We start from the raw sequence: 72,089 nt of genomic DNA, 5'->3' as shown, positions 1-72,089 counted from the left end.
TGCAACCACTGTGAGTCAACAAAAAGCATGTGTGTGTGTGTGTGTGTGTGTGTGTGTGTGTGTGTGTGTGTGTGTAAAAGACAAACGAGATATACAAAGGAGATGCCGAGTGACTACCAATTAAGTCTAGCTGTTATTTCTAGCACCATTCCCTGAGTGTCCTTGAGTGACAGACACTTCCAGTCTTTCTAGTCTGTACCCAGACCCGCAGAGTGTCTACACGGTTCTCACTACTGATGTCCTTCTTACATGGAGATGCTCGACATGGTGCTGGTTGGGTTTGTTTGTTTGTTTTGTCACCTTGACACAAGCCTAGGTCATCATTGAAGGGAACCTCAATTGAGAAAATGCCTCCATAAGATTGGCCTGTAGGGAAGTCTGTGAGGCATTTTCTTGTGTAATGTTTGATGTGGAAGGGCCCATCTCACCGGGAAGCATCACTCCTGGACAGGCGGTCCTGGGTTCTATTAAAAGTCAGGCTAAGCAAGCCATGGAGAACAATACAGTAAGCTCTACTCTCCATGGCTCTGCTTCAGTTCCTACTTCCAAGTTCCTGCTTTGGGTTTTGTAATCTATAAGGGAAATAAACCATGGCCTTTTGGTTATGAAGTTTTTACTATAGAAATAGAAAGCAAACTAGGATAAATGTTTAATTATCTATCAATAGTTTGTTCCAGGAAAATCACCAGAGTGTGAGAAAAGACATTTTTTCATGCAGCCAAGTATCAATTCATGGGGATAAAAGAGGAGGAACTACGGGCCAGCAGCAGGTAGAGATCACACCAGGAGATCAGCCTGGGCAATTCCTAGAACTGGGGCTGCTGCAAATGGATTATTTTTATATTTCCTGTGTCCACTGTGAGATGGTGTCCAGAAATGAAGTAGACAAAGATAGTGTTCATGCCAGTTCATGTTCCTCATTCTTTATTAGTTGAAATTGAAAACTATGCAGAAACAAAAGCAACCCCTGGAGGACTGATTAAAAGGCCATTATTTCTAGTTAACTGTGTTTCTGAGAAAATTACCCCATGAGTAAACTTATGTGGGAAATCCTCCACCTCTTAGGTTTGATTCAGTACTTCTGTTGTCTTGTTTAAAAAAAGGGAGGGGCATACTCTAATTCACTGTGTGTATATTAGCTTGTTGTATATCAACTGCACACACGAGACAGAGAGAGAGAGAGAGAGACAGAGACAGAGACAGAGACAGAGACAGAGAGACAGAGAGACAGAGACAGAGAGAGGAAAAGGGAGAGGGAGAGAGATTCTTCAGAAAACCACTTCTGGCTCTTACATCTTGTCGTTAATGTCAGCTCTTAGACATAATTTAATGGCTGTAATTATTTGATGGTAATTTGTTTTCAGGATTTTTTTTTTTTTTGCTTCAAATAAACAGGAGGACCATGAGTTCAAACAAGGCAGGAACACACAAGTTTGAGGCTATTCTGGACTATCCTGTCTCAATAAACAAATCAACCACAGGTTTCACTAGTGTGTATCATAGCATCATACAAGGAAAAAGTCAGACATAGAGTAAAGGTTTTTAAGAACACAGCTAACCTCGCTGTGGTATGAACTAGGTTCTTATGACAAGAGCATCAGTTTACAGCAGAAATAAAACTAGATCATCATAGAAATAAACGGCTTGCATGTCATCTCTTTTAGAAAGGAGTTTTGGTAGACAACAACTAATCTTACTCTAGCCAGCCTCATTGGATGTGGTGCTCTCTAGAAATGGAGCACTGTCTATTCATTGCTTTGTGTAGACAGTCCACTGTGGGATATATATCGTCTAAAATTAGAAGTAAGTCTCCATAAGTAGCAGCTACTTTCTTTTTATAAACATAGAATTTCCTTCATTGTTCCCCAAAGCAGTGATCTTTCAGTTTCTCTACCAGCATTCGATTCCTTTCTCTTTACTCTGCCCAACTTTTTCTTTCATTGATGCAATCAGTTATATTTTCTACTTGAGTCTGTGAAGTTCCATTTTTTAATTTCCATTTCAGAAAATTCTAGGGTGACAGGCACTCTTACATATCCCCAGCTGCTTTTATGGTCAAAAGACATCCAGTTAAAGGACATTAGGAATGTAGTTTTTCATAGCAATATATGTTCTTAAGCAAGTTTGGGATCTGATTTTTTATTATACTTTGGATTTTGCTCCAACATCAAGTGATTGTTGAACATAAGCTAGAAAGGGGTTTTAGTTTAGTAATTTAAATATTTCTATCAATTTATTAAATCTTCATACTGAAGGTTCTGCCTTCAAAGCCTGGTTTAACAAGATTAAATACAGGGCTGGAAAAATGACTAATGGTTAAGAGAGCTTTCTGTAGAATCATAAGAACCACATGTAGCACTCCATCACCCAATTATCAAGCCAGGCCTCTCACACAGATGGGGAGGAAGTGCATGCAACTCTGATGCCTTCTTCTGGCCTCTGTCTGCACACATACACAAATAAAATTACAGAGAGAAAAATAAAAGAGGATAGTTTTGATATTTCACTTTGTAATTCATTGTCTCCACATTTAATATTCTGAGAGCCCTTGGAGTTTGCTCTTATTAAACCTGATCACACCTCAGAAATGCCCTTAGCCTTTATGGACCTGGTTTCCACTGGACTACATTTATTTGAAACTTCTAGTTTTACAATTTGTGATGTTCGAAGGACACAAAGTATGTCAAGATTTTTACTTTAGTGGAACATTTAAATACTGGAGTTCTCCATTTTTCTTTTTGGTTTGTTTTTTGTTGTTTTTTGAGACAGACCTGGTCTCATGTATTGTAGGCTGGTCTTGTAGTCACTATATAGCTGAGAATCACCTTGAATTTCTGAATCTTCTGCCCTCAATTTCAGAATTATGGAATCTCACAGGATGTCTTAGTTTGCTTTCTGTTGCTGTGATAAACATGGTGACCAAAAGGGCATAGTGATGTTGCTGTGACTGACATATATTTTCTCCTTGCATACCCAAAGGCAGTTTCATTTAAAGATGCAAGTCGATCGAAAAACCAACCCCCCCTCAAAAAAATGCAAGTCAAATCCGTATAACTAATTGAATATAGAGTTTCAAAAGTGTGTGGGCTTTTGGGAAATCTCCAGAGTTCTTAAATCCAACTGGAGAGACTGTAGATGTTTGTGAAACCAACAGGGATGTAACAGCAAATCCAAATATTCTGAAGCCACCTGTAAAGTGAGGGAACACATGCTGAGGGTTCTTGCTTGCTTGGTTTGAGGGGTGAGATGTCTCACTGTGTAGCTGAGGCTGGCCCAGAGCTCAGCTGTCCTGCATCAGCCTGCTGAGTGCTGAGACTACAGATATACATCACCTCGCCTTGTTGAGTATCGTTCAGTGCCTTCCGTAGCAGGTCGGATTGGATGGGAGCAGTACGGAGGCTGCTGCACGTGGAGACCAGATCTTCTATTTTCAGCGCAGTCAGACCTATGTGGTGGTACTCCAGCTAAAGGGGAGCCACCAGCGGAAAGTTCTCCTATACCGCCACAAGAGGGCAGTATCCTTTCAGGGATAGAACTGGTTCCTCCCAGCCTCAGGGAGGTTTTCTTGGTTGGCATTCTGGGTGCCCAGAATCTATTCCATGACAGATCTTCTAACAAGCTATTCATTCCTGCCACAGTTGTTCAACCACTAGCACTAGAAATTGTTTTAGGGAACAAATTTAAGAATAGAATCCAAGAGTTCTGGATTCAAAAGTCTAGATTTAAAAGTGCTAAGATTCAGTTTCACTGGTGTAGGGTACATCGATAGAACACTATACAAAACAGCAAATGCTTATAAATTATTGTCACCTGGAACCAAGTGTCAGTAGTCTCATGGGTTTCAGAAGACAAAAATATGTTACAGCAGTAGAGCATTAGGGAACATATAGACAAAATAAATAATTTGATGTTTTCCAGTATCTTCTAAAATTTTCAGAACTTGCAGGAATTAACAGCCAAAGCAAAGCTTTGATTTTTCTTACAGTGCTCATGTAAGAAATGTAAAAGTCTCTACGTGCTGTTAAAGTCACTCCTAGATTCTCTAGCCAAAGAGCTGGCCTCCAGAAAATAAACTCTAACATTGGAACCCCAGGCTTTTGATTTACAATTTAAGACAGTCTTATAACCTTCAGAGATTTCTCCAAGGGACCACTAACCAAGAATAAGACTTGATGGAACTTCTGTAAGATCTGGACAAAGCTGAAGACTCAGAGCTTCCAATATACTGATTCTCTTCTGTAATACCCCCATATCATTTAAACTTTATTCTCCTCTTTTATTTTTTTCTGAAGGCAAATATGCTTTGTTTTGTTTTTCTTAGTATGGAAGTACACCTCCATTGTGGATTCCATGCCTCTCAATAATAATTAGTGTATGTCACAGTTAGTACTGCCAGTGTGACAGAACCTAAAATCACCTAGGAGACAAGCTTCCGGGTGTGCCTGTTTAGGATACTCTACATTAGGTTACCTGAAGTGGAGAGACCTATTTGGAGCATGGGAGACTCCATCCTATGGGCTGGATCTTGAAGTGAATGAAAAAGAGAAAGCAAGCTGAACACAAACAGTTATTGTCCTCTTTTTCTATGGATGCATTATGACCAGCTACTTCAAGATCCTGCTACCATGACTTCCTCATCATGTGACCATGTCAGGGAAGATATTTTTGGATCAATAGGCTAAGAAATGTAATGTATGCTCTCCAGTGGGGATCCAGGAAATATAACAATTTTAGGGACAGAACAGAAGAGGCTGTTTCTGCCCTGCTCATATCTACACCCTATTTAACACAAGGAGCTTCCAAGAAGACTGACTTTTAACCTTCAGGTCCCCTAATAAATTAGAAAGAGAAGTCTCTGGGGGTGGGGGGGGGCGTCCTTCTGACTTTTTCTTTATTTTTTTTTCTTCTTATTTTTCCTCTATGGCTTTCCTTTTCTCACTTTCGATGTTTTCCTTCTAACTGACTTTATTTTTTCCCTTACAGCTTATATGCCTCAGTAGACTCTTTCAAGCAATATAAAAATTACAATGCAGTTACATTCTATTTTTCAAGGGAATTATTATAATGAATACAGGTTAAAAAAAAAAAACATGTTTTCCCATTTCCCTTACACAATTAAAATCACCCCAAGAACCTACATATATTTATATCTAAGTAGCTTATTATAGATTAACAGAGTGTGAGCAAGCAGAGTACTTTTCTTAGCCAGTTCAGTTCTTTTACTGTCAGGCTGAATACTGCAGTTACAAAGAAAGAACCAGTCATTTTATTATTTATCTCAAAAGATAATCTTATAAAAGAATCTTATAAGAATCACAAATCTAAACTTTTATTTTGTTTTGTAAAGTTTTTTATTATTAATAAAATTTATTTATTCTATGTGTTTCTCACATCATATATCTTGATCCCATTCATTCCCCATCCCTTCGCATCTACCCTCCACTCCTGCACACCCCTCCTCCGAATAAAACAAAATTCAAGAGGAAAAAAAATGAGAAAAAAATTTTTTTAAAAGGGAAGGAATTAAAAATCTCATCATGGAAGCTGCAATGAAACCCAACAAGTCACGCCATATACATTTGTTCCATACATCTCTACTTGCAAGTGTTCATTGCAAAGAGTCATTGATCTAGTTCGAGGCCCCTGGTCTCCACTACACATTTGATGCTGGGCCCCCACTAGGACTCTTCTGGACATCCCGCTGGCACCCTGTGTTGTGAAGATCCTGCAGCTTTGGGTCAGGTCCCTTCACGTGCTCCAGCAGATCATAATTGGGGTGGATGTTGGGGCAGGCCAAGTCATAACACTGGGTCTGGGCCTGGGCAGTTTTAGGGTTGGTCTGCCAGGTGGGAAATAAGGACAGCTGTCCTATGCTCATGATTTCGGGGGTAACTCACCCACACCTCCGCTAACAGGGTTGGATCTGCTGTGCTGCCCTGGCTGGGTGTAGGGCCTGCTCTCCAGAGTGTTGAAGCTGGTGGAGATAGGGGCAACCTCTCCCACTCTTATAACCACAGAGCCATCTTGCATACCTGCCCCAGACATTGGTGGGCAGAAGGGAGGGCTTCTTTCCCCAACGTGTGCTGCAACAAGACAGATGAGAAATAGGGGCAGCTCTCCCATGCTCACAACTTCTGGGCTGGTTCACCCACATGTGTGCTAACAGGGTTGGCTCTAGTGTGCTGTCCTGGTGAGGTACAGGACTTGTTCTCCCAAGTGTTGCAGCTGGTGGGGGTCAGGGATAGTTCTCCCACTCTTGTGACCACAGAGTCAGCTTTTCCACCTGCCCCAGGCATTGATGGGTAGTGGGGAAATCTGAATTTTTATATATGGAAAAGAACCAGTCTATTTTAAATCCTTAGGGTGCATACCCACTCATCAACTGTTTTTTATGACAAGAAGTTGAAGGCAGAAATGGATATAAGGAATTAATCCTCATCCTTGATCACCAATCAATCCTAGCACAAAAAGCACATCAGCTAATAATAACTGGGCTGCTTTTTTTTTTGATCCCAAACCTTAATGAGTCTATTACTCAGCTATGTGTCCTTGTGAACTTTAGATTGTTTTATAAGGTTTTTATCTCAAAGTGAGTATCAAAACATCTTAATCTAACCTGAAGTCATTTTAAGGCTTTGTTTCAGCTGTGATGCACTCTGAAACATGTGAACACATCTCCCAACACTAAGATTAAAAGAATTTAAGCTAGCTGGGCAACTGGGACTCAGTTTTCTCTTAATCATTAACCTATGCCACAGTCTATATGGCTCCTCCACAGAAACTCATGTGTTCTAGCTGAGTGTCATTTCCTTATTTTATTTTTCATCCTCTGTAGCCTCTGCTTTATCAGAGGCAGGAGCAACATTTTATCCTACCTTTACCTATGTTAATTTTTTCACTAAACTGACCTCTATCATAATTTCTTACTATATTTATTAAAAAACCTCAATCATCAAAATCCCATTTAAACTAACACTGTTATTGTATAGAATCACTGTTTCAGTTAAACAATACAGCTTAGGAAGAAATCATCATAATAATCCTCCAGTAAAAATGCCCAGTAGAACAGGGTATTTCCAAGAGATGATCGTACTGCATTAAGGGCAGTGGGGATCTCCCCATGCCTATTCACACCATGCCAGATACCATAGAAAAATGACAGTGGCAAACATGCAAAGACACAGGAGTAGCACGAAACATTCCAGGGAGGAGGCTTTCTGGGCCTTGCCTATCTGAGATTCACCCATCAGTGTTTTGTTTCCTAGTGGGATGATCCCCTGAAGTCAGTTGCATCTGCTGCTTTATGGATTGCCCAGAGTCCAGGGAAGACACCACGTCCAGTGTGGGATATCTGAGGGAAAAACATCTACGCACGCTATGCTTGTTGTGCCCAGATCGAGACCCTCAGAGAGACCACCAAAGACGAGCATGCAGGAATGCAAAAGCAAGGTTTAATTTGGGATATCCAAAAGCATATCCAAAAGCAATACAAGCCTAGGCAGGGACTTCATCCAATACATCCAACACAGTGGAGGCTGGAGGAAGTGCCCACCTCTCTGCAAGCTCAGTTTTTAAAGGCAAAAACCACAAGGTTACATCATTTAGGGGTGCTAGTCTGAGTATAACTCTGATTGGCTCGCTTCGAGGGGCTTTCTAGAAATCATGGCTTAATCTTACTTCTAAGGGGGTGGTTGCCCGCCACCATTTCTCATTGGCTGCCCTCAGGTGGGGACATTTCTGTGGTCAGTTACGCTGGAAACCAGGGAGAGGACATTCCATAGTCCAGCAGTCATTACCTCCTGACTACCTTGTGACTCTGTACCTTTACATTTCCTGGTTTCTGGAATCTGGACTGACTGGTTTCAGTAACTCATGGCGTATTCCTAAAAGGAGAAATCTTAGGCCTTAGTTTTAGGGTGAAAGCATTTTGGTCTTATTTCTAAGATGGCTCATTTTGGTCTCACATGCTCTTAAGTCTATTAACTTTATTCCTCTAAGACAAAATTCTATCTTTACAGCTATAGATCAGTCAGGCATTCAGGACAAGAATAAATCTAGATACACCAAGCTCTTTGTCCTTCTACTTTATTTCTCTGGTTTGAAATCCTGTCTACATATCTTCAGTTCCGTCCTGACATTCAGTTCCTCTTTGTCCCCTCTTTTGCTGTCCTCTCATAGTCCCACTAACAACTAAGCTCTTGCGCTTCCAGCCTCATCTTCGTCCTCTGTTTCTCCGCCCTCCATCTCTACTTGTTCTCTACTCCTGGCTCTGATGAACTCTACGAGAGTTCTGCCTTACCATCTACAAAACCTCATGTTCTTCCCTTCTCCCTGGTCATGCTGTTCTGTCTGCCTCTACAGAAAATGCCTGTTTCTTCTTCCCCTGGCCACAAGGTTCTCTGCCTCCTTGGGATTGTTGCTCCACCATACCTTCCACCTTGATATGTAAAAACTTCCTTTGTTCTCAGTCAATTGCTCTGGAGAGCCACTAGGCCTCAAGGTAAGGGGATGGTCTGAGCTTCATTTGCACAAGAAACAAAGCTATGCATCTACTGCCTGTTTGGCTTTGCCTACATGACCTTATTTAAATACTGGCAAGAGCAGGAAGTTCACACACACACACACACACATTCTATGGGAATTGTGAGCACAAGAAATTCATAACAAGGCACAGCTGAATATTAAGCTGTGTAACACCAAATAGTTCATGCTAGATGGCTTCCCACTTAACTGACCCTTGGCCTGGTCAAAGTATAACTTTAATACACAGCTAGACTCCTTATAACATATTCTTGTGGCTTGCCACACTGCTTCTCTGACACATGGCCATTGGCAATTCACCTTCTTCTCCAGATGTTGGACAAGGACATGCATGATTTGGTGATTTCCTGTTGAGTTTGATTCTTGCTTTGGTTTGGTAATTCCCTGCTATGATACTATTTTTGCCTTTAGGAAGGGAAATGTTTATCCTGGGCCATTGTGTATTGGAAGTATGTAACTTTTTATTTTATATTAATTCACATGCAGTTAAGAGGTTGCCTTGAATCATAGAAAACATTTGTACTTTGGACTATTCAACAGTATAGGAACTATTCAAGACTCTGGGGACTTTGAAACTGAACTGAATGCATTTTGCATTCTGAGATGACCATGAGCCTCTAGGGACAAAAGGAGGTAGATTATGGTTTAAGAGTGAAACATTTTGGTGTCAAGTTGGTAAGACACAGAATTCTGATGGTTCATATTTCCAACTAAAAAGAATCTAGAATCTCCTAGGAGACAAGGGTCTGGGCACACATGTGAGGAATTATTTAGATTAGATCAGCCTCCAGGCATTTGTGCACAGGATATTCTAGATGAGGTAAATTGAGATGAGAAGATGCATTTTAACTGTGGGGGGCATCACTACAAATGGGCTGAGGTCTCTGACCAGATAAAACAGAGGAAGCAATCTGAGCATGAACATCTACTGCTCTCTGTCTGGATGCAGTATAACCAGCTACTTCAAGTTTCTGTTACCCCAACTTTTCCATTGCCAGACTGCATTCTCAAGATGTAAACCAAAATAAACCTTTCCTCCCTAAAACTGGTTTTGTCAGACATTTTGTTGCACCAAAGCATCTAACTAAAACAACACATCCATCCTATTGGTGTACTTACACGGTTTCTCAGATGTTTTACTAAGGCATTAAAATCCAAGAGATGGCACCTAAATTAACATGCTCTCTCTTAGCCATGTATGTTTCCTCTCATTGACCTTTGAAGGTCTGATTCTATGTGGATTTTCTGTATGCTTTGTGGGACATATAAGGTATGCCTGCAATCTTTTCCTTCTGTTAGGAGACTAAGAATTTCATAACCAGATGATCTAATAACAACTTGTGGTTAGAAAGTTGGATTGGTGAAGATTTAGAGGTGGGACATGCCCTTTGACTTACAGTACTAAGCCTGTACCATGTTCTCAAACAAAGAGAGTGTTATCTGCTAGTATAAAGGAATAATTCTCTTCTGAACTCTTTGGAGACTCAAAAAAATTCCACTGATCAAGACGTTGGAAGTCATTAAGAAAAGATGAATGATTGTGAGAGCCCATGTAAGAAAGTTGTGAATGTTCTATGAACTATAGATGAGGCAGGGTATAGAATGTTGCTCCTCTGTAGTAGCCTTCCAGAAAGAATTGCATAAACTGTTAAGTGGATACACTTGAAAGCAAGGGCGTGAAGGGAATGCCCTCTTGTGTCCACATTATCTCTATGGAAAAAAGCAAAGGCCTAGGAGGAATATTCACAGCTCTTTCACATGACCAAAGATAATGAGACACAACACCAGGTGTATTTCCTCCTATGCTTGTATTTGCTTAAGCTAACTGCAAATGTCACCTTTCATTTTGTTTGCTTTAATAATAAAAATGAGAAGTGCTTTGTTTGCCCTATTCTTGAACTCAAATGCTTGGAGTCCCCTGTGTCCCCACACAGACCTTTGGCATCTTCTTCAATCCATGGAGACTTAGCCTCACTGGCCAGGGTGGGTCAACAAAAGATGTTCCCATTTATTGTTTTCCCAGCATTGGCCTGATTCTGTACTTTACCCAGGTTCAAGTTTTAACATTCATTGGTGTTCTGCCCTCCATATTATTAAGCCCCATAAGTGATCCTTATTTTTCTTAGCTTTTCCATTAAGTGAGATATGAACTTTCTTTCTTTCTTTTTTTTTTTTTTTTTGGTTTTTCGAGACAGGGTTTCTCTGTGTAGCTTTGCGCCTTTCCTGGAACTCGCTTTGGAGACCAGGCTGGCCTCGAACTCACAGAGATCCGCCTGGCTCTGCCTCCCGAGTGCTGGGATTAAAGGCATGCGCCACCACCGCCCGGCTTTTTTTTTTTTTTTTTTTTTTTTTTTTTTTATAATTAAATTTTTTTTTTTTCTTGGAAATTTTTTGTTTTTATGTCCAGGGGCTGAACTCATCTTAGATACAGAATTCTGCACAGAGCAAAGCAAGCTTTTTTTTCTCCTTCTGAATTTTGCCTCTCAAACCTCGCTGTTTAGGGTTTTCTTTTCTTCTTTCTTTTTTTTGTTTTTTTGTTTTTCGAGACAAGGTTTCTCTGTGAAGCTTTGCGCCTTTCTTGGATCTCGCTCTGTAGACCAGCCTGGCCTCGAACTCACAAAGATCCTCCTGCCTCTGCCTCTCGAGTGCTGGGATTAAAGGCGTGCACCACCACCGCCTGGCTATGAACTTTCTTATTCGACACACTGGCAGCCCTCATCTTTGGGGACTCTTTTGGTCATTTCTTATTATTCATTTGTAGTTCTGTCATTTATTTTTTTCCAAAGGATCAAGTAACAAGGTTGCTAATGGTTCCCCAAGTTCCCTGTTCTTGCTATTTTTATTCTACCCATGTTTTTCAAACACCCAGTGCATCTCTCTGATACATTCTTGACTCCACTAGTTCACCAATCCAGAGATTTGTTCATCTTTTACAACAATTATGCTGTTATTCTCTAGCTTGTCAATAGTTTTCCCTCTAACACAGTAGTGGATTTCTCATTACTCCATGGAGCAGCAGGCATTTCAGGGCCCCAAATCTCATCTTAGTATATGTTTTCTTGGACCATTCTTATTGGTTATTATTACAGGTTTGGTCCCCTGCAAAATGTTCTTTTGCCTTTGATGGACATTGGCTTGCTAGGGTGTTATTAAAAGCATGTTTCTAGATTCAATCTCTCATGGAGGAGAAAGAAAAGGAGGAATTGACCAGGGATATATTCTCAATAAATTACTTGGCCATCTCTATAGAAGATTCTAAAATCTGTTCACAGGTCATTGAATATTGAGATCCCTAGGAAAGAAAATGGATTAAATTATACATATCTTTTGCATATAGAGCTTTTTTTATATTTTAAGTAGTTTTAGAAATATTTTATGTTTGGGGAAGCTGTAAAAATGAGATTGCCTTTTAAATTTTATTTCCAACTATTCATTCTAATACATAGAAATATGTTTGAGTTCTGTCGATATTTATTCCATTGACTTTGATATGATATAATATTTACTGTAGCAATTAAAAACTATATTGGTTCAGATATATATAATTATATTATCTACAAATAAAATGTTTTATTTTAAACATTCCCAACATTCAAATTGTATATGCCTTCTTCTTGCCTTATTCCACTGCTGAGTTCGAACTCTAACAGACAATAGAAGCTGTTGAATGAAATAACTGATGAAGTTCATCCTTATTTTGTTCTGAAAATAGAAATATGTTTTCTCTTACTAGAACTATGGTGTTAATTTCAATTTTATAGTATTTGCTTATTTGTGTGCTGTTTATTTCATATGAAAATTAGATTATATTTGGGAAATCTACTCCTAGTTTCTTATTTTATTATAACGTGGCTTTAAGTATTCATCAAATGCATTTCTATGTCTATTAAACAATTTATTTTTCTTTTCAAACTTTATTCTGAAAATGCTAATAAACCTCTAATACAAGTTGTTCATTTCATATTATTCTTCCTATATGTTCCCAGACTTAATTTTCTCTGAGGTCGAAATTTGCCTGGTTCATCTTTGGAAAAGGAAGCAAAATAGGCTTCATATTCTTGTGTTCAGCATACTGTATGCTAAAAAATACATGGTGATAAGCTATGAGTTAGTGTCCTGACAGTCAGCGAAGGAGACAGAGAAATCTGGACATAAACATTAGGAGAAGCAGATCTGTAATCACATTGTTGTTACTATGTTTGTGTGAGGCAGGAGATGCACACTACCTAATGTTCCTCTATATGACAGGTGTCTTAGCTACTTTTCAACTGCTGTGACAAAATACTATGACCAAGGCAACTTATAAAAGGAAGTGTTTAATTTGGGGTTCATGGTTCTGGAGGGTTAGAGTCTTTGACCATCATGGTGAGGAGGATGGTGATAGGTAGGCAGCCATACTTTGAGCAGTAGCTAAGAGATAACATCTCAATCCACAAGCACAAGACAGAGAAAGAACTGATTGGAAATGGTGTAGACTCTTGAAAACTCAAAGCCCACCATCAGTGAAACACCACCTCCAACAAGGTCATACCTGAATATCCTTCTCAAACAGTCCCACCAATTGGGGACCAAGTATTCAAACATGTGAACCCATGGGAGCCATTTCTCAAATATTATTAAGGACCAGCCTTAATAATCTCCTTCCCAGGAGCCCAGAAAAGAAGCTATGAATGGTGAGAATTATTTTCAGGAAATGAATCTAAGTACACCAAACTCTTAGTCCGTCTACTTTTATCCCTCTGGGATAAGATTCTATCTATACAGCTACAGTTCTCTACTCAAGCCTAGCTCCTTTTGAAAGGGAAAAATCAGTAGCCATCTTGAGAGATGCTTCTCCCTCTCTTCCTCCAAAAGTATTTGCTGATCAGCAGTTTTAGAAGTGACCAGAAGTTGAACTTATAAAACTGGGACAATAAATCTATGTATCCTGGACTTGGCAAAACAAGATATGAGGAGCAATGGGTTCAATTGACCAGAAGTTGACCTCAGAGGAGAGTAGGACTGCAACAATAAATCTGAATGTATATATCCTGGGTTCAACAAAAGCGGGACATAGGGAGTAAAAATTTATGTCTTTGTAGATACCCTGAATCCTGTTAGCCATCAGTAACTTCATGCTTATAATTCAGCCAGTAACTTCAAAGAACTGCCTCACCCCTAGCCCCTTCTTCCAAATCCCAAGCTGCATGTAAACTTTTCTTATATAAACCCCTTAAAGCGAGTGCTCTGGCCATTCTACTCCACTCGCTGTGTCTGATGTTGGACATGGACCAAGCTTGCTTGTTTTGTTATTAAAAACCTCTGTGTGCTTGCATCAGATATTAGTGGTGGTCTTGCTTGGGGGTCTTGCAACTAGGGCACAACAGTTTCTTGCCTGATTTCTCTCTACCTTTATCTGTTGTCCCTTCTAAGTTCTATCTTAATTCTCTCATCTTAGTTCTGCCCCATCTTGGTCTTACCCATCTTGTTCTTCCCCATCTGGCTCTTCCTCATCTTCTATCTCATTCTTCTAGTTCTCCATCTAGTTTTCCAGTTAAAATCCTCTCCTGTCAAAATCTTCTCCCAGTCTCTGAGATTTAACATTATATACCTATGCAATAACAGTGCTCTAGCTAAAGCTAGGTCACCAGGCTTGAATTCTTACAGGGTCATAAAGGCAGACAAGTTTTCCTAAGTCAGTGACCTTCAAGCTTTATTTTATAACCCAAAAAGGGAGTGGTAAAGGAGGAGGTCAACTGAGAGCTAAGATCAGTTAGTATATAAAAAAGGGAATTTATGTGTTCAGTCTACATTCCTAGAAGTGAATAGGTAAGAAGTTAGGAGTCTATAATGTCAGTAAGGCTGTATAAGAAAGGAGGGTCTTAGCTAAAATTGTATGAGAAATAAAGCTATCTGCCTGACCCAAGAGACAGGTGTTGTTTCTATAAGGGTGTTACCTGAGTTCAGGAGATCATTTGGCCTTAGATGTTTGATAGATATTTTAGATAAATACACTGCTAGGAGTTCTTGGAAGCACATATAGCATACAAGAAAGTCATTGCAAGAATTGGCTAATGTATATACAAAAGCTAAAATATCATCAAGATGTCTTAAGCCATGGTTCAACCTTCAGAAAAGTCCTTGACATTTCCAAGTAGCAGCTTTTGTGATAGTAGCTGGATTCCAATACGTTTTCCTGCGGCCTGTAGCAGCCATTCTCCTTCAAACCACCACAGCAGGATAGTAGCTAGAGATAAACACCTGCAGTTGCTACCCGCTTTCCTGTGGAAGGTCATTCAATACATTTTCCACCTGTACACTGCCGGCTGTCTCCTCACATATGATACTTTTCTCCAGAGTGCAGTATGTATAATGAACATATATTCCTTCTATATATCCACAGTACATTTTACGTAAGTCATATGTGCTTCTTTCAAACCTGTAAGAGAGAAATAAGTACACTTGGCAAGTTACATTTTGATTACACCCACAGAGGAGAATTTTCAACATAAAATTATTGTTTTATGGCCTATTGTCTAAGTCAAATTTGAGTTGGTGATTGGGGGTACATATACATGATGTGAAACCTTCTTTTCTCAACTTTCTACATCTGGAATATTTTCTGTCATTATTTCCAGACTTAGCCTCTCTTCCCATGGCTGATATGATTTACAATAATGCCATATCATAACTCTCCACTTTAACTTTTTCAGTAGTGAAACTTGGGCACTATCCTCACCAAGTGTTTTCATAATAATGACCAAAGCTAGAATAAACCTAATCTGGGAAACATTAAGTCCTGAATCATCTCTAATGTGGCATTTCCTTCTAGCAAGGTCTCAGGTACTCCATTCTGACTAGTAGTTTGTAACATTGGATGAGTGATCACAGATAAATATTTATAAATTAAAAACATTATTTTCTTGATAAACATAGCATTGATTCTTGGGTCAATTAATAATGGTCATCAAATAACTTCCTCAGTCAATGTGGGGAGCAAAAGAAGTCCTGAGTGTGTGAAGGCTTAAGTGGGTGTGTGTTACTGACATGAGCTGGGCATGTTGAGGACCAAGGCCTGATACCCACAGTGAAATGGCAAAGCCTTAGTCCTCCTGGAGTGAGGCTCAAAGGGATGGTGAGTCTTCCTCCCTATCCCCCCTTCTCCCTTCCACCTGCCCTCCTCAGGGTGAGGCTCAAAGGGATGGCAAATCCTTCCTCTGGTCCATGTGCAGATGTGGATGGTGTAGAAAATGTCGACCATAACATTCTCCCTTGGTTGTTTGTGGCCTGAAGAGTGTGCCCCTTCGGAGATTGCTCCTGCTGAGATCAACTAAGCCTGCTTCCCAGTTTGTCTGTATGAAATAACATCCCCCACATCCAACAGTATAAAATAAACACACTGAACTTCTGAGGTGCCTCAACTTTTCCATCAGAGAGCCCAGACTTTCTGTATGCTCATGTGTGCCTGTCTTTTCTTCATTCCCTTACCACTCCAGTCAGGTCCACACACAAGGCAGTGTAAGAATGTAGCAAGTTAGATTTTCAAGAATGAGATTTCCAGAGAGCTGGAGAAATGGCTTGTGGCTAAAATGGAGATTCTGGAGGACCTGAGTTTAGCTCCCAGCGTACAACCATCTATAACTCCATAACCCATAACCTATAACTCCAGCTCTGGGGTTTACAATGCTTCTGGCTACCATGGGTACCTGAAATCGTGTGTGAATACTCATATAAACAGATATACACAGAGACACATAGTTAAAAGTAAAATAAGTGTTGAAAAAAGGGGGATGGGGGAGTTATGATGTCAAAGTAAACATCACTGTCCTCCAGAAAAGGCCCCCAAACAATAACATTGAGAACAACAAAATTTCACACACACACACACACACACACACACACACACACACACACACACACCATGTTTTTACACTTATTATTTAAGGAGTGTTTGATCATATCAAACATCCACTGCTCTTATTCCCTTATTGTAGAGGGAGATTGCATAGGGGCTCTGCAGTTGGCTTTAATTCAGAGTGTCAGCACCTGGGCTTTCAATGGTCTTTTGTGACTGCTCTCTTTTGTAATAGCTGCTTTTTGTTTGAAGTGTTTAAAGCTTATCTGAGTTCATCCTGAAAAGTTCAAAGCCTCTGAAAAATTTAGTTGCAAAAGAACTCAGAAAACCAAAAGGTCTTGTGACTGAAAATTGCTTTTGCATTTGTTTCCTTTGGGAGCTTCAGATAAGAGGTTTTGGTATGCAGAAATTGATTTGCCAAGGTGTAGATTGAATAACAATTTTAAAAAAAGGCTTTTGGAAAGCAATTGCAGTCAGGTCACCAGAAACTGGCCCCTCTACTGCTGTTAAGCCAAAATTCATCCTGGAGTGACCCAATTTCTTCCATGGACCCACAGAAGAACACAACACCAACACTTGGTGTCCAACATCATGGGTCTTGGAGAAAGAAGGGACTCGGGTGCTCCAGGATTGAAGGTTTAAAAAAGTGTGCTCTTAGAGTATGAGGACTCCAAGATTTGGCAGGATCACTGCGAAATTAAATTCCCCAGCTCAGAATTGGCAACAAGTAACATGGCTCCCAGGACAAAGAATAAATCAAGGGAAAAGGCCCTTTTAAGAAGAGAAAAGGGAAGGAAAGGAAATAAGAAAAGAAAATTTCTCAATGGGAAAAGGAGAAATATTTAATCAAGAAAAAAAAGGATTTTCCCTGTAGAAGAAAGGAAAATGTTAAATCAAGGCCTAGAAATAAAAAGGTCCTATAAAAAAAATAAATAAAAGAAAGAAAAAAGCCTCTTCCCACTAGGTATAGAAGAATGGAAAAGGCTCTTTCCAATAAAATGAAGACATTAATGATAACTGGAACTCAGAGCTCTCTGGCTGCCATATGCTGCATGCCAGCTCTTTCTGCCAGCCCAGAGAGGTGGCATTTGAATTTCAAAGAATGATGGGCAGGGTTTAACTGCTTCGTCATGAGTTAGCACAGCTGGCCCAGAACTAGAATTTTCTTATTTGTTTGCTTAATTTTGGTTTAAATGTTTTTCCCCCCCAATAGCAGGAATAACTCATTATCAATCAATGGTCCACTCGTGGAAGAAATAAAAAGCAAAAACAAGCCCAACTTCTGGTAAAAAAAATTAGGGCAATTAGGGCAAAAAAAAAAAATGGAAAAAAATTGCAATTAGGGCATAAAGTACAAAACCAATCCTGTTTGAATTTCCAGAAGTATTAGTCATTCATTGTATGGAATATGTTATTTTCTCTTGATCATCTGATCAATGCTCTGGGATGTTCTGTATGTTAAATGTGTTGCTCTGATTGGTTAATAAATAAAATATTGATTGGTCAGTAGCCAGGAAGGAAGTATAGGCGGGACAACGAGAGAAGAAAATTCTGGGAAGTGGAAGGCGGAGGCGGAGAGACGCTGCCAGCTGCCGCCATGGAAAGCGAGATGTAAGGTACCGGAAAGCCACGAGCACCATGGCAACTTATAGATGAATAGAAATGGGTTGATTTAAGATATAAGAATAGTTAGCAAGAAGCCTGCCATGGCCATACAGTTTATAAGTAATATAAGTCTCTGTGTGTTTACTTGGTTGGGTCTGAGCAGCTGCGGAACTGGCAGGTAAGAGAGATTTGTCCTGACATGGGCCAGGAAGGACTGGAGAAAACCACCAGCTACAGATCAATGCTTAAAAGAAAGTTTAATTTTCATAGTAAATGAACTAAAAGAGCAAAATTCATGATTTTGAACTATATTATTTGGTATGTTCTTGTCTGTTTATCATTACTGAGGATTTGCCTCTGCTCTTTAAGCTGCTTTCTAGAAACTCTTGACTAAATTTCATAAAAAAAAATAACACCTGAAACAGAGTGGTTGTTAGCTTATTAAATAATATGGCTGCTAAGGCAGTAGGTTATAGAAATAATCTCTTGCTGATAAAGAGCCTACAAAAATTATTTTTGCACTAAATAAAATACAGTTAAATTGTTCCACATTATTAATAATTGACAGGTTATATTAATATGTTACTTGGGATCTATAAAAAGGGATTCCCTTTTTAAGATTTTATAAAAATACTCTCTGGGTATTGCCTAAAATTACCTCTTAAAATCCTATAGAGATTGTTTTTAATGCTTTTATAGATGGCTTATGTAAAAAGAGCTATGCAGAGAAAGGCTGATGATAGAATTGCTCAATTGTTATTACTCCCATATATTAAAGGTAAAGCAGCTCAATATATAGGACAGGAGGTTTTGGAAATACTGGAAAGTAAGTATTTTTGCAAACTGCTATATTAATATAACAAAGCTAAAATTACAAGTAAATGGCATTGAGATTGAAGTTTTAGTGCACACTGGAGCACTATAATTTCTATATATCTATAATTTCTCAAGAATCTTAGAATCCCAACTGGCCTTTACAGGAAGTTTCCACTCAGTTTTTAGGCATTAGAACATATCTTACATGAAACAAAGTATAGAATGGATTAAATGCATAGGGCCTGAAGCACAAAGAGGGATATTAAAGCCTTATGTGGCTGATACAGTCATGAATTATGAAGGAGAGATTTGTTACAATGGGGACCTCAAATTAACATTCCTACAATTTCAGAAACAACCATAAAATGATGTTTTAAATGGGGTATATTCCTGGAAAAGGTATTGGAAACAATTATCAAGGAAAATCACAGGCTGTACAAGTCGTCCAACAACAAGAAAAACAGGAATTGGCTATCCAAATTTGGAGTAGGAATCACTGCTGGTAACCCAACTGCTCTGCTTTTAAAATGGCTAACTAATGAGCCTATACGGGTGGAGCAGTGCTCCTTAACGAAAGAAAAATTGCAGGTACTTGAACAGCTAGTAAAAGAACAGTTAGATGCTCAGCACATTGAGGAAACTACTAGTTGTTGGTATTCTCTGTATTTGTAATAAAAAAACAAATCTGGGAAATGGAGAATGTTAACTGATTTGAGTACTGTAAATCAAGTAATCTAACCTATGGAATCTTTACAGCTTAGAATTCTTTTACCTTCTTTATTACCTAAAGAATGGCCTGTTATAGCTGTTGATTTATAAGATTGTTTCTTCACTTTCTCTTTACAAGAACAAGATAGAGGAAAATTTGCTTTTACGGTGCCTACTTATAATAATGCCAGCCTGTAAAGACATAGCAATGGAAAAGCTTTTCTCAAGGAATGTTAGGCAGTCCAACTTTATGTCAATATTTTGTGCGTCAATCACTGGAAATGGTCCGTAAACAATTTCCTCAAACCATTATTTACCATTATATGGGTGATATTTTATTGGCTGCGCCTGATACAGACACCTTAGAAAAAAATGTTCAATGTAGTACAAAAAAAAATTTACTCTGTTGGGAATTACATATTGCTCCTGAAAAAATACAAAGAGGAGATTTTCTTAATTATTTAGGATTTAAATTAAGTAAACAGGAAATCGAGCTACAAAAGGTACAGATTAGGAGAGATCAATTCACACTCAACGATTTTCAAAAATTATTGGGTAATATTAACTGATTGCAATCTACCATTGGACTGACTATTCAAGGATTAGTAATTTGCTTCAAAATTTGCAAGGTGACTTGGATTTAAACAGTCCAAGGGAATTAACAACTGAAGCAGAAAAGGAATTGGCCCAAGTAGAACAAAAATTACAAAACGCCTATGTGGATTGAATAGATCTCACAACTGGATGTATTTTAGTTATATTACCTCCTGCCCATTCCCCTACTGGACTCATTATGCAAAGGGAGGATAATATTGTAGAATGAATTTAACTAGCTCACAAACAAAGTAAAAAGTTAAAAACCTTTATAGAAAAAGTTTCTGAATTAATTATAAAAGGAAGAATAAGACTTCATCAATTGTCAGGAATGGATCCAGCTGAGATTGTAGTAAGTACCCTATATTAATGCTGAAATTATGCAATTGTGGGTAGTTAATGATGATCGGCAAAAAACTTGTAGCGATTTCTTAGGAGAAATTAACAACAAACATCCTAAAAGCAAGTGACTTCAATTTATAAAAAGAACTGAATAAATTCTTCCCCGCATAGTGGAAAAAGCACCTATTTCTGAGTCTCTTACATTTTATACTGATGCAAACAAATTAGAAATGGTTGATTATAAAGCAGGAAACATAAGTAAAGTAATTCAAAGTCCATAAGATTCAGTTTAAAAATCACAGTTATATGTCATTTTAATGGTTTACACTTTAAAGAATCTCTTAATATAGTTACTGATTCTCAGTATATATAAGGGGTTGTATTGCACATAGAAACTGCTGAACTTATTCCTGATAATTCAGAATTGACTTTGCTATTCATGCAACTGCAACAAGCAATCCAGGACAGAAATTTTCAGCTATGTATTACTCATATTTGATTCATACTGGATTGTCCAGGCCATTAGCAAAAGAAAATGAAGAAATTGATCAATTACTGATAAGAAGTGTGTTAAAAGCTTCAGAATTTCATAAGAAACTCATGTTAATAGTAAAGGCTTAAGGAAAAAATTTTCCATTACTTGTCAACAAGCTAAGAAAATTATAAAAAAAAAAAACCTGTCCTACTTGTTCTTTGTATAATCAAGTTCCTTTACCTGTAGGAAGTAGCCCTTAAAGTACACAGACACAAAAATAAATTTCAAATGAATGTATTTCATTTAATAGAATTTGAAAATTTAAATAGACTCATTATACCATTGATATATTCTCTGGATTTCAGTGGTCATCTACCTTAAGTTCTGAAAAGGCTGATTCTGTAATTACACATTTGTTAGAGGCAATGGCTATAATGGGCATACCAATTGCAAATTAAAACTGATAATGGTCCTGCTTTTATGTTCCCAATAAAATGAAACATTTTTTTTGTACATTATAACATAAAACACATTACAGGGATACTGTATAATCCTACAAGACAGGCAATTGTTGAAAGATCTAATCACACTCTAAAAGAGATGCTTTTTAAAAAGAAGGAGGATATGAGGACCCCCAGGGAGAGATTACATAATGCTTTACTTACTTTAAATTTTTTAAATGCTAATGAAGTAGGGACTACAGCTGCTGAAAGGCATTTGATTGCAGAAAAAAAAAAAAAAAACCCTGCTAAACTGAGTCAGGCTGTGTATTACAAAGATGTTTTAACATCAGAATGGAAAACAGGGAAAATGGTGTGTTAGGGCTGAGGGTGCTTTTTTCATTATGCGGGGAAGAATCCAGTCAGTTCTTTCTATAAATTGAAGCCACTTACTTTTCAGGTATTTGTTGTTAATTTCTCCTAAGAAATTGTTACACGATCTTTGCCAGTCATCCTTAATTGTCCACAATTGCATAATTTTAGCATTAGTACAATCTCAGTTGGATCCATTCCTGACAATTGACAAAGTGGTGATGAGTATGCAGAAATCACAGTGTTTAGTCTCAGCATGGTAGACTGACTTCCTATTCAGTGTGTCCTAAACTAACACGTATGTGGTTAGTGGGTCGAAATGCAACAGGATGCTTGCATTTTTGCATATCCAGTGCAAGATCCTGGATTCAATGCCCAGATTGAAACAAACAGACAGAGGGGGTAACAGGGCCGGAGAAATGGCTCAGTGGGTAAAGTGCACACTGCTCTTGCAGAGAAGTCAAGTTCAGTCCCCAGCACCAAGCTCACAACTACTTGTAACTCCAGATCAAGGGCTCGAACACCCTGCTATAGCTTCTGTGAGCACAGCACTCTTGTGCACCTTGTGATGAATGTGGGTTCTGCAAAATTATCCAGCAGACTGATACTAAAGTTTCTATTTCTAGTCTCATATCCTGTTTCCCAAATTTCATGGATTATAAATACAAGTGGAATTTTCACATTGTTGTAAATAAAGCCTTAATTTGCTTGCAATAAAAAGCAGAACAAATACAAAGTACAAATCCAGTTATTGACATATATTTATAAATAGCTTCCTAAATATGTTAGCAAGTTATAAAGATACTTATAAATTCACGCAGTCTATGGGGAAGTTCACATTATTTTTCACACTATAATGTTTGTCCAGTTAGTCTTCAAATAGTGCTCTCAACAATCTCCACTTTAGGGCTATAGAGATGGTTCAATCTGCTTGCCTAGCAAGCACAAGGATTTGAGTTCAATCCCCAGAGCCCATGGATAAAATCTGAGCATGGCAGCACACACTTATAATCAATCTTAGCATTGGGGAGACAAGCAGATCCCTGGGCATCTCTGGCAACCTAGATTACTTGGAGAGTTCTAGACCACTGAGAGTTTCTGCCTCAAAAACAAAAAGTGGAGATCACCTGAAAAATAACACCAAAGTTATTCAGAGAATTTTCAGAGAATATTCAGTCTGGGGCAAATGAGGCAGTTAATGACTGCAAGCCAGACTTAAAAGAAAAAGAGAACAATGTAATAGAGTCAGAGAAGGGCAGTAACCACTCTGATTTCCACTGGATACACACACACACACAAACACACACATTCATACACATACACACACATCTCTCTCACACACAGCACATACACACATGCACCATACACACATGTATGTAGTAATACATTGTGTTCCCCAATATATTGTGCACCCTAATAAAGCTTATCTGAGGATCAGAGGAAAAAGCCAGCCACTATAGTCAACATAGAAGTCAGGCAGTGGTAGCACATGCCTTTAATCCTAGCATTAGAGAGGCAGAGACCCATCTGGATCTCTGTGAGTTCAAGGCCACACTGGGAACAGAGCCAGGCATGGTCACACACCCCTTTAATCCCAGCACTAACCACAGAGGTCTGGAGGTCTGTACAGACAGACAGGAAGTGATGTAGCTGGGCAGAGAGAGGAAGTGAAATGCAGAACAGAAAGGCATATAGGCCTGGGTATACAGGAAGCAGCTCTCTTTGGCTGAGGATTTTCAAGTGGTAAGAACATGGCTGGCTTCTTTCTGCTTTTCTGATCTCTCAGTTTTTACCCCAATATCTGGCTCTGGGTTTTTTATTCATAAGACAGTTTAGCAATTCATCTTACACATGTACACCACACACATACACATAAAGACACATGCACATGCACCCTCAACACAAACATATACATACAGCCTAAGATTAAGTAATTTAGAGCTCTGTCAACCTTCCATTCACTCATCTTTGAATTCCAGAATACGGAACAATATTAAGTACTTAAAGGTGCCTAGTGAATGGTTTCAGCTTCTGCAATCTTAACTATAAGCATTAATTACACAAAAATTTCATAATTTGATTACTGTAGGTTATTGGAGACTTACCAAACTAATGACAAGACATGTATGGCAATTTTCTAAATATTCAAATATATCACAGAAGCCTGGAGGGCGGTTGGTTGCCTTTAAAGACGTGGTGTCAGCTTATGCTGCTTTAAAAGGCTCTCTGCTTGGCTGGGCAGTGGTGGCGCACGCCTTTAATCCCAGCACTCAGGAGGCAGAGGCAGGCGGATCTCTGTGAGTTCGAGGCCAGCCTGGTCTACAGCGCGAGATCCAGGAAAAGCGCAAAGCTACACAGAGAAACCCTGTCTCGAAAAACCAAAAAAAAAAAAAAAAAAAAAAGGCTCTCTGCCAAGCTCCTGAAGAAATGTGCCCATTCACGTGTAACCATAAAAATCCAGCAAGAACAGAGACTTACCCAACAGAGAGGAACATGTTCTCATTCAGTATCTCGGATCTTATGTAATTCTTTCTGGGTGACAGCCCCAGCCAATAACCATTTAACCCCTCAGACTTTACAAATTCCTAAAGAAACAGAGAAGGCCTGTTTAATAAACTGTTTCTTTCTTTCTTTCTTTCTTTTTTCTTTTCTTTTTTGGTTTTTTGAGACAGGGTTTCTCTGTGTAACTTTGTGCCTTTCCTAGAACTCGCTTTGGAGACTAGGCTGGCCTCGAACTCACAGAGATCCACCCGCCTCTGCCTCCCGAGTGCTGGGATTAAAGGCATGCACCACTACCGTCTGGCTGTTTCTTAAGTACGTACACTACCTCACAGGATCCCATAGTGCAGACTTCTGTTTTAACATTATAGTTTTGGTGTAGCATTACCACTTCTCAATGTTGTTTAAAAGAAATTCAAAATGCTTTTTAAGATGTCAGCATTTTTACAGCACAGTTTCCTCAAAGTGAGCCTGCTGTGTAGACAGGGAAAAATGAGAAGGAAACTCTGGTGCCTGGAGGCTGATGCAATCACAGAGCTGTGTTATGGCAGGACATCTTGCATCTGCTCAAACAGTAAAAACCAGCACTATCCCAAGCTAGTCAGGACCATGGCTGACCCTGGTAACTGAAACAGTCCTTTGCTTCACTGTGATGGTCTGAAGCTTGCATAAAGTGCAGCTTCCATCATGCATCTAGTATCACAACATATCCAACCCCACCTGTGTAAGAACAGAAAGGGTCAATCCCGGTCAATCCTAATTCATTCCACAATCTCCCTTCCTACACCCATGAATGTCTCTTTTCTCCCAGTAAAACTTCTCATAAGACAAGCCATCCAAATTTCTAGGGATGATACTCTCCTTTGAGAAGCTCACAGCATTCTGGTGGTTTACTTTTGCTTTCTAATAAAATGTTTCAACTTTTCACTGTGTGGGAGTTCTTTGTTTGATGGCTACAAGAACTTGGCAACCTTGGGTTGAAGTCTCTGAGATCTCCTCAACCTTCACCACTGGATAAAAGGACCTACTGATTCATTGAATAACCTTCATATGGGGTCAGTGAAAAGCTTAACAATTTTCCTGATCTAAATATTTAGGTAGTGAATATTCAGTCTTGAGCAAAGGATATGGCTAATGACTGCAAGCCAGACTTTACAGGAAAAGAGAACAATACAATAAAGTCAGAGAACAGCAATAACTACAGAGCCCAGAGTCAGCACAGGATGCTTTGCCCAAAGTTACATGTGTTTTTCTGTTAAAGCCAGTTTTCTTTTTAATAATAAATAATTATGAATGATTACTTGAGAAAGGTCAATGAAACAGAATAATGGATCAAAGTCCCTTCTCCTGTAAAAGATGACAAAGTTTCTTGTGGTAGAGAAGCTGAGCCATTTAGGGGATATAAATATATATCGATTTGGTTTTTCGAGACAGGGTTTCTTCATGTAGTTTTGGTGCCTGTCCTGGATCTCGCTCTGTAGACCAGGCTGGCCTCGAACTCACAGAGATCCACCTGGCTCTGCCTCCCAAGTGCTGGGATTAAAGGTGTGCACCACTGCCGCCCGGCTAAGGGATATATTTTTACTCCAAGATAAATGACTACAATCCAGGATAAGTGACTCACACAGGTAATTCCAGCACTTGGGAGGCTGAAGCAGGAGGATTGCTGTGAGTTCGAGATAAGCCAGGACTACTGAGTGAGATTTGTCTGGAAAGAAAGAAAATAATAAAGGATTACTATGTGAGAGACCAGAACTATTTACTAATAAGTGACACAAAAAGACATTGTTCAGACCAGCAGTTCTCAACCTGAGGGTCATTATCCCTTTGGAGATAGAATGACTCTTTCATAGGGATCACATAAGTGCACCAGAAAAATCAAATATTTACATTACAATTCATAACAGTAGCAAAACAACAGTTATGAAGCAGCAACGCAAATAATTCTATGATTGGAGGCTCCGACAAGCCGAGGAATTGTATTAAGGGGATCCAGCATTAGGAAGGTTTATAACCACTGATTTAGACATAAACAAATAAATAAACAAACCAGAGAATTCACTTGTCATTGGTTCTAAAATCTCTGTGTAATATGTCTATTTAACATTTGCCTCCTCTCTATCAACCCAGTATACTTATTTGAGCAAATATCACCCTAGCTGTCTTAACCTGGCTTTTTTGCCTTGTCAATAAAAAAACACAATATATTGACAATAAAGATATTCTCCTGTGTGGTTTTTATGGGGTGGTAATAACTATTCTGAGGGCATACACAAAAACCTGCTCCTACACTTCCAACTTGGAACCAGACAAGCCTGAGGATTCTGGGAGTCCCTGGTCTACCTGTCTATCTTCCAGCTTCTAAGATTCTGCTTAAGCTAAAGCTGTGTGTGGTGTAGCCTGACGGTGATTTCCCTGAGACAAATGTGCAAGTCCCAGTCCCCTCCCCAGGCAACAAAAACAATCCTGAGTCATGAATGGGTCACTGCGTGTCTTCCCAACACATGGTTCTTCACCCCATATTTCATGATGTGAAGTGATTCCTTTCTGAGTGAACAGAGACATGGAACCTTACCAGCTCACTCCTGTTCTTAATCTTCAGCAGACTGGCATTCTGAGCCGAGCAAAGCATTTCACTTTTTTGCCATGTTCCATACCCATCAAGTTTAGAGTAACAGCTGTCCTTGAACCATTTTGAACCCTTTGGACAAGGTTTGCATTTGTGCTCTGGAAGGAGGGCAGAGTGTTACAGGTTTGTATGAACACCCTTGACCACTATTTCTCTACTGTTTGTGTGACAGTGACAAGATTTGCTCTGTTTCTTCTCTTTAGGTCAATGAGAAAGAAATCAAGTCCTCTATATCACTATACATCACCCTAGGAACATAACAAAAACCTTGGGCAAACAAAAATATTCAAGTACCTGGCCAGATTCAAACGTATTGTCCATCATTAGGAAACCTGGGTAGTTTTCATTTGTTTGTTTATTTGTTTGTTTGTTTTTCACTTATGACTCTAAAAATTAACAGCAGCAAATGCTGTCTAGTAAAAACCAGGCTCACAGAGTCACATTGGTCTGGCTTTCTCCAGCAGGTGTCTCTTTGGCTTTCAACTTCCAGAGTATTGAAGAGGTACCTTAGAAGCATGGGAACATAGTTTAGCCACAAAAACTACAAAAGCACCGAAAGATAACACTCCTTTCCCCGGTTCCATACATCACTTCATTTCTTTGCCAGAACCTTTCACTCCTTCAGCACTAGGTGAAATTTAGGAATGGGGTCATGTATAAAGAGGCATCCTTCCCTACTTACCACCTCTTGAGCTTTGTGCCCAGAACAAGGGTAATAAACTGCAGATCAGAGAAACTGAGTATACTGTCTGATGCTTCATTATGTAAGTGTCAGAACCTTATAAATTGGCAGTCTAGTTATTTCTACTTTCGTGTTTTTCCCCTAACTATGGGGAATATCAATGACTCATTTACCAAACACATTTAATTCCATGTTTAATATTGGCTCCATAAGAAAGTGATTCTTAAAGGACCCTAAGGTTTAGTTTGTTGTCCAGGAAATAGTTTTGAGAGCAGTATAAGGTTACCTGGTTCCTTTTTATACAGCTCGTGACACAGTTGGGTGGCTGTCGTTTGCAGCATGGCAGAGAGGTTTCTGATTTTCTGGTTGCTGTTGAGATTGTGCATCTGCTGTAGGGAAACATTTCTCTGAATTTCTTCCTTGATGGTTTGTAGTTGATTTGATTTTATCATTTCTGTCTCCAAAGTTGTATAAACTCCAGGATTATTTTAAAGACAGAGAAGAGAAGAAAATAGTAGATGATTTTTAAAATCTTATAAATTCTCAGTTATTCTATCACCTTTAGAAATTTGGTGAGTTCTTTCTTCAGAAATAGTATTAAAATATTAAAGTGGTAGGAAAGGCTTCTCTATAGGAGTTATTCGAGGAGATAAATTGTATGTCTATGGACTATGTTATAAGACCCTCTTTGGGGCATAAAGCCTTAATTCTAAGAATAAACATTGATTCAATAACTCATAGCATTCTAAATCAGCCCAAAAATACCTATATAGATACATACATTTACAAATACATCTACATATATATATATGCAACACTACACAAACTCAGCAGGTTGCATTTATATATTTATTTATATAACTATGTAACAATAATAATTAAAGATTAGGAGGCTATGAATTTGAGAAGGAGCAGGCAGGGGCATGAGAGGGATTAAAGGGAAAAGGAGGGAATGATACAACTGTATTTTAATTAAATTTAAATGTCCATTTTAAAGAATGAGGTGATACATACACAATCCTCCTAAGACCCCCAGTCCAACGAGCAGCAGAAAGCATAGAAGAGTCAGAATCAAGACTGCTTTATGCTGTGAATGGGATGGAGAAGAAGGTACTGTGAAAAGAAAAAAACCGTAGCATTTGAGAAGCAGCTCACACTAATTTCATTCATTCATTCATTCAGTCAGTCAGTCATTCAGTCATTCAGTCATTCATCCTCCCCTCATTTCTTTTTACTATGTATTTTGTAATGAAAAGTATTTTGCTAAAAGCTAAAAGACTTTAACTTATTTTCAAGAATAATCAGATAGGAAACCATAAGTAAGACATCAGGTTTTATTTTGAGGTCTTTGACTATGCTGTCTTACACTCCAGATTTTTTTGTTCATGAGCTGTCTTAAATTTCTTACCAATAAGATCAAGGCAGTGATTTTTTTTTTTTAAAAAAAGTAGGAAACATTCAGTAAGTTCTTTTGAATGACAAGGGAGTCTCATAGACAAAGACATTAACCCCTAGACTGATGAAAGATAAAAAAGTAAAGATAAAGTTTTTAAAATAGAGAGGAGGAAGGGAATGGAGAGGACAGATAGTGTGTGTATCCTTGGATGCATCTGTGGAAAGTGAGTGTCTGGAGGCTGAGGGAAGCAACGTCAGTCTGAGGAGTCTCGTGGAATGTAGAGGTGAGGCTTGACAGGAAGCAGTTCCAGTTGTTAATGCACTCCTCTTGAATGCCAAGAGTGGAGCTGCAGAACAGCAAAGCAGGCTATCACTATGTCCTGGCATCCCTTGTCAGCTCTCCATCTCGCCTAGTCTGGATCTGCAGTTCTCATTCCAACTTTTTCAATATTGTCTATGATTTTCCAGCAACACATTGTAATGGAAAGATTTTATTATTTTCTGACCAATGAATCACAGACTACACCATTTTCCTAGAAAGTTATAAAACTTACATTGTGAATTATTTTTAAGGCATTATATGATTTAAATTATCTCTATGTATGGATATATGTAAAGACTGTCTCAAGAAAGTAATTCAAGAATTACCTAATATTCTTTCTCTGTTCCTGATATTTGTCTTATATCAACAACTGATAGCATAACAGTGTTGTAAAATCTCACAAAAGTGACATATAAAATATAAAACTCGATTTCTTAATATTTTGTAAAATTATTGTTAATGAAAGTACTATAAATGTTCCAGTCCTTACCTGAAGTTTAAAATACAAAGTTATAGGCTATCTTTCATCAAAATTATTTTCTCATTTTTGTAGGTATTCAATTATTTAAAAGTTATCAGATTTAGGTACTAGACACTGTTGTGGCTGTTAATGAAACAAAGTAGTAAGGTGTGCGTGTTTACATTGTCATGTAGATGCATTTTAAAGTGGCAGGAAACAAATAGCTAAGTGATTGATAAAGAAATGATAGATAGGAAGATAGATAGATAGATGATAGATAGATAGATAGATAGATAGATAGATAGATAGATAGATAGATGATAGACTGACAGACAGACATTTGAAACTCATATTTTAGAAAGTATGTGGTTCAGATGTCACGGATATGGGGAAGAAGTGTAAAGAATTCTTGTGAAGAATGTGACAGTAAGAGCACCCATCTCAAAAACCATAATTTAGGGGAGATATTTTTTTATTTGAGGAACAGAATACGTTGAAAGTAGTTAAAGATAGATTGTCCTGTATGAGAAGAATTGTTCAGGGAGAGATTAAAATGAAGCGAAGCCTGTGGAAGAGTGGGACAGGCGCTGAGTTTCCTTTAGACAACTAGGGGAGGTCCTAAGGGGATACTTGGAAGCCATGGTACTGGAAGCTGAAAGGCATGAGGTGACTTAGAAATGCATACTGAGAGGCACAGGAGAAGGAGAACTGTAAAGTGCCCTCGAGCGAACCATCGAAGAGTGTAAGCAAGAAGTCAAGACAAGCAGAACATCAAAACCAGTTCAACCACAGGAACAGTGGGAGTGAGAAGATGTATAATGGAGAATGCCCAGTGGGAAGGAATTTCACTTAGGTTGTGGTGTGTTGTGTCGTGTTGTGTTACGTTGTGTTGAAAGTAGAGCCTCACACATGCTCAGCCATAGCTCTAGCACAAAGCTATATACTCAACTCTCTTTTTACTTCTCATTTTGAGACAGGATCTCACTAAACTAACTGCCCGGTTGACTCTGAACTCAGGTCTTGAACTTGTAACCCTCCTGCCTCAGCCTCTTTAGTAGCTGAGGTTAGAGAACAGCTCCCTCATGCAAAGAAAGTAATTTTAAAAGAGGCTGTTCAGTGTTGTGAGGACAGTAGGAAAGTACAGCAGGGAAAGAATAGAGACAGGAGGCCATGAGACAGCTCAGGGGTAAAGGCACCTGCTGTGCAAGCCTGACAACCTAAGCTAAATCCCTGGTGGTTCACGTGGTGGAAGGAGAGGACTGAGTCCTCAAGATGTCCTCGGGCCTCCACACATGCACTGTGGCCAGTGCAATCACATACCTGCGCACACGTATACATGCATGCACACACACACACACCTCCACACACAAATTAAATTTAATCTAAATTTAAAATGAAGAATAGAGATCTGAATGCTAGGATAACACAAGGAAACCCCAAGAGACTTGGACCAGAACCAGCTCCTTGAACAATGAGGAAAGAAGCTGGGTAATAAGTGTCCTTTCTGGACACACATACACACACACACACACATTCACGCGTGCGCCAAGTGTTCTCTCTTTCTCTTTCTCCTACTCTGTAAGCATTTTACTTTTCAAAACTATAAAAAGATGAACATGTAAGTCCATTACTTTCCTGCAAAATGTATAGTCCTAGTTCCATGGCTTCATATAATGAACACACACACACACACACACACATACACCAACAACAACAGCAACAATAAAAGAAAACAAAAATAAACCCTTCATAATAAAACACCAGCATTTCTACATAGAAAAACCCTGTCTTGAAAACAAACAAAACAAAACCCTATATTTGAAAATACCATCCATGCTGGGCAGTGGTGGTACATGCCTTTAATCCCAGCACTCGAGAAGCAGAGGCCAGCAGATCTCTGTGAGTTCGAGGCCAGCCTGGGCTACAGAGTGAGTTCCAGGAAAGGTGCAAAGCTACACAGAGAAACCCTGTCTCGAAAAAAAAAAAAAAAGAAAGAAAGAAAATAGCATCCTGTTCCATGTACCAATTTTTAGTACTTTAAAAAATTTGTAATGTAAAATACAGAGTGTTTTATTGCAGTTATTTATGCCTTAAAGAAAAAAAATCTTTATAATCACTTTTGTACTTTGGATTTAAATAAAAGGCTTAATTAAAAATTTGCACTGAATAATTACTGTATTTGAAGTGTAAGGCTGGAGCCACTGCCACAGCCTTACATTACATCAGTGGCTCAAAATCTTACCTTTTCTCCCACATCTTTTTGACTTCTGGGTATTTTCTTTCTTATCAGAGTCCTGGAATTTGAGATTTGCATAAATAGTTTCTTCAGACATTGATGAATAGTCAAAGAAAGCTCCACAAACTGTCCTTTGAAAAAGGTGAGAGAGAGCAAAAAGCTGAATGAATCTATCTGGAATTTTAAAACTTAAGTGTGCAAACTGAAGCTAGTCTCACAAGCTAGCATTTCTTTTTAAAAACCCATTGTGTCAGTCTCTCAAATATGTGCCCAAGAGCTACAGACTGTCTGTAGCCTCAGACAAGAACAGATAAGAATCAAAAGAGGAAACATCTTTCTTCCTCATATGTCGTCCTTTTTCTCATTTCTACATAAAGTAATTTTTGAAATTTTGTTTGGATAATATTTGTATTGTGCAAGTTGCACAATTCATTTCTACCACATGGTGCAGATACAGCATAGGATTAAACCCTCTAGCAAGAAAATGATTGGAATAACTCAGTTCTCAAATGCTCGCTGATGGAACCGCAGTGGACATGCAAGGTGCCCTGTGTGTAGGATGGCCAAGGTCTCCAGAGAAAGACTGGCTTAGTCAGAACTGAACATTCACAGAGATGACACAGGAGGAGTAGGAGATGAAAGACCATGCTCTCTCTCTCTGGTACAAAGGTTCTGGTTAGATTAACAAGAGCTTTGCTCCCAGCATTAGAGAGGCAGAAGCAGATGGATCTCTGTGAGTTCCCTGATAGCCTAGTCTACACAGTGAGTTCTAGGACAGCCAATACTACATAGAGGGATACTGTCTCAAACCACCACCACCCCCTGAAATAAATAACAAACTAAATAAATAACACAAGACACTACCACCACCACTGTGTAACTGGTAAATGAATGAACTCAAAACTGTAATAGTGAGTCAAAGCCGTAAGACATAACCTGGGTCATGCTGGTACCAGCTTCCTTCCCCTTTTCGGTGGCTCATTGAAGTACTTCATATGGATTGAGGCTTTGCGCAAAAAACGTAAGTCTGGCTTCAGGTTTCCTGGATGCAGGGCTGTTCACAGAGCCCTCAAACACAGGTTGTTGCTCTAAGCATGCACATTCCCAGTTGTGGTTCAGAGCCCCAGGTTCACAGTTTTCTGTTGTTATTGTTGTTCAGAGAAACTAGGTGTTTCCAGGGTTTGGAGACTACACATTAGAGACTGGGAGTCTCATCAGTGGGCAGCGCCCATTTTTAATACCTTCTCCTAATATTTCTTTGGAATTCTTAAGTGATATCAACACATAAACAATGTTAAATAGGTTGGCATTATTTTTAACTATAAAAGAGAATGTTTTAATTCAATAAAAATTAACTGCTTTGTCATGATAAAAAAATGTACAGACAAGCAACACTAGATTGACTTAGTGAGTTGTGTGTGTATATTTCTGTGTTTAGATATGAGTAACAACAATTATCAAAGAAAAGAAGGCTATGAATTTGAGAGGAAGTAATGGACAGAATGGGAGAGGTTGGAGGGAGGAAAAGAATGGGAGGGGATGTAATTAAATTTTAATTTTTAAAAAGATAGCAAACAGAAGAGATTTTCTACAACATCTACCAAAAGTAAACAAAAGAATCACAAGTACAAATAAAGTACGTATTTACAAAAAAATATTGAAGAAAATTCTAAACTATTACGAAAAGAAATCAGAAAAGTATGCTTTAACATTAGAAGTACTAACAGTGTAAAATCATTTATAAACGTTTCAATAAATGTTAGTTGAATTAAAACAATAATGGATACTTTCCTGATACTCAAAAAGACTATTTTAGAGTATAATTCAAAATAATTACAATGAAAGATTTTGAATGCTTCCATCACAAAGAAATAGTATGTTTGAGATCATGAGTGGCCTAACAGCCTGAGTTGATCATTGTGATACTGTACTGAAGGACCAGAATCTACCCCATAAGCATGTACAATGACTAGCTTTAAATTTTAAAAAAATGCCACATGGGCTATCAAAATCCATATGAAAATATAAACATAAAAGTGGCATAAGCAAAATTTAAAGGATACAGTATCCAAGGAGATGGCTCATATACAAAGTGTTTGCTGTGCAGACGTGAGGGCCTGAGGTGGATTGCCTCCACCCACATGAGAAACATGGCATGGCAGTCATACATGTAATCATAGGACTAGGGAGAGGGACATAGAAGGATCCCTGGGTCACATTGTGTAAGGACCGGTATCGGCTCAGGACATCCCAAGACCAAGTTCTAAGCACAAAGGAGATTTATTTGCTCCAGATGGGGAAAGGTCAGGGAATAGAGGGCTAAGGAGAAGGGGAGGAGGGAACAAGGGAGAGGGGGAAGGATTATCTGTCCCTGAGGGGGACAAAGGACTGCCTCTGAATAGAGAGGAGACCGACATTGCCCACAAGAAAATAGTGGTTTATAAAGGAGAAACTCCACGTTAAGATGAAGTGTTTAATTCTAATTGGACATATTAATAAGGTGAGCCAAAGGGGGCTTTTGATTGCTGGACTTCAATACTTTGATAGCCCAACCTTGGTAGTCAGCCTCAGGAGGAGGACGTGGCCAAATAAGGAAATGAACCTTGGTAGCTAGCTTTAGGAGTATAATCTAATGTTTTTAAGCAAGGCAGAAGGAATGGGAGAGAAGGGCAAGTCCTATCAGAGCCATGTTTGCCATGCTCAAGCTGGCTAGATTCCCTTTACATTGTCTAGCCAACCTAGTGATCACCAAACCCCACTAAGATCCCACTGAGAGATGTCTCAGAACACAAGGCAGATTCCAGATGCATGTTCACACGTACTCCTACATATTTGTATATGAAAACGCACACTTACCTATACATACAAGTGTGCATGCATACACATATACATGTATCAAGACTGTTAAAAATATATATATAATTTTATTTTCTTCTAACTACTTCATGAGTGGTGGTTTCCTGTTTACAAGCCTTCAAGACAGATGTTCTTATTATCACCTTGATTCCCAGGAATGCAAGTAAACTATAACCAGTATAGTCCTCAACCAACGTCACACAGGCGTCAGAGCAGATGGAGAACTGAGATATAAGTAGATCCCAGCTGCTTGTTTCAGACACGTATCCTCCCATGATGGGAAATCATTGGCCTTTCCTTCTTCCTGGCAGGGGATCAAATATTTCTATAGGAAGAATAAAAACATTCACATTTTAGAATATAACACATGAATGTGGGCTAAGTCTCTAGAGAAAGTTTTCTCAACAAGATATGAAGGATAAGGATGAACAAATAGACTACATCAAAATCAAATACATATATACAGCAAAATAAAACACAGTAAAAATAGCCATAGTAAACTGAAAAAGTGTAAATATACATAAAATACATCATATATACCATAGAGGATGGGGTGAATTTTATAAATTCACAAAGTTATACAAATTGATATACAAAAAGGTGAATGGTGATAGGAAATTTGACATCAGTAACAAATTCTTTTGGTTTTTGAAACAATTTCTAATAATTAAATTTTTGGCAAGAAAAAGTGTGAGGAGAAGATTTAGGGTTTTTTGTTTTGTTTTGTTTTGTTTTTCTTGTTCTTTTCATCACATGTGACTATTATCACTTTATTTTTTAATTAAGAAATTTTTTTTATTCATTTTACATAGCAACCACAGATCCCCCTCTCTTCCCACCCCCGCCCCCAGCCACCCTCTCAAAACCTATCCCCTATTCCTTCCTCCAACATGGTAAGGCCTCCCATGGGGAGTCAGCAGAGTCTGGTATATTCAATTGAGGCAGGTCCAATGCCCTCCCCCTGCATCAAGGCTGTACAAGGTCCCTCTGTAAGTAGTGGGCTCCAAAAAGCCAGCTCATGCACCAGGAATGGATCCTGGTCACTACTCAGCAGTAAAAAACAATGACATCATGAAATTTGCAGGCAAATAGATGGAACTAGAAAACATCATCCTGAGTGAGGTAACCCAAACTCGGAAGACAAACACGGTATGTACTCACTCATAAGTGGATACTAGATGTAAAGCAAAGGATAACCAGACTACAACCCACGGATCCAGAGAAGCTAGCTAACAGGGAGGACCCTAAGAGAGATGCACGGATCACCCTGGGAAGGGGAAACAGATGAGATCTCCATGAGTAAACTGGGGACGAGGGGTGGGCAATGGAGGGTAGGGGATGGGAGATGAGAATGTAAGGAAACAGGATGGTTGAGCTGGAACCAGGGTGGAGTGGGAAAGCAATGAAAGAGATACCATGATAGAGGGAGACATCATGCGGATAGGGAGAAACCGGGTGCTAGGGAAGTTCCAAGGAATCTACAAAGATTTAGGGTTTTGTATCTTACAGGATTCTTACATGTAAGGAATCTCCCTCTCTTCTTCCCTCCCTCCCTCCCTCCCTCCCTTCTTTCCTTCATTTGTTCATTTGTTCGTTCGTTCCTTCCTTCCTTCTCTAACTGATAAATTTTCATATTATAAAGAAAAAAATAAGAATATATTTAAAATTTAATTGAAAGAGAAACAATCTATTTTACTGCCCTGCTTCTAATATGGTACTTGGCTAAATGTGTATTGAAAAATAAACAGTGAATAAATGAACCTCCCCTGAATTGAGGGAGGGCAAACACCACCAGCCAGGCAGAGTACTGCTTTGTTTTCAAGGAAAATTTGTTTAACCAGTTATCACCATGGGATGAATGTTTACAGTTCATTGGTAAGGACTTCACAGCCAAATTGACAAATATGCTCTATCTGGCATTTTATATGACCAAGATATAACCAAGATTTTCATAATACAAGTTCCATACAAAGTCTCTGTTAAAAAGCTAGCTAAAGTGTTTATTTTTATATGAATTACCTGAGATCTGGAATAAGTTTATGCTTTATATTTCATAACCTTTACTAACTTGATTCCAGTCAAATATGCAGAGACCCTCTTAAATACAGCTACAAATCTCTCTCAGTGTTACACACGAATAATGCAAATATATGCCTTATGGATTGTTACAGAGGAGACAAGGGGAAGAAACACAAGGGTAAACCAAAGGGTAAATAAAGTACCAAAAGTTCCAAGTCACACAGTTTAAGAGCTAAGAGACCACAGCAAGCAACCATACAAAAAGAAAGGCCTCTGTCTGGGTCCATAAATGGAAATATTTGAAGGTGAGAGGCTAGAGAAAATCAAATCGTGGGAAATGGATAAGAAGTGGACAGGATGAAAGGGAACCAAGGAGGCCATAACCAAATGAGTTTTTAAATTACCATTTTACAGTCAGAAAAGAAATAAGACTCAAATAAAAGCCATTGTAATATTATCATTTTCTATTCTATTAGAAAAATATGGCTATTGTTTAATTAACTTAATCCCAGCCAATTGTACGATGGGACACCTTAATTACTCATTTAACCAAAAAATATTAACTATGTTGCAACATGTAAATTAATAGAAGTGGGTTAATTTAGGTTGTAAGAGCTAGTTAGTAACAAGCCTAAACTATTGGCCAGGCATTTATAATTAATAATAAGTCTCTGTATGGTTATTTGGGAGCTGGTTGGTGGGACAGAATATTGTGCCTGCACATAGCACCCAATGTGGGGCACCTACATACACAGACATGGAGAAGAAAGCCAAAAAAGACTACAGGACAGGTGTTGTGTATGCTGATCCCTTGACATTGGAACAGCTCAGATATTAGACGAGACATAATAAATCTTGTTGGCTACAAAGTCCTCATGACTTATTATTATATGTCATACTTTCATATGGTATGGATAGAGATTTATATTACAGTTTGATTATACAGTCCAAATGGACTTATAAAATTGACAGATGCATTTTACCTGCTCAAACATAAAACAAAAGATCATCTTTAATTGACTTGTGCATACTGCCCATTCCATACTTCTGTTGATACAGATATGTATATTACCCTTGACAGTTTATGTGTTTTAAGAGCAAGGGGACTAAACACCAACAAAATCACATGGCCTAAGTGATCCAGCCTCTTGGAGCGCCTCTGCTGTAGTTTCCTTAGAGTTCTTCATTTAGAACACCTTCAAGTCTGCTGGCTCACAGAATACTCTAACCAGGATTTCAGATAAGCTTTGCACTTTCCCATTGCACAGAGACTGGACAACAAATAGCAGAGTTAACCCTCCCGGGCCTTGACCATTATCCTGATTTGCCCACGGCCTCCTAAAGAACCCAGTGTTCCCAGACAACAGGAAGCAATCTAGAGAAAACAACACCAACATTCCCAAGAGATGGGTTATGGATGTTTGTCATGGTCTGAGGAGGGTGGTGACAAGTTGCTATTAGTCATGGTCTGGAAAAAAGCTTCAAAAGGGAGTTAGACTCAAGGATCTCTTTCTGAAGGAAAAAAGGGTATGTAGTATAGAAATGATGGAATGAAACAGTAGATTATTGAATCTACTTTAATCTAAAAAGTTACTATTAATCTCAAAATATTTTACATTGGTGTGAATTTTGGTTTATTGATACAAAATTGAAGTTATTTTTGTTATACTATATGTATGTTTCTACTCTTTTGGGGGATAAATTGTGTTTATGCAGCTCATTTAAATTAAAAATATAGACTAGTAGTTACTCATCTATAAAAATCAAACTTGGGCCAGGCAGTGGTAGCACATGCCTTTAATCCCAGCACTTGGGAGGTAGAGGCAGGCAGATCTCTGTGAGTTTGAGGCCATCCTGGTCTACAGAGTGAGTTCCAGGACAGGCACCAAAACGACACAGAGAAACCCTGTCTCGAAAAAAGTAAAAAAAAAAAAAAAAAAAAAAAAAAGCAAACTTGTAGTCATATTAAGTATGTTTTCAAGGTTAAACAGATATATTTAGATAAATAGATGGTCTTCAAACACCTCAAATACCTACAGATTATGGCATTTAGGATGTTTAATTACCTGAGGTTTTTCATGACCCCACCAGCTCCATATTGTACCTTTCATACATTCCTCTGCCTCACACTAATGCCATCCTAAGGATTTAAGCCTTCAACACCCAGGCCTTTCACAGGCATTCAAGATCCAAGTCATAGTGCTGAATGAAGGAAGAACATCACTAGCCAGGTTTCTGCAAAGTAAGCTTGCTATTTAAAGAAACTTCGTAGCACCAGCTTCTAAATCCAGGTTGCCGCAGCAACAAAAAAGCCAACACACGTGTGTGCATTATACAAGAGAACACTTGGTATAGCTGTAATCATCTCTGCTTTTTCCAAAAAGAACTAGAGATGTGATGGGGACAAATGCACCACCAACTCTGTACAACTGCCTTTTGGATGTGAGGACAAAAGGGATGTTGCCAGGCAACCAGCTTTATTCCAGACCAAGTTCTAATCATTGTCACAACTACTGCAGACTCTATCAGAACATTATATCATGTACTTTTACTTACTGCACTGCCAGGGAACTGGATTCTAAATCTCAAACAGTGTAGCTATCGACAACAAGCTGTCTTTACTTTGTGTCTAAAACTTTTCTTTCTCAAGTAATTCATTTCAAAATCAGATGGTAGAAAAGCTTCAGCAAATTGAAAGGAGTGTGGCATAGGAGATGACTGACATAAAGGCTTAAAATAATATGATATGTTTAGAGTAATCACAAAATATTTCCTCATGGGATAAATGAGGAAAAAGCTCTAGAAGACATTTTTTAAAAGTTATTTGTAAGATTGAAATATCTTTAATTTTCTGCTTCTTTTTCTCCTTTCCAAATGACAGGAGTAAAAATATTGAAAGAAGAGCCACTAAGCAGTAACTCTCAGCCATGCTCACAAAGGGCTTGGCATTGTAAGCCTCTGGATAGATCAGCCACAGCACAAAGGAACTTGCAGGTTGTGAGACAAAGAAAGAAAGAATGGGTAGTTCATGCCCAGGCATCATGGCTCACAGTTGCAACTCTAGCACTCAGAGAAAAGGGGCAAAACACTGGAAAGTTCAAAGTTGGTGTGGTGGTTTGAAAGAAAATGGCCCCTAAAGGGAGTGGCACTGTTAGGAGTTGTGACCGTGTTGGAGTAGGTGTGGTATTATTAGAGGAAGCGTGGAGGCAGGCTTTGAGGTCTCATATATGCTCAAGACATTGCCCAGTGTCTCAGTTGACTTCTTGTTGCCTGCAATATGCAAGACTCTCAGCTCCTCCTCCAGCACCATCTGCCGGCATGATGTCATGTCCCACCATGATGATAGTGGACTGAACCTCTGAACTGCAAGCAAACTAGCCCAATTACATGTTTTCTTTATAAGAGTTGCTGTGGTCATGGTGTCTCTTCATAGCAATAGAAACCCTAACTAAAACAGCTGGCCTGGGCTAGATGGAGACTCTGTCTCCAGAAACAGACCACCACCAACAAAGAGAGTCAGATTCCTTCATCCACGAATAATTTGAAATCACTCTCAAGGATTTTTTTCTTTGTGAGTACATATGTGTGCATGTTTACGTGTATATGTATGTATGTGGGTAAGAAAGGTAGAAGACAGTCATGAGTAACATTCCTCAGGAATTACCCACCTTTTCTTTTGAAACAGAGCCTCTTGTTGGCTTGAAACTCACCAGCTAAGCTTGGCTGCCTGGCCAGCAAGCCCCAAGGACCTGCCCATCTCCACCTCCCTAGTGCTGGGATTACAAAAGCATCATGCCACCACACCTGGCTTTATTTATGTGGGTTCTGAGGATCAAACTTTGGCCCTCATGTTTGTAAGGCAAGCACTTCACCAACTGAGGCATCCCTCCACCCCATCCCACCCTGTCCCACCCCATCCCATCTCATCCCATCCCATCCCATCCCATCTCAACTCATCCCAAACCATCCTACCCCACCCCTGAGCACAATCACAAGGTTGCTATATTCCTTTTCAGTAATAAGAAGTCTGTAGTGAGAAATTATCCCCTTTAGTCCAGCACATCAGAGCTCAAAACTATCATTATAAACTTCAATTTCCATGTAAAAACTCTACCTTCCTCTCAGAAAGCTACACAGGAGGTGAAGGACTGTTGGCTTCCTTTCCCCTAGTTTCATCAAATGCTCTATTTACTACCTTGTCTTTCTGTTTCTCCTTGGGAGAGAGTGATAAAAGCATGTACCTGTGCTATGTAGGGCCCTTCCTCTCACCCCTATGCGTTTGAGGATTTTCTATCAATCATCTCATCTGTGGAAGGTCTTCCTTACAAGGTGTCATTCAGCTTCTGGAGTCCTGTAAATTTTCATGGTTAGAAGTCCATCACCAAGTATCCTAGCTAGCTTCAGCTGTCAGCTTCACATACCCTATAGTCATCTGTTGGGGTCTCATTTGAGAGACTGGCCAGAACAGAACTCTATGACCATGTCTATGAGAGATTATCTTGATGACTGAGGTGGAGGGGCACAGCTCACTATGAGTCACATCATCCCTAGGCAGGTGAATCAGGGCTGTATGAGAAATCTAGCTGAACATGAGCCTGTGAACCAGCCAAGAGATAGCCAATAAGCAACTTTCTTCCATGGTTCCTGCCTCCAGGTTTCTCTTCCATGATCCTGCCTGAGTTCTTGCCCTGACTTCCCTCATTAATGGACTGTGGCCTGAAAGTGTGAGCAGAATAAACCTTTTCCTCCCCTGAGTAGCTTTTGGTCAGAGTGTTTTATCACAGCAACAGAAAAGCAAACTTACACAGTTAAGTCTTCTTACATAGGATTACAGGTGCATGCCACTGCATACAAAACAGAGGAATTCTCCATGTCTAATGTTTTAATTACAATGGACCTAAAATATTCCTTGCACTGGTTTTTAAATCCCCCAATACACATATGAAGACTAGTTTCATGGTTGGGGGGGGGGGTTTAAAAGTCAACAAAAATTGTAATTCCCCTTTCAATTACTGAAATCTGTAGGAATGATTCCAGCTTATGCCGGAATCTATCATGCTAAGCTGCTGTGCAGAGGATAGTGCCTATGTAGGGAACAAGCCTTAATTTACCATGTAAACGTGTAAAACCAATGAGTTTACTTTGCCAAATTTCACTATACAATCCGCAGGACAGATAAAGATCAAACAGAGATATTAAAAAAAAAAAAAATGGAGGCGGAGCTCAAAGACCAAGAAAGAATAAGCGCAATTTACAGTTAGTTGAAACAACCCGGAAGTTACAGAGCTTTATCAGATTTGAGTTTAGAGGGGAGACTACAGATTCTAGGAAAGCACAAGCCATGGTCTGCTGACTGGATAGCAGAAGGCAGAGCTGATGCCAATCAAGCTTCCCCCGCTGTGGTCGTCAGCCAATCCGGGGCTGCTAGCGGACACCGTTGGGGCGTGTCCCGCTGCCGTTACTCCCACAGAGGAGCGAGGACAGGGCCAGTGAGAGATCTTGGGGGCCGCCGGATCCAAGCCCGGCTTCAGTGCTGAACCATCAAGCTGGAGTGGTGCTGTATCATCCGTTTATCAGTCTTGCTCCGTCCCTGACCCCAGAGAAACAGCCCTCAGAGTCCAAAGGTTTGAAGACAACGGATAGGATTATCAGTTCTCCTTTGGTCCTAAGAATTTTCTCAGCCTCTGTAGTTACTGTGGCATGGTTCCCGTGATGGAAAATTTATACAGAGAATCCCAGACAAGTCATTTATCTGGGCGTCACAGGGCAACATTTGGTAAGGAGATGACAGGATTTCTTCGCAGGCTAAGGCTGGTAGCCTTTGCTTAGCCTGTAAGGCAAAGGGTATGCATATGTACTTTCAATGAAAGCGGTCGGTCTTCATCAACAAAACAAAGGCTCAAAATCAAAAGCAAAAATGAAGCCAGATACTCTACTTCTCCACCAGATCTGCCCCTCCCTCCCTGCAAAAGAAGACATTTCCTTAAAACAAAGCAAAACAAACAAATAAAACCACAAACCGAAACCAAACACTCTGGGGAAGGCGGGACTGGTTTTTTGTTCTGCAAGCCTTGCTGGAGAACATAGGGTACAGTTCTTGGAAATGACACATAGATGCAAAGCCACACCTGAGTACCTTTTGCCCTTTTCCAAATAGATCAATGACTGAGTTGTGAATAGAATGCAGAGAATATGGATTTTTTTTTAAATGGGGGTTTTGTTTGCTTGTTGCTTTTATTTGGTAAATAGTGACCTGTCTGTTTGCCTTATGTGCAGATGTGAAGAAATTGCTGACCCTCTGGACCGTGCTATGTGGTGGTGTTGTTATTCTTCTTTGGGGTTTTTTCAGTTTTCCTAAAAAATGTAAGTAATCATTTTCCTCTGGCCACTTTACCTCCTAGAAGATCAGCCTTTTGATACATAGGCTGTACTCAGTGCCAGCTGCTGCTGATTCATTCAGAAACGTGATCTCAGTCTGGAAAGATTTTTTTTCCCTCTAACTGGACATGACAATCACAAGTAAACAGCTGTGGAAGAGCAGAGCAATTGCTGTGCAGAAGTTGGTTCAGTTTGAAGCAGGAGGAGAGGGGGTTATGTATGAGTGACAGTGGTCAGGTAAAGCTTTATGAAGAGCTGTGTGTGTGCAATATTCATGTCAGAAAATCGAGCCAGCTATAACGGTGGTGGAGGTAAAGAGCAAAGTGAGGTTATACTGTGCTGCATTTCCAGAGTGGGTTAACTGTCACTGCTCAGCATGGGTCCTTGTCATGGAGCTAAACCCCAGCGCCCTTCCTTTCCAAAAGTTCTATTAAATCCACTTTGATCAGGTTTCTGCTTCTGCTTTTTTCATGAAACCGGTTGTCAAGTTTACCAAAATGCCAGTGCTGCTAATTCTAGTAGCCATCATCTGTTTAATCTTATTTGACGATTCAGATTCATTAAAAAAAAATACTTTTATCTTCAAAAGTTTCATACTATTATACAACCTATTTTGATCCTATCCATCTCCCTTGGACCATTCACAGCAGCCCCCTTCCAGTTTCATGTTCTTCTTTTTGTTGTTGTGATTGTTGGTTAAACCGCATGCTGCTCTGCTCCTGGTTGGCCACTGCCCGCGGCAGCCATGCCGGCAGAGGAGAGAGCTGATGGGAAGAATCACAGCCATAGTTACCTTTTTAGAGCTTTATTGGGAGAGAAGGAGAGAGAGAGAGAGAGAGAGAGAGAGAGAGAGAGAGAGAGAGAGAGAGAGAGGGAGGGAGGGAGGGAGGGAGGGAGGGAGGGAGGGAGGGAAGGAGGGAGAGGACAGATGGAAGGAAGGAGCAGAAAGGAAAGAGAGGGATGCATAGAGGGCCCACTCACTTTTTAGGCTGGGATGCTGTGACAGGCTGATGACGCAATTCAGGACTGAATCCTTACAGTGATAACACTCTGAATCCTATTAGCACTGCCTATGTCTAGATATGGACCACCTACTTGCAGCCTTGTCCCCAAAGGTGAGTCACTCCCTCCCTCTGCAAGGATCCACTGTCCATCCAACAAGGATGGGGTCTCAGAGAGAGGCTCCCTCACTCATGTTGGAATTTTCACAGGCTTGATATTGAGAAAAATCTTTTCGAAGCAAGAAGTGGTGGATGCAGCTACAGATATCTGGTCAAACTACCAAGTATAAGTTACTGTGAGTGTCAGCTGTGGATAAATCATCTATACTAACCTTCCCCCATCTAAGGCTCATAGACTTTCACAGAAGAGTGAGTGGAAACTATGTAACCACTGATGGATATGGAAAAGAGCTATGGAATGTTGACTTCTCTATATCAGGTTTTGCTGGCATCATCTCAGATCAGCTCTGGATCTTCACACGTTTTAAAACTCCTTCCCAAAAATAATTTCATTTAGCCTTCAGGTCAGTATACTCCCACTGTTTGTGTCCTGCCTACGCCACTGCTGAGTTTATTTCCTTTACTCATTCCTTCCTTTCCCGCTGCACTTATGGACACAGTGATCAAACGTGTCTCGTCATGCATCCAATCTTTGAAGTATTGTTGGCCTGTTGGCCTTCTGAACTGGTCTCAAAACTTCATCACATAAATACATCTCCAATCTGGGACACTTCTCAAAATCAATCATTTTTTAAAACCAATCTAGCTACTTGATTATCTAATAAATATCTCAAACTTAATAATGTTCATGCTGCAATATCTCTCCCTCCCTCTCCCCTCTGTCTCTTCTCCACCCCCCGTGAATATGCAAGAGTATGGGTTCCCATAGAAGTAAGCCTTGGATGTCTGCCTTCAAGACTCATCCACCTTGTTTTGGAGAAAAAAGGCCCCTCCAGGTTTAGCTGGCTAGCCAACACCTTTCAGGAATCTGCCTCTCCACTCTTGGGATTACAAGACAGAGTAACCACACCCAGCTTTTCCTGTGGGTTCTGGAGATTTAGTTCAGGTAGTCATGATTCAGTGGCAAACAGTGTATTAACTGAGCTGTGGCCTCAACCCCCAAACTCTTCATCGCTCTCGCTTCTCTCATGTCCTTGATCTGTCCTTTCACTGAGCCAAATGTGAACTCTCTCCATTCACTCGCCGGTTAACTAGCCAGAACCTCATTTCCTTCTCTGATGTTTGTCTATTTTCTACCCTTGATCTTTTAAAGCAACTGCGGATATATCACATAGTAATACACTTTCTAGTAATGAGATTTTTACAACCTCTCTTTCCTACCATGACTTTATAATAAAAGTGAATTACAGCCGGGCGGTGGTGGAGCACGCCTTTAATCCCAGCACTCGGGAGGCAGAGCCAGGCGGATCTCTGTGAGTTCGAGGCCAGCCTGGTCTCCAAAGCGAGTTCCAGGAAAGGCGCAAGGCTACACAGAGAAACCCTGTCTCGAAAAAAAAAAAAAAAAAAAAAAAAAGTGAATTAGATTTGAACTGGCCACATTTCAAGGTTCTGTAATCACATGTGACTGATGGCACCCATATGGACAGAGCTTATTTTCAACAATTAAGAAAAATTATCAGACCTGTTGGAAATTTTAGACCATTTTTCATTCACTTAGAGCCAAGCCTTATGGGTGGCTACATTGCCCTTAATGCACCTAGTCACCCTGGACTACTGATGTCCTGCACTACTTAATCCTTCACTTAGTCTGTAGGAATGTGGACATCTTCATTATTTGGTAAACAAGCCAGGCACACTCACCTCAAACCTCTGCATTATCTCTTCCCATTGCTTAGAAAAAAAATGTTCTTACCCTGGAGGCAGAACTCCCTGTAGTGGGTAACCGTTCCAGCTTTGATCTGAAAGTACCACCCCCATTGAGACTTTGGTAACTGTCACACCTACAAGGCAGAGCCGAGAGAGGACCTCTGAAGACCTTAAACCTGGATGGGCTGGCTCTCTTGGTTCCTGGACCCTAAACGCTGGAGGTAGACGGAGCAGAGCTCTCCAGAGAACACTGCCGGACTATGCTACACCTTTCCCAGACCCTGTAACCTATCCCTTCACTTGTACATTACCCCACAAAATAAACCTCCCATTTAACTACGTGGAGTTGCCTTAATATTTTGAACAATACCTCCCCATCCACCTTTCTTCAGGTCTTTACTAGGCATCAACTTTGTCTAACCCTACCCTGAATGTTGTGCTAGTATCCAGCTGTCATCCTTATCCCTTGACCTGGATGTACTTCATGAGAAACTGTGTGGTTCCAGGCATGCAACTTTCATAAAAGCATGTTATATTTCATGTATTCCAAGAGCTACAAAAAGATAAATGTCTGTTACAAGGTAAGTGCTCACTTTGGATGTGGTTGGATACGCAAATGAAAGAAAAAATAAACTAGTAGATGAATGATAAGACTGGATTTCTGATAGCCAGGTTTGAGTCAACTATTCGACTTTGGTAGTCGTTGTTTATTTGAACCCAATATTTTAGAGTAATTTGGGATTTGCTTTTTTTAAAGTAATTTTAGTGAAATACATGTTTTTGCTGTACTGTCATATCAGGTTTTGTGTATATAGAACCTTACTGTTAATTAATGCTTCCAAATGAATAGTCTCCCATTTATGGACTTGAGTAGGAGACAGTCACCTATTGGGTCCCCCCCCCCCCCGGCTTTGGGGAAAAGTACCTTCAATACTGTTTCTCTCAGAGTTATTCACAAGCAAGTATCTTCATATATCTAGTGCTGTGAGTTAAGGAGGAAATGGGAAAAGTTGTAAAAATTCTTTCAGTGTTTTCCCCTTTTCTGTTTTCTTTCCTCAAGAACAAAGGGCAAAGTAATAGCATCAACTTCTGAGGAAATGCTGTTTCTGAGAAACAATTGAGTATTGGTTAGGTCAATGGGAGAGAGCCAACTCTTTGATGTTATGACTGTACAGGAATCCATTTGTGGTAAAATATCTCAGATGGCATATCCAGTTTTAAGAGAAGTGAAAAAGTAAATAATGTCCAGTAGTATAAAAATATCAGAGAAAGAGTTAGAGGACATTACTTTTCTCGAAGTTGGTTACTACTATTTTAAGTTACATGTAGATCTTGATTCTCCAAGGCTTCTTTCTCTTACTATGCTCTTGATTGACCTGTCATCTCTGAGTTAATGGCTAAAATCTCTTGAAAGTCATTTCAGTCACTTGACTGAAACGGGATGTGACAGTGAAATCCTTTTTTATCAGTGTGGAATATAGGAGACTCTTTACAATGGAGGTCAGACTCTTTTCTCTTATAGCTTCTTCATGTCGTGTGTTCATTTTAGTTGGAGCCACAAGAGCAGTGAGAAATAAGACGTGTGACGATGAAATGAAGATATGCATGAATTCCTGGAATAAACTTAATCAGAACTGCTTCTTTATTTTCCAACATAAAAATTCATGGCTCACTGCACAGGAGACCTGCCAGCACTATGAAGGAACTCTGGTTAAATTCAACAACAAGATTGAATTGGTTAGACTTCCCACTTAGCATACTGAGTAGTTAAGACACAGATCTTTTGCCTTTGGGGAAGTTGGAGCTCAGAAGGAAAGATAGGCAACTAGAAATAATCAAAGAAAATACATAAATTACACAGTATATTAGATACAATCAAAGTATGTATTCTCCAAAGGGGTAGATTGGCAACAAGGTCACATTTCCATGAAATAATGACATTTGAGCAAAGGAATAAAGTCGAGGTGATAAAATCTCTGGGGGAAATAAATCAGCTGCAACACAGGGTTAAGAAAGGCAAATGCCTGGGATAGCCGAGGAACTGAAGGTAGAGAGGCAATTCGCCTGTCTAAAGCTAAGGAATGAGTATGGGTATGACCACAAGAGTTTTGTAGGCCATTACAGAGACTAGTTTTCTGCTTCAGGCAAAGCAAGGAGATATTTCAGGATTAGGGTCATAAGTGCTATATTCTAACCTCAGTCTTAACAGACTCATTTTCTTTGCTGTAACAAATATAAAAATAGGGTCGTAGGTACTTGGCCCCCTGCAAGACCTGTGGTAAGAGCATGATGGACTCAGACAAGGGCAGTACCTTTTCATGTACTGAGAATGAGACTGCTAGGAGATGTCCCTGATAGTGCTTTGTTTTGTCACAGGAAACTCTGATGAATCATGTGGGAGCACTAGGATCATCAGCGTGGATTGGACTGAACAAACAAAATATACGCAAGTCCTGGGTTTGGACAGATGGCAGTAGATACAATCATTTGTAAGCCTTCATAAGATTTATTTAGTGTTAATTGTAAATCATAGTCAAAATTCTAACTCTCTAAACAGCTACATCTACTGTTCCTTAACTACATTTCCTAAAGAGGCCCTCCAACAGATGCTAAGAAGAACCTTAAGACAAACTGGTAGTCTTTTGAGTGTGTCTGCCCTCAAGCACCAGTGTTTGTCTCTGTGTGTTTAATTGGGTTGTATATATCTTCCTTTCCTTCTAGACTGGACAGAATTCTAAGCAGTTTAATTCTTCCCTGAGTACAGTTTACTCTTGCATGCATGGTGTATGCAAGTGTGCACCCGTGTGTGCTCTGTGTGTGTGTGTGTTTCACAAGAGTGAGTATCTGAAGATACACTGATGACTACATGGTTTTTACCCACTAGGGGCCTAACAATATGGATGAGAAGAGATTGGGAAGATAGATGTTTAATTTCCTTTTATTTAAAATTCCAGAACTTCTCTGCTATCCCAAGCCTAAAGAATTAATTGTATCCTTAAACACTATTTTTGTTCTGGAAACATTTAAAATTTCCTTCAACTTCAGAGTGGAGGAGGACTTAGAAGAAGGTTGTGTTTATCATAGAGGAGTCACGAGCTTCCAAGCACTGGGTGCCTCTTCTGTGGCAGGAGCTTACTCCGTGGTATTAATATATTGTATGTACCTCACCAAAAGAATTTCCTCAACCAAGAGAAGTTTCTGTGATCATTATATTTATATAAAATTTAGGTTGGAAACACAATGCCATGAAAACAGCAATATAACCAATAATTGTGGTTTCACTTTGAAAACCAATGTAAGAAATCTATGAAGCAAGTTAACTTTGAGAACAAAATATAATTTCTATGGTGTTTTCTTGAAAAAACAATATTGACAGTTTAAGATGTTGTGTGTTACCATTAAAAAAAAAAAACAGATGGAAAGGGAAGGAATGAGCTGGTGGAAGTTGGTATACTAATCTGTTGGGATCACCACAATAAGTGACATAGACTGAGCAGCTTAAACAACTGATCTGTAGTCTAGAAGTCCGCAGACAAGTTGTTGTCAGGGCCTGTTTCTTCTGCCCTCTTGCCTTGGTGTGTAGGTGCCTACCGTCTCACTCCATCTTCCTATGGCTCAGCCTGGATACACGCTCAAGGAAGTGCCTGGATTCTTTCTACTTAAAAGATCATCAGTGGTGCATGGGGCAAGGAAGTGTAGCTCAGTGGTAGAGAACTTACCTAGTGAAGCAAAGGGCCCTGGGTTCACTCTCAAAATGGCAAAAAAAAAAAAAAGAAAAAACAGTCTTATTATATGATATTAGTATTTATCCAAAAGACATTATTTTAAGCCAGGTATGGTGATGTGCCTAGAATCCAATTTCAAAACATCAATTAATTTTTAAAAAAGAGCTTATTTTACTTATTCAGACCTTTTAAAATCTTATATTTAAATACATTTCCATTCTGCACTCCTAAGGAATAGGGCTTCCACATATGGAATTCCCATAACAGTTGATGGGAATACTGGCATATGGGCATGTGTAGGCACGGAAGTACAGTAGGTCCTCTCCATCTACAGGTTCCATGTGTGGGCTCAACCAGCCACAGATGGAAAGCTTTAGAGAGTAAACTAATTATGCTTCTACTGAACATGTCTGGCTTATTTTCTAGTCATCATAGCTTGACAATACAACATAACTACCACTTACCTAACATGGACATGTTCTAGATGAGTTATTTAGGGACAATCTGAAGTCTGTGAAAAGATGTGTGTAGGAGCTATGCAAACACTGCATCGTTTTATGGAGAGGGCCTTACCTGAGCATCTGTGGCTGGTGGTCCTTCAACTACTTAAAGGATACTGAAGAGCTGACTATATATGCATATGTTTTAGAAAAGGATAAGAGGAAAATTTGAGAGTCTCCTAGAAATCAGCCAAGTGTATACCAGTGCTGACATGTTCTCCTCTAAATAAGGAACTGAAGGCATTTTTTTATCACATTACAATCAGAACTTAACCAAGACTCACTGTTGGGCATTTTTTAATTTTGAATTCTCAATGTTACATGTTTATATATGTGACCTAAAGTGAGAACTTTGAAAATCTTTCCCAGTAACTCTGCATAGTGCCTGGCCTGCACCATGCCACTCCACCAAGTAAACAATACCCATCTAACAATCGAGATGGTTACAGAGTAGCCAAGTGAAAAGACCTGTGCTGAAAAAAAGCATGGAAAATGTTCCCTGAAATGTGAATTACACTTTCCCCCTACACTGCCTCTAAATGCCTAAATACGTTGATTTTGTCATTTTCATTACCAACATAACCCCTCTATAAAGGATTATGATATTTTCTTTCTTGTTAGCAGCATAAAATGCCAGGCTGTGGTGCTGAGGAGTGGAGTCACACACAGTACCTCCCCAGCAGAGTCCAAAGGTTAAGTGTGATGGCTGATAAGAGAGCAGCAACAGCTCACCTAACATTCTTGCCGTAGAGCACATTTGAAGTGTGATCACCAAACTTTAGATTCATTATATTAGGCTGTGCTGGGTCTGATAAATAAAGAAGTCTACCCTTTGTTTTGTTCCAGGAAGACCATCCAAGAGCATGGTGACTGTGCCTTCATGCATAAAAATGGTATAGACAGTACCAGTTGTAATGACCTAAAGGACTATATTTGTAGCAAAATAGGCCAGTGCCCTTGAAGATTTCTTCCATCCAAAAGAAAATGAAGAGCAATGTCTTGTTTTATGCATGTTAAACCCATGGTAATGTGTTTTCATTTCCATCAACATTGTTTTTAAATCTAATTTGACTGATGAACATTTACATGAATTTTATCTTCATCGAAATAGTTATTAATAAGCCTATAGATCAAGCAAAATTTGAGATGGTACTGCTGAATCATCAAATTTGGTGCATTTGAGGTTTGGGGAAGGAAGGTCCTTGCTCAGAAGTGATCCATCTCAGTGGAGTACACTGAAGGGCAGAGAGAAGAGAAAGGAGGATCCTCTGCTTATCTGAAATTTGTGAAAAACTTCCGAAAAGAGAAACAAGGGCTGTAGGGTGACGTGAACTAAAAAGTGTTCCATTTGCCCTTAACACATGGTTCATGTGGAATTGTTAACGAAGGCATGATGGGGAACTATTCTGATTCGGGGCCTTGTGTCATCACTGGAGACCAGGCAACTCTCCACAGGTCTCTAGACCCCCAGTCAAACTGCTAAACTGAAGAACTAAAGAAAACCTGGACTTGTTGTTGCCATAGTTACAAAAAGAGAGAAGGAGGCAAGTTTTGTCATGAGATATCATGAGCAGAACATGAGCAGTTGGAGGTAGAGAGGAAAACAAAGGAAGAATCCTGGTGACCTCAAAGGACCTACTGAGATTAGCCTGGGTCCCCAAAGCTGTTTCACTCAGATTCTGGCTAATATTGAAATGGTCTTGGAGGGAAGAGAGAGAAGAGGTTAACACTGGTCATCATTAAAAATCTCTTCAGCTACCACAGGTCTTCTCTCATCTCTGATGCTAGTGTTTGTTTTATATGTATGTGCAAGTGTGGAGAGGTAAAGGAACATAAACTAGAAAAGGGACTGTGGGTGGGGTGAAGAGCTCTGAAGGAGGAGAGAAGGTAATAGATACATGTGACATGAAACCAGGAGGACCACCGTAAGGAAGAGTGGGACCATCGGGATGAGGAGAGAGAGACAGAAGAGGAGAGTTGGGGCAGAAGGACTTATAACCTAAAAATGTGCAGCCCCTGAAACCTGTGCTGACCTAGATAAGTGCCAGCTACTCCTCATCTTGGAAGGGAAGGCAAGGATCATGCAGCATTTAGGTAACTTTGTAACTTAAAGAGTCCGGTTTGTCATTTAGTTTTCTGTGGTCAGGAGCATGGATTTGCCTTGTGGAAGTCGAAATAGAGACAAGCTTGGGGAAGACAGGCACTGGTTCAGGTGGGGGGTGGGAGACTCCTAGAGCAGTTTCCACTGGTGACTCTCACCTCTTCCTTTCATTCTTAGGAATTCTTTCCTCCATCTTTATGGTCTGTGAAAGTTGTCAACTTCCTTAATCTCAGTGTGGTATCATCTGTACATAATTATAATGGGGGGGCACTCATTGGTTTGCAGGCTACATTAACTGAGGTGTGTTTACAATAGTCTTAGCTCAGGGCTTCAACTACAGTGTTTTGTTTCAGCTGTTCTCATCTCTAAAGTCATTTTAACAACAAAGGTAAGTCCACATTAATTGTTCACTACCCAGTAGATATTAATTAAAATACATAAAGCATAATTGATCATTTCCTCCAAGTAAAAGAACAAAGCATGTATGAAAATGTTATGATGAAACCCATTACTTTGCAGGCTTATTTACAAATTAATTTTAAAACTAAAATGTCTTGTGTCCTTTAGGCAAGGAGGGGTATCACATGCCTGTAATCCCAGCACTTCAGAGGCTGAAGCAGAAAAATGGTGAGGTCCAGGTCAGCCTGTGCTATGTAGTGAGACCCCATTTAAAAACCAAAATAAGGTGTTGGGGAGATAGCTCAGTCAGTTTAGTGTTTGTTGTGCAAACGCGTGTTTTATTCTCCATCACCAGGTCAAAAGCCCAGCCTAGAAGCCTTAGTTCATAATCCCAGCACTGGAGTGTCAGGGACAGGACTCCTGGAGCTTGCAGGCCAGCCAGTCTTGAAAAAGTAAACTCCGGTTCCAGTGAGAGACCTTCTCAAAGACTAAGGCATAGGGCTGGGGAGACGGCTCATTGTATTTGCTGCTCTAGTGCTGTTCCTAGAATCCATGCCCAGGAACCCATCTTTCCCTGTACCTCCAGCTCTGTCTGACACCCTCTTCTGGCCTCCAAGAACCCCTGCACTGACATGTTCATGTTCATGCATGCACAAAGAGAGTGAAAGGGAGAAGTGTGCTGACTATGATAGAATATCATTCTGGCACAAGTGTGTCAAGGTGTTAAGCAAAGGTTACCCTGTATAAAGGGCAGGAAGCTAGTTCTATCTGGAGGGAGATTGTAGGGAAAGATGAGTTCAGACAACAGTGCAATTATGATTTTGCCATTCTAAGGTCTCTGGTTAGCACTCCAAGGAAAATGATAAAATGTAAAATAATTCTGAGTTGTGTAATCCAATATGCGTGTGAGGTTCACTCTGGGCACCATCATTGGTGTAAACTGGGAGTGGATGAAAATCACCCACCTGTTCTACATAAAGGCATGATCACCATCATGAAGTTCACCCCTGCCCCTTTCTTTGCTATCTTTTCCTTCATAGTCTGTCCTATTCACCAGTTCCAATTCAGAGATGGTCATTCCAACGGCACTGTGGCCCTTGGTACGTTATCTTGTTAATGACCAACTTTTTTTCTTTCTTTTTCTTAATAGAGCTTACTGCACAGTAAAATGATATATGGTTTATTATTTTAACTCAGTTTTTAGTTTTAGCTTATCTTCCCCAAATGGAAACCTCAGTATTCCAGAGACACCCTGCTGTTTTATCTTTATACGTAGATCCTGAGCAGCCAGAACAATATCAAGCACATGACTATGTTTGTTAACTAAAATGATGGAGACAATGAGTGTATGAAAATAGGCAATTCAAACCGGTAACAAGTACTGTGTGTTTATATCATCATACTAATTATTGGCAAGTGTGAAGGACTAATTATCTGATTTTAATCAATGTTTTCCAAAAGGACTCTCAAGAGTCACATAAGGGAACCTATTTGAATATTGGGTTTGAATATTGAATATTTGAATATTGCCTCATCCTTACCTATTTAAGACCCACTGCATGCATAAATCACATTTTCATCTTTATTCTCCAGGGTCTTTCCTTTGGAGTGACAGCAATTACTTGGTAGCTAGCCTACTTCATTGTGAGAGGCAGAATTAGAAGCTCATTTTTTATGTGCCTCTATGACTTCAATAACAACCTTTTCAGTAATAAAGCCAATATTCTGAACCAGAGAAAAAGGAGACTATAGTTTTCTCATCTGTGAAATAGCAATATCACCAACTTTGTAATGAACCTTATGGGTAAATTCTCATGACTCTAAGCATTTCTGTTTCAGAAGTTTGAGAGAGCTTCCTAGGGTCATGGAACAGGTTCTAATTTTGTTCCTTTTGAAAATATGTGCAATGTTTTGGGAGAGCTCCGTGCACAATTTCATATCTTCTATAATGTAGTGTTTAATAATGTAAGCTTTAATTTGTACAGCTTTTACAAATATAACCACCCATGGAGACATGGAGATGAGTTCTGTAAATACAGGACTCTGCACTCATTTATTCAAAAGAATGTGTTTTTAATGTGTATATGCAAATATATATATGTATATGCAAATATGTGTATGCCCATATGCTACACATGAATACATATGTATTTCTATATATTAGTGTATTCATAAATGCTTACAAATAATACATGTGCATGAAGTTCATGCATGAAAACTGGCATAAAATAAAGCTTGACTGTTTACAATACTAGATAGCAAGGCAGATTTCAGTGGAATTACTGAATATTATTAGTGTGCATAAAGAGATATAATAACAAACAGAAATTATTTAACGGAACATTATTATGATTTCATAGTCTAATAACAGATTTTTAATACATGAAACAGGCTGTGAGGAGGCTCAGTGCATAAAGTCCGTGCTACATGGTGAGGACCTGAGTTCAGGTCTCCAGAACCCACACAAAAGCCTGGAAGGCATAGTACCTGACCTACAATCCCAGTGATCAGGAGGTGGAGATAGGGGAGTCACCAGGCCAAGCTGACCAGTTAGAGTAGCTCAATTAGCAAATTCTGTGTTCAACAAGAGACTCTGAATGGAATATGACCAAACCAGGAAGAAAGCTGACATCAATTCTGGCTTCCACATGCACTCACCCACATGCACTGCTCCTACACACACAGGTGCAAACATGCGTATGAACACACAAAACGCAGAAATAAGAATATATGAAACAGCTGGTGAGATGGCCCGGCCATTAAGAGTGGCTGCTCTTCCAGCACCCACATAGTGGCTCGCAACCAGTAACTTCAGTTCCAGGGGATCTGATGCCCTCTTCTGGCTTCCTCTGGCACCAAGCATGCACATGCTGTGCAGATATACATGCAGGCAAAATAGCCACACACATAAAAATTGTTAATGTTTAAAAAAAACATGAAACAAAACTGAACTGAAAGGAAAGATAGACACACAGTTATAACTGGGGACTTCTCAATAACTTCTCTCAGTGACTAATAGAGTATTTATAGAAAAAGAAGATTGAATGACACTATCAACCAACTTTGATATAGGATGTTCTACCCAACAATAGCAGAGTAACATTTTCAAGATCATACAAAAATTCAAGTTAACCATATTTGAGTTACAAAAGAAAACAAATTTCAAACAGTCTTTAAAATACTTTTGTTCAGAGTGGAACAGAACTAGAAAGAGACCAATAACCTATACTATACCTAGAAGATCCACACCTAGGCAGAATGTAAAATTAGACTCAAACTGAATGCATAAGAATGAAAGAATCACGAAATATTTATGGTTGAATGACCGTAAAACATCACATAGAGGGATGAACTTAATGCAGAGCAAAGGAAGCATTGGGTCACCAATGTCAGAAAGGAATAAAGGCCTCAAACTGATCAGGGTGTCCAGAATTAAAGTGTAGAAAACTAAACCCAATGCAAAAGAAAATAGGGGTAGAGGTGAAGTAAAAACAAATAAATGAAATAAAAAAAAAAGAAAAGAAGTCTATGTAGTGGTCTGAAAAATTCAATAATGTAGAATAATATCAGGACAAGTCAACAAACTGAGAATACAGGGGAATTTTCCATACTGCCAAACATCACCTACAGTTCTCTACACCAATACAGTTAATAGTAGAAAATGAGTGTTTTTCTCCGAAAATTTTCATCTTGCAGCCAGCATTTATTGAGAGAGTTGGCACTGTAATCAGATGAGGAAAAAAGCAAAACCATTAATTGTGAGTAAAGTCACCTCAGGCCACAGGTGTCATAAATACCCATGTAGAAAAGCCTAAGGAATCTAAGAAGCCAAGCAACACAGACAAATGAACAGTTTGTCCAACTCTTGTGATCTCAAATAAACAGAGTCGACTACGTTTCTGCTTTCTAACAACAGACAACTGGAGAGTAAAGCATACAACACAATTTACACTGAAACAAAACTAAATGTTTAGGAATATAACATGTATGCACAAAATCCATATGCTAAACACCAAGTGTTTGGATGCAAATAAATGGAAACCAAAGTAGATGAAGTAGGACTCACACTGAAGACTACTTGTCCCTATGCTGCCTACTTTCCCCAAGGTGACAGGAATTACACTGTAGCTCAAGATGGACAGTCTGAGGACAAAGCATGTCTTCCTTCAGCATTTTTTTTCTGTTGCAGACTTGAACTCATCAGATGGGACTACTCAGAGAAACCCTGTCTTGAAAAATTAATAAGAGAAAAAAATCTTTTTTTTTTAAACTAAGGTCTTTTGCTGTCTATGCAAACATGGCTTGTGAACAAAAGGACACTGTTCTATGTGCCTGTGAGTAACCCATATAACATAATAGAAATGCAATGGATAAAATAGTTCGTGAAAGAATTCACATAACAAAATCAAAAATAATGTATGAATATATATGTGAAAATGTCTTGCTTTGTTTTGTTGAGACAGGGTCTCCTGCTGCAGCCCAGGCTGCCATAATACTCGTGAAAACCCTCTTGCTTTAGCTTCCCCAGTGTAGGGACCCTAGGCATATGCATATCTGACGTATCTGACAAACCCCATGATTAAACACCACCATGTTGCTTAAAAGAGTAAAAGCCTTTCTCATGGTCATAAGTGTTAAGTATATAGAGACGATTCATTTCACTCGGCCGTGCATGCATGCATGCATTGATCTAATCAATATTAACTAAATACCTAGAATCTTTCAGATATTGGAGGTATATGGCTAAAATCATAATTATAAGAAAGTGATACCAGAGTTTAATTGTAGCAAATCTATTTTATTGATGTATCATAATAGCTTATGAAACACGAAATAGAAGCATTTGTAACTCTTGTTTTCATATTCTCAACATTCCTCAGCTTCCACGCACTTGTTTAGAATACCATGTTGGTATCCGGATGCAGAAGGGGAAGGGTTGCAGGTAGGGCTACCCCGCTGGTCATTCCCCACAGGAAGTTCATCTGGGATCAATAGCTCCTTGCTGATGTTTCACACCACCAGCAGGGGGCACTACCAGTCCAGAAAGTCTTCAATGACCTCACTGGAATTGTAGCTCTGCTATGTCCAGGAACACGGAATCATTAGGTAGTAGTTCTTAATTCACTGTCTTTGAGGGTTCTGGTAAGTAGGCTAATTGTGTCCTTGAAGTATAAAGAAGCTATAGATTCAGTCTTATTTCTTTCATATTAATTAGGCGTTTCCGTTGATCTATTCATCGCATCAGAATTGCCACACACTGTCTACTAAATGTCTCTGAAAAAGTTTCATCTTTTTAACTTTGGGAGGTTATCTTCTCTTCCAAAAGTTACTAAAATATTTTAGATTTGAGGAGGCCAGTGAGATAGCTACTGGTAAAGATCAGACATCTGAGCCTAACCACTTGAGTTTGGTTCTTGGGACCCACACGATGGAAGCAAGGAGCCAAATCCTGCAAGTTGTCCTTTGGTCTCCACACACACTGTAGTGCCTACGTGTACCCACCACACATACACACCAATTTTAAATGTCTAAATACTTTCAATTTTTTGCTTATTATTAAATGTTCTGTTAGATAAACAAATATGCATATCAAATTTATGAGTGGAAATAAGTTAAGTACTAACGCTGTCCTATCAAAGCCAATTGTCCTTAGATGCATCTAGCTTTATTTATTTCCTTATGTTTTGAGACAGGGTCTCACTGTGTAACACTAGCTGTCCTGGAACTGACTGTGTAGACCAGACTGGTTTTGAACTCACAAAGACTGGCCTCTGCCGCCTGGTTGCTGAGTCTAAGACCATGCTCTACTTTGCCCAGCCCCTGAATAATGTTTATTAAATACTCTGTCAAAACATATGCTGCTAAGCTCTGCCTAGAGGCTCTGCATGATGCTTCCGGTCTTGCCTAGGGATTCCTAGTCCGAAGTGAAGCCTCTTTCTCATTCAACATCTACTAAGAAAACAAGTGGGGCATGCCCTTTAGCTCAACCAATAGCAGAGTTATGGTTACAGGGGGCTAATTTTGCTCAGCCACAACTGCCTTGTGAAACAGTTGCCAAATTGTCACTCAAACTGTAACTACAGCATTTGTAATTCTTAGTTTCTCTGTGGCTTTGACGGTGTTCCCAGTGTTCAGAAAGAAGCACCAAGCAAGCTGGGTTGTTGTATTCCCATTTGGGGGCCAGTACTGAGGAATTAACCCAGGATCTGAAACATGCTATGTAAGTGCTCTACCATTGAGCTGCATCCCAGACTACATTAAATTATGTATGTACACTCCCTCCAAAAGTTTGTTGAAATATTTTTAAATGCCAGATAGCCTCTACACATTTTATCATCTATCTATCTATCTATCTATCTATCTATCTATCTATCTATCTATCTATCATCTATCTATCTATCATCTATCTATCTATCTATGATCTATTTTCTTTAAATCTTCCTTCTTTCCACACGATGTCTGTTATGTAACTTAGGTTTCCTTTGAAGTGGTGTGGTTGCTATGATTATACCTGACAATATCGATCAAATTTTGGAGCTGATTGACAGAAGTATGGCACAGTTTGGTGCAGAAAACTAGAGAAGACTCATGGTGCAGTAAAGGAGCTTGGTGCTTGATTCTTTTGGGACTCATAAGACCAAAATGATGAAAGAAATGGAGATAACAGTGATTATGATGAGGTTTCAGATGGAAATGAAGGTTCTATTAAAAATTAAACCGTTCACCACACTTTTACACCATGACAAATAACTTGGCTACACTCAACATTCCAGCATTGAGAGGAAAGGTAGATGCTGTGGGATGGTCTGTATGGCAAATGTGTTGCTGATTGGTCAATAAATAAAACACTGATTGGCCATTGGCTAGGCAGGAAGTGTAGGCTGGACAAGGAGGAGAATAAAGCTGGGAAGTGGAAGGCTGAGAGAGAGAGACACTGCCAGCCGCCATGATGAGAAACAGCATGTGAAGATGCCGGTAAGCCACGAGCCATGTGGCAAGGTATAGATTTATAGAAATGGATTAATTTAAGCTGTAAGAACAGTTAGCAAGAAGCCTGCCACGGCCATACAGTTTGTAAGCAATATAAGTCTCTGTGTTTACTTGGTCGGGTCTGAGAGGCTGTGGGACTGGCAGGTGAGAGAGATTTGCCCTGACTGTGGGCCAGGCAGGAAAACTCTAGCTACAAATGGCGTCCAATGTGGTGGCAAGAGTTTCCACCTAAAAACTGAGAAAAAAGATTCTAAAACAGAGCTAAAAACAGTTCCTAATTGTCTCTTTCAAATGAGCAGCAGCTGCCAGTTTGAGCTACTGGTGGGTTCCTAGCGTGTGAGCTCAACCTGCAGTATGGTGGGAATGAGGCCTGTGCAAATGGCACAATAAGCTGCATGGTGGATTTAGCCTTTGCTATCACAAAACAAAAAAAGAGAGGTTTCTGGTCTACAGGCTGCTTGGATAAAAGCATAGACCCAAGATAGCTCCCAGAACTGGTGGTAAACATACCCCCACCAGGTTGGGAAGCTGAGGTGGGCAGAGCCAGCAGCCACAGCTGCTGCAGTTTAAAGCAATAGATTCACAATAAGACCGATTCAGATGTAATAGTTTACAATGTGTGTAAACTATACATAGGCTTGAAAGGGACAAAAAAGGTGATATATACAGTTATAGAAACAAATACATAGTTTTAAAAAATAAAGTCTTTAAAGAGACAGTAAAATTAATATAGAAAATAAGCCACATAAAGATGAATATTACACAGAGAATCTGGATTGTGTTGTCTTTGGGATTTTTAACTGCAGAAAAACATTTGATTGTAAAAGCTGTTGAGTTATGCCAAAATGTATATTTTAAAGGTACCTTGACTTCAAAATTTGGATGTAAGGATATGTTGCTTTGGAAAAGAGTCTCTGCTTTTGTTCCCACAGAAAGCCAGAGGCTGTGGATTTGTTCCAAATTAAGATACATCAGGTTTGACCAGCCAAGACCCCCTGAAAGGTCTCCTATGACACCATGGCCCAGATGATCCAACATCCAGAATGGTTTGAAGGCAACTGGCTCAGATGATACACCCTCATGGACTATTCCATAATCCTAAAATTTTCTTTTTGTCCCTATAAGATACAGCACCCCCCTCCAGCAGGATGTAGTAAGAGAAGCTATGCCCAAATTCCCAAATTATATGTAATTTTACTTTGTTAAGGTTAAAACCTTCCTTTTTGAAAAAAAAAAAAAAAAGAAAAGAAAAGGGGAAGTGCTGTGGGATGGTCTGTATGGCAAATATGTTGCTGATTGGTCAATAAATAAAACACTGATTGGCCATTGGCTAGGCAGGAAGTGTAGGCGGGACAAGGAGGAGAATAAAACTGGGAAGTGGAAGGCTGAGAGAGAGAGACACTGCCAGCCGCCATGATGAGAAACAGCATGTGAAGATGCCGGTAAGCCATGAGCCATGTGGCAAGGTATAGATTTATAGAAATGGATTAATTTAAGCTGTAAAAACAGTTAGCAAGAAGCCTGCCATGACCATACAGTTTGTAAGCAATATAAGTCTCTGTGTTTACTTGGTCGGGTCTGAGAGGCTGTGGGACTGGCAGGTGAGAGAGATTTGCCCTGACTGTGGGCCAGGCAGGAAAACTCAAGCTACAGGTAGACATACAATAAATCTAATTTCTAAGATTTATTTTTTATTGCTTTGAGTTATGTATATGTATATAGACCATGTGTGAGAATGTGCATGTGAGTGCAGGTGTCCACGAAGGCCAAGGATATCAAATCCCCCTGGAGCTGCAGGCAATTGTGAGCTACCCAACAAGGGTTCTGGGAAGTTAAGTTCTCTTAATAACTCAACCATTTCTCCAGCCTAACCACCCCACACCATTTGTTTGTTGCTTGGTTTTGATTCTGTTTTGGTTTTTGTTGAGACAGGGTTTCACTATGTTGTCCAAGATAGACTAAAACTACCTAGCCCAAGATGCTTTCAAACATGTTGCAATCTGCCTGCATCAGCCCCCTGAGTACAATCCTAGGATTACAGTCAGGAACCACTACAACTGTGTTATACTCCTTGTGAATTCTCTCATTCAGTCTTCTTTTACATTAATTCAATTATTTACTGGATTTGTACATACTTTGTATTAGAGTAATCTTTTAATAGAATTGCAAATGATCCCATTTAGACATGTCTGAATTTTTGATAAAATTTTAAATGCATAAGACCTCCCAAAATACCCTTCAACTTTGTGACTTCTTGTTTCTAAGAAAAGAACTTAAATGAACTTCTGATAAATGACATAGGTTTGTGGTGAAATGAAAAGAAACTGAAGAGGAAGCATTCACGTGAGGTAGGGTTTACATCCTCATTTGGTCGTAAATGAGCTCTGAAATTTTAATGAAAAGTAAAAAGTGAATTTTCCTAAAACCAGCATAGAAAAAAGTTATTCCAATTTTCAAAGACTTTATATAGATTAGTTGAAAGGTAGTTTACTGTATAATTGCTTAGCAAACTTTATTATTTACTAATTTACTGCCTACAACCACCTTGTGTTGTTACATCATTTTGCAATAACTTTGCAGATAAAATGAGTGATTTATGAGGTTTGTATTTAAAAATCAGTGTATAGACACACATAGCAGGGACATTGTCTGAGTGTCTCATCTCCCATAGTTGGTTCTTCTAAATACTTGTTGTGAAACATAGAACAATAAAGATTTTTGCATATAACCTTGAAAAACAAAAAAAATCCTGTTTTTGTCATCAAATTAATATTAGTATTGCTCTATTGCATCTCTGGGTATGAAATGCTCATTTATTTAGCATTGAATCACATTCAACTCAGGACATCCATCAGTCAAGCCAATCATTTGTTTAATATAAACACAATACAAACATACACAGATCACTTTAGCTACCATAGTCAGATTTACAAAATTTGCCTTTTTAGATACTTCTTGCTATTTCTCTATAAGAGAAAAAAATATTAATGCATACACTATGGTGAGTAGAGGCTGTCAATGAGATCACACCTCTCCACTGTTCAAAGTATTTACTTTAAAATGGGCAGATGGAGTTGCTGTTGAGATACATCAAAATCTATAGGTGCTCACTTTGTTAAATAGAATTGTTTGCTTTTCCTTTGCCTGAGACATTGGTGGTTCCTATAAATCTGATAGGTTTCACACAAATTATTCTTTTTCCTGCATATATTGGAGAATGTAAACACCTAGGGCAATTATTTCCCAATGCTAGATTCACAGAGCTGAAGAAGCAGCTGCTATTGAGGTTTAGGCTGAGGAAAGTTCTGCATCCCTCTGTGGCAGTCACTGGTATTGCTCTCAGGGAGTAAAGATTACATCATCATGCAAAGAATGAACAGGTTATAGGTGACACCTCACTACTTGCTAGGCTGTGTCTCAAAATTTATTCTTGACTGCAAGTCAAGTTCTCCAGAAAAAAAAAGGAGGTTTACATTTGATATTGAGGTTTGCATTTGATACAGGATATAAATTAGCAAGTGGTTCCCCAAAACCAACACCTATGGCTGAGAAAGACAGGATTGGGCAAATAGAAATGTTCTACAAAAGACTTAGCTAACTAACACCATTGGAAGCACTGGAGGTGAGTGTCATTCAAGTTTAGATAGAACTTGATAGAACGTGTGTCTGGTCTTCCATAGTGACTTATGTACCAAGCACAGAAGGGTAACAGTGTTTAAATGAAGAGATAAATCAGGCAAGAAAGAGGTTAAGTAAGAGAACAAAACAGAAGCCGTGTAAAGAGAGAACTGACTCAGAAAAATTAAGTGAATGGACTGAAGAGTTTTGTATATACAGATTCATTTCATATCATCGAAGATTAGATTATCAGTTGGCTGTAGATTCTTCCACAGACCCTGGGAGAGGGCTATCAAGGGTATGGGCCCCAATAGTCCCCATTAACTATACTAGGCTGAGATGAAGGTAAATTCCTCTCTGTGTGCTCTACAGAATAACTTTCTCCCATCAAAACCTAAGTCACGCTCTATCAGCATCTATTTCCTCTCCCCAGCCCCATCTTCCTCAGCCACGGGTGCTAATTTGAGACTCCTTCCTGTGCACAAACCTCTAGTTCAGAGTCATTTTCCCAAGGAACTTGACCCACAGCAGGATTTTACTGAGAATAATGAGCTTCATGAAATTGTGACTTGCTCCCATCCCCCTCACCTCAGTGTCACTTTAGCTTTAAAAACAAAAGAGCTTACAACTAGAGTACTCGTGGAAAATAGCAGTCTAGCGGGCATGTGAGGGGGCAGAAAGAGTGTAGGACTTCAAAAGACTATTCTGAGAGTATTTTCATTTGGACTGTTTGGAATTCCCCTGGAAATTCCCACTTGTAGGGTATGACTTTACTCCATCTGAGCTGCGGTACAAACAGCCTTTCCCCCTAGGGACATCTGTTAAAAACAGCACCAGCTGCTTAACACTGTAGCTTCCTGAAGTGGTGCTGTGGCTGGATATGGTTTGAGTAAGGCCCCAAAGCTTTGTGTGCTAGAAGTTCAGTTTTCAGTGCCCTGAAGCCTTTTAGAAGTGGGATTCCAGTAATAGGGTGCCGCTGTTGGATGAGTAGTTCTCATGGGCACCTTTGACATTTGAGTATAATAAAAGGATCCTGGCCTCTGACTCTCTCTGTCTTCCTGTCCTTCCAAGTGATTTTTCTTGCACTTGCTTCTCCCATCATGGTGCCATTGGCTCCAAGGTTCTCAAGCCAAACAAATGGAGTTGCCTGATCTTAGATATTCAGCTGTAATGTAAATAAACCTCTTTTCTTTATATATTACTCAGTCCTGGGCATTTTTTTAGGGCATAAGAAAGCTAACTAACACACATGGCAATAATCATTGGAGCAAATGAAAAGTTGACCAAAAAATTCAGGTGGGAGTAAGATGTACTTAGAGGGGGCTTTAAACATTCAACATTATTGCTAAGAATAATATGTGATTCGGTAACTCTATGTTTGTGCCCAAGATGAACTTGGAAAGACCCTAAATTCCCCCTCTAATTATGTTTCTCCGCAGACATAAAAACAAAGTTTTCAAATTACCTTTTAAATACAAAGAACTAAAGCAAATCATTTCTAAAGTAATAGAAGGATGCATAAGAATGACGGCCCCAAAAAAGAATGATTTCCCACTGGATAACAAATGGTGGTGCAGATATAAACTGACTTGTGTAATTCAGAGAAGATTATGGGCATTGAAGAAACTCCTTATGGAGTTTACTTTCTTTGTGGCAAAAATTAGTCACTGGGTAAGAAAGTAACCTTGCCTTGACTGCTGACAGTATGCTGTCCAAAATGGACAAGCAGGACACAAAAGAAAGGACTGCCAATCCTTGCCAAGATAAGGTAGGAAGGCTCTTCAGGATATCCTGTTTGATAGATGAGTCTGTCAGATATGCTAGACCTGTAGATCGAAGATGGATGCCCCAATATTGCAGAAGAATCTTGGGCGACTGTCCAAGCAGCCAGCTGTTTCTGTCATTTCTCATATTTTTTGGAAGTTGCTTGTTTGCATTTCCTCTTTTCTCAGTAAATATTATTTCCTTCTCAGGTCTCTGAGGGAGTTGAAGACTAGATAGTTATAGTTTGTCTTGTTAGGAACTCAGAAAAGAAACTCACTAAAGAGGTGCAAAGTGTGTAAGTTTGAAAGACATCAAAAGATAGTTTTTGGTTGTTAATACTGTAAGGATTATGTCCTTATTACATCACCAGCCTGTGACAGCATCCCAGCCTAAAAAGCGGGCGTGCTCTCTCTCTGCTCTTTCTTTCTGCTCTCTCTCTCACCCGTATTCCCTCTGTCCTCTGTGCAGTCTGTCTCTCTCTCTCTCTCTCTCTCTCTCTCTCTCTCTCTCTCTCTCTCTCTCTCCTTCCCTCTCCTAATAAAGCTCTAGAAAGGTAACCATGGCTTGTGATTCTTTGGCCACCACAGCATCCAGCTCTCTCTTCCGTTGGCACGGCTGTCGTGAGCGCCACTTAACCAACAAATACAAGTTAAGACAGAAAGTGAATAAGGTACAGCATTCTGGACTCAACAAAATAGGATAAGAAATGGAATATTTTCTCTGAATCTGTCAAATGTTAATAGACTGGACATTGTTAATGTAATTCTTAATTATATATATTATATATGCTTATTGTACTTATTGTATATAGTTTTTCTTATATTAGTTGTAACCTTTTATTATTTTTAGACAAAAAAGGGAAATGTGATTTTATTTTGTGTACCCTAATTTTGTGTACCCTTTTTATTGTGTACCCTAATAAAGCTTGCCTGAGGATCAGAGGACAGAGCCAGCCACTAGATTAGACATAGAGGTCAAGCAGTGGTGGCACACACCTTTAATCCTAGCACTCAGGAGGCAGAGATCCATCTGAATCTCTGTGAGTTCAAGGCCACTCTGGACTACATGAGATTGACTCAGTCTAGGAGAGAAAACAGAGCCAGGCAGTGGTGGCGCACACCTTTAATCACAGTAAGTGATTAAAGAATTATTCCTTAATCCCAGAAGTGATAGCTGGGCAGAGAAAGGTATATAACGTGTGAGGAGACAAGAACTAGAGGCATTCAGTCAGAGGATTCATGGAGTCAGCGAGGTAGGATGTGGCCATGGCTTGCTCTGCTTCTCTGATCTTTCAGCTTTTACCCCAATGTCTGGCTCAGGGTTTTCTATTAATAAGACCATTTAAGATTCAAACAACAGTCCTGGGCATGGTGGTACCCACCTGCATCCCAACACTAGGATTGTGGAAGTGGGAGCATCCCTGGGAGTTTGATGATAGCCTAGGTTACAAAGAAGTCCCAGGTTTGTATGAGCTATATGGTGAGATTATGTTGGGGGAGTACATGATTTTTTTTTTAAATAACCAAATAGGAAGGTTAGAGTTGGAAAGCAAAGTAAAGAGAAGCTCAATGGCAGATTTGAACTGATTGAATAATTTTTTTAAGGTAAAGATGGGTTAACTGAAATTATCAAATCTGAGAAATAATAAAGAAAATAAAAATGAAGAAAATATTGTCTCTGAGAGCTGTGTGATAGTAAGATACATGTCAGCATCATGTTTCTGAAGAGAAATGGAAGGAAAGGGAGAAAAAAAGTATATGAAAAACTGACTACCACATATTATGAAATTTAATGAAAACAATAATCTCTACATCCAGTAAGCTCAATAAACCACATATAAGATATCCTAAGAGATTCAGCACTAAACATACACAGTATTAAAAATGATGACAAAAAGTTTACCTTAGAGATTAGCATAATGCCTCATATCTGTTGTCCCAGCACTTTGGAGGCTGGAGCAGGAAGTTATTTTGTTGTTGTTTGAAACGGTATCTCACTGTGTGGCCCTGTCTGTTCTAGAACTCACTTTGTAAACCAACCTGGACTTGAACTCACTGAGATCTGCGTGCCCCTGCTTTCCAAGTTTTGGGATTAAAGGTGTTGCACTAGCATGACTAGCTAGAGGCAGAAAGGCTAAATGACTCAGGGTGAAGCAGTTTGCACTAGAAGAAAATAAATTGACATATTGAAAATTCAAAGGCTAAAAATTAGCAATGAGAATTTTATATCCATAGAAACTATCTTTCAGAATGTAAAACATAACCAGAAAAGTAAAAGCTATAAGGATTAGATACTAGATGACCTGTCTTACAAGAAATATTGGAATCCTTCCATACAGGCTACTGTATAGTAACTTCAACTAACTAAAAAGATATTTAAGATTAAAATACATTTCTGTAGTAAATTAAAAGATAATATGAAGAGAAATTATATCTCTATTTCCCCTAACTTATTAAAAGAAAACTGTGTAATGCAACAATTTAAATTTTTTAAGTATTGTACTTTAAACTGGCACAGATCTATGATATATAAAATTGGAATATGTGGAGCTGGGGAGGTTGCTCAGTGGGTAAAGAACTTGTCATCCAAGCTTGAGGACTGGTTTTCAGATCTCTAGTACCCTCATCAAAGTTGGGTGTGTATAAATATATTCAGTAAGTTGTATGTAACAAAGCCAATTTAACTATACAACAGTGATAAATTGGTTCCTAGGACTTAAGATCTCCTCAACCCTTGTTTTTTTTGTTTTTTGATTTTTGTTTTTGCTTTTTGTTTTTTGGTTGTTTGGTTGTTGTTGTTGTTTTAAACTTAGTTTAAACACCAGGCATAAATTCCCACCTCAAAACTAGCCAGAGTGGCTGATTACCTCCATATCACGTGTACCACTATTGCATCAGTGTGCACATCTTGCTGGCAGGTTGGTATTGTTCATACGGTTCAAAGCAGGATGATATCATTGTTGCCTTTTCTCATCCTCAGCTGCCTGTACAGCAACTTCTATAAAGACAAAAACTAGGCAGCAAGGGAAAAGCTTCCCACTTTGCAGCTTGATTTTACTACATCTTGTTATGGAAGTGTGTGGTTTCTTCAGCACCAGGGTCTTATCAATTAGTTCTAGGGTGAAATCAATTGGATGGTAAGAACCTGTGTTGTCTTGGGAGTCTCTGGGGTCTCTCTAACCAATGACTCATAATGAAGGATCACATATCTGGAGCTGGTATTTTTGTTTAGCTATCAATGGTTTCCAGGAACAACATTATTTTGATTTGCACTATTATCTCCCTTCTAACACTTTTTAAAACTTAGGCTTTAAAAACTGTCTTGCAAAGTAGTTGGTTTCCATATGACTTTTTTATATACTCCCACTTCATGTCCCCCACTCCTCCCAATATCATCCATACTTAAACCATTCCAACCCCAATTTTCTCCCTCCCTATTTACATATCATATATATTCTATTATTCTCCTCCATTTAGACAAACCCCAACTAATGGCCTCTTTCTATTTTCCCAGTTTCTAGAGGTGCTACAAATTGAACTAGCATGTCCTGTGAGAATGAATGTGGCATTTGTCCTTCTGGTGTGGTTTATCCCAGTATAAACTTTTCCAGTTCCATCCACCTACTAGCAAATTTAATTTTTCCTTATAGTTGAATAAAATGTCTTGTGTACATATACCACATTTTCATTGACAATTTATCAGTTGATATAAATCTGTGCTGGTTCCATTTCCTGGCTATGATGAGCAGAGCAGCAATGAACGTGGTTGAGGCACGATCTTCATAGTAGGATACAGGATCCTCTGGGCTCATGCACATGGATGGAACAGCTAGATCATATAATAGTTCTGTCTCTAGGTTTTGTTTTGTTTCAGTAATGCCACAGTGATTTCCAAAGATGTACCAATTTACAGTCCCACTAACAGTATATGTGGGTACCCATGTTCCCATGTTTATACTCATAAACAAATGCTACTTTCAGCCTTAATCAGAGAATCTTATTTTTTCAGTGAACATCAGTAGATAAAGAGACTTGTGATTGGCCAAAGTAGTGAGAATAAATGATGGTTGAGTTTTCAAGGACCAGTATGACAGAGTGTGTGACTTGTGCATTGTAATCATGATCTCACAGTAACTATGGTTGCATACATAGCACCTACACAAGACTTGACCTGTCAACAGTTAGTCATGGGTCAAGGAGGGGTTCACAGAGCCTATCACTCGCTAAAAAATTATTGGCTACTGATGGGTTCTGGGGTAGGAGAGCCATTGTGTTCAGCTGCCTACCCACTAATGAGTCCACCAGACTTAGATGGATAGTTTTAAATTCTCTATCACACCAATATCACTAGTTAAGTTCATAAACTCATTGGGCCACAAAAGAAAACAAAATGACATGATTGTGAGGAAGGGATACTTATGGAGAGATAAGGGTTGAAATGGATGAGAGAAATATAAGGGAAGGCCAGGGGTCAGAGTAGTCAGAATGCATTATATACATGTACAAAATCATTAATCAATAAATTTAGTAAAATTTATCAAAAAAAACATTGATTGGTCATGATGATCTGTCTATGATCATAGTACTCAAGAAGCAGACACATGATATTTCTAATAAGCGGGCTAGTTAATATGGACCAGTGAGTTCTGGTTCAGTGAAAGAGTTTGCCTCAGTTAGTAAAGTAAAAATTGATCAAGGAAGACCCCACCATCAACCTTTGGCATTCATATGCATGTTCATAAATGTGTGTGTACACTTATGCACATACATCGATCTACCCACACACATGTGAACACATACATCATACACATATACATGTCAAAAATGTAATTTTGGTGGAAATTGCACAGAGGAAGGAAGAATGAAGAGAACAATTAAAATTACATTTGTATAATCTGAACTAGATTACTATAAATTAAGATTAATCATAATCCTCAAGGATTGAGAGGATGGATGAAAATCACTACCAAGTATAGTAAAGTGAAGTGGTATACTTGTATGTCAGAAAATAGAAATCTATTTCATTCAAAAGGTGGAAGTTATAAAACAGAGTAACCACATTGTATAAAACATGAAAACAAGTAACAAAATGGCAGATCTAAACACCCTCAAAAAACCTGAAATCCTATTAAATGTAAATGTATTAAGCATCTAAATCAAAAAGCACAGACTGGCTAACTTGATAATAATCATGATTCAGCTAAAAGCTGTATACCAGAGACACATTTTTACTAAAAAGTATGGTATGAAGAAAAGTGATACTACTAAAATAATGAAAAGAATGGTGGGGTGGTATATTGACATCAGATGAAACAGTCTTCACAAAAAGTATTGGTGGATTCAAAATGATCCTTAAAATGACAAAATCAATTGATCAGAAAAGCATAATAATTTAAACATAAGACATTTAAAATCTAGCCAAATTATCTGAAATGAAAGCCAACATAATTGAAAGGAGAAAACAGTTGAGCAACAATGGCTGGATAATTTCAGATCTCTTAAAGGAGTGGACAGAGTGAGGCAGAATATGAAGAAGAGGATACACTACTCAAGATGTATACAAACCAACTAGACCTAACAGACATGTATAGGAAATTTTACTTAATAAAAGAATCTAGACTCTTCCCATGGTGATATGAAAGATTCTCCAAATTAAGGATATGTTAGGTCAAAATAAGTGAAATCTTAATTAGTTTAAAATGACTAAGTGTTCTCTGACTGAAATGAGTTAATATTTGAAATCATTACTAGCATGGTATGTTAAAGCATAAACATGAGGAAGTTAAATGACACAGTAATAAATAACCAGTAGATCACAGAAGATATCATGAGATAAACTATCAAATACTTTGAAATATGTGAAAATAAGCACACAACATATACAAATTTATGGACTATGGAGAAAACCTCATCAATAATGTATTATTCAAAATATAGAGATAATTATGATCTAGATTTTAAAAAGAAAATTAGAGTCAATAATTAAACTTTTACTTTGGAGAACTAGAAAAAAAGGGAAAAACTAAACTCAAAGCAGTGAAAAAAGGAAGCCAAACAACAGAGAAAACCATTCTAAGAAAAATTATGTTGTCTCAAAGATCAACAAGGTTGATAAAGTTTTATCTAGAAAGGACATGAAAAGAAATGAGAGAGTAGATTGAATTATTAACTGAATGGCCTGTTCAACTGTATACTCTGAACTCACAAAATCATTGTTATTTTGTTCAGTGTAATTCTGCAGTGCATATTTTAGTGTTTGGCGCAATGTAGGTGCTCATAAAGTGTGTGTTGTGTGAATGAATAAATGCACTAGTGAGTGTGACTCAGCAAAGCTCAGAGGGGCCACAGAAATGGTTCAATGAGAGAAGGTGCTTACCACGTAGTCTGGTGACCTGAGTTTGATCCCCAGACTCCTCATAAGGGTGAAAGAAAAAAGTCAAGTCCACATAATTGCTCTCTGACCTACACACACACACACACACACACACACACACACACACACACACACACACACACACACACACCAGAGTGACTTCCCTAGACCCAAGCATTAGCAATAGTAGATTCAAATTGCATCCATTTATGTGTACCTGGCCAGAACTCTGCCCCCTGCTTTCCAAGATACCCACTGGTTCTTTTCCATTTCAAGGTTTTACCACTGGTCTGCATGAACCTCTCTTTTGTTTCTTCTTTATCTGATCCTGCTACTCCCCACCCACTTTTAACAATATTTGCAGGAGACTTCTCTACAGGACTTGGACAGCAATTCAAGTTATCTGATGTGGTTTTAGAGTTTCCTGTTAGGAGAATTAGACAAATGTAAGTTAGGAACACTGAGTTCCTAGGCTTGATCAATAACAAACACATCTTTGGGGCAAACATTTTAATTATTTTGCAGGATTTTCTCCAACCCAGTAGGCAACCCTCTCCTTTATCTTCATCCCCTTCCATGACCCCACCAG

At 39.1% G+C, this 72,089-nt stretch overlaps 2 protein-coding genes across 2 annotated transcripts; one reads left to right on the top strand and one right to left on the bottom strand.

The window, feature by feature from the left end:
- Positions 1–14,790: 14,790 nt before the first annotated feature.
- On the bottom strand, positions 14,791–32,059 carry Clec12a (C-type lectin domain family 12 member A). The gene is made up of 6 exons (XM_052721586.1): positions 31,957–32,059; positions 28,552–28,650; positions 27,824–28,012; positions 26,802–26,953; positions 24,206–24,312; positions 14,791–14,959 (listed from the first exon to the last, which is right to left on the bottom strand). The coding sequence occupies exons 1-6, from the start codon at positions 32,045–32,047 to the stop codon at positions 14,791–14,793; spliced, it is 807 nt and encodes a 268-aa protein (XP_052577546.1). The 5' UTR covers positions 32,048–32,059.
- A 10,280-nt stretch (positions 32,060–42,339) lies between these two features.
- Positions 42,340–52,162, top strand: LOC128099105 (C-type lectin domain family 2 member F-like). Its single transcript, XM_052720791.1, has 5 exons — positions 42,340–42,601; positions 43,102–43,188; positions 47,581–47,768; positions 48,408–48,520; positions 51,103–52,162. Exons 1-5 carry the CDS (start codon positions 42,526–42,528, stop codon positions 51,215–51,217), a joined length of 579 nt encoding a protein of 192 aa, XP_052576751.1. The 5' UTR covers positions 42,340–42,525; the 3' UTR covers positions 51,218–52,162.
- Positions 52,163–72,089: the final 19,927 nt, after the last annotated feature.

This window comes from Peromyscus californicus, unplaced genomic scaffold (assembly GCF_007827085.1).
Source record: "Peromyscus californicus insignis strain IS unplaced genomic scaffold, ASM782708v3 Scaffold_6__1_contigs__length_162567912, whole genome shotgun sequence".
Lineage (NCBI taxonomy): Eukaryota > Metazoa > Chordata > Mammalia > Rodentia > Cricetidae > Peromyscus > Peromyscus californicus.
The sequence above is the reverse complement of the archived record's forward strand: the minus strand, read 5'-3'. Positions and strand labels throughout refer to the sequence as shown.

What these genes read in the sequence shown, in the direction of transcription:
- Clec12a (XM_052721586.1), bottom strand. Translation starts at nt 32,047, where the DNA reads ATGTCTGAAGAAACTATTTATGCAAATCTCAAATTCCAGGACTCTGAT. An exon ending in GCTGTATAAAAAGGAACCAG is followed by an intron (nt 26,954 to 27,823) that starts GTAACCTTATAC and finishes CCCTCCTTCCAG; the next exon opens with AGCACAAATGCAAACCTTGT. An exon ending in AACATGTTCCTCTCTGTTGG is followed by an intron (nt 14,960 to 24,205) that starts GTAAGTCTCTGT and finishes TCTCTCTTACAG; the next exon opens with GTTTGAAAGAAGCACATATG.
- LOC128099105 (XM_052720791.1), top strand. Translation starts at nt 42,526, where the DNA reads ATGGTTCCCGTGATGGAAAATTTATACAGAGAATCCCAGACAAGTCAT. An exon ending in TTTCAGTTTTCCTAAAAAAT is followed by an intron (nt 43,189 to 47,580) that starts GTAAGTAATCAT and finishes TGTTCATTTTAG; the next exon opens with TTGGAGCCACAAGAGCAGTG. An exon ending in GGCAGTAGATACAATCATTT is followed by an intron (nt 48,521 to 51,102) that starts GTAAGCCTTCAT and finishes GTTTTGTTCCAG; the next exon opens with GAAGACCATCCAAGAGCATG.